General features: G+C 38.0%; 2 protein-coding genes and 1 long non-coding RNA gene across 3 annotated transcripts; 1 reads left to right on the plus strand and 2 right to left on the minus strand.

The window, feature by feature from the left end:
• Nucleotides 1-1,498: 1,498 nt before the first annotated feature.
• LOC136205521 (RNA polymerase sigma factor sigA) lies at nt 1,499-5,975 on the minus strand. The gene is made up of 10 exons (XM_065996156.1): nt 5,792-5,975; nt 4,082-4,891; nt 3,457-3,655; nt 3,239-3,331; nt 2,806-2,934; nt 2,643-2,696; nt 2,299-2,376; nt 2,149-2,211; nt 1,936-2,048; nt 1,499-1,841 (listed from the first exon to the last, which is right to left on the minus strand). Exons 2-10 carry the CDS (start codon nt 4,771-4,773, stop codon nt 1,733-1,735), a joined length of 1,530 nt encoding a protein of 509 aa, XP_065852228.1. The 5' UTR covers nt 4,774-4,891; nt 5,792-5,975; the 3' UTR covers nt 1,499-1,732.
• Nucleotides 5,976-7,543: 1,568 nt separating this feature from the next.
• Nucleotides 7,544-39,525, minus strand: LOC136205520 (dual specificity protein kinase YAK1 homolog). Its single transcript, XM_065996154.1, has 18 exons — nt 38,770-39,525; nt 31,232-31,431; nt 29,689-29,842; nt 29,501-29,610; nt 29,307-29,376; nt 29,132-29,214; nt 28,954-29,032; nt 28,825-28,865; nt 28,145-28,267; nt 25,455-25,605; nt 25,212-25,326; nt 25,043-25,125; nt 24,854-24,928; nt 14,025-14,099; nt 13,018-13,844; nt 8,664-8,816; nt 7,985-8,280; nt 7,544-7,830 (listed from the first exon to the last, which is right to left on the minus strand). The coding sequence occupies exons 1-18, from the start codon at nt 38,914-38,916 to the stop codon at nt 7,754-7,756; spliced, it is 2,859 nt and encodes a 952-aa protein (XP_065852226.1). The 5' UTR covers nt 38,917-39,525; the 3' UTR covers nt 7,544-7,753.
• Nucleotides 32,120-33,224, plus strand: LOC136205297 (uncharacterized). Its single transcript, XR_010675886.1, has 3 exons — nt 32,120-32,405; nt 32,713-32,857; nt 32,955-33,224. It is a non-coding gene; the product is annotated as an uncharacterized lncRNA (long non-coding RNA).
• Nucleotides 39,526-72,089: the final 32,564 nt, after the last annotated feature.

A 72,089-nucleotide genomic window follows, 5' to 3' on the forward strand; every position in this document is an offset into this window, starting at 1 on the left:
AGTGAAGATGAAAGCCAAAAGTTTTGCCTTGAATTTGATGGAGGATAAGCAAGCAATACCAGCAAGTCATGTTAGCAATCAACTTACAACACCTTACACACCACAACAGAACGGTGTAAGTGAGAGAAAGAATCAGAGTGTCATGAAGATGGATAGATGCATGCTTCATGAAAAGGAATTGCCAAAAAATCTTTGGACAGAAGCAACGAGTACTGCAGTTTTTCTACAAAACAGGCTGCCCACTAGAGAAAATGGGAAAATTATTGTGAGCCCAGATGTCAAGTTCATGGAAGATAAACAATGGAGTTGGGAGGAGTCACTTGAAATGCAATCACCAACTAATTTGCAGATTATTGATGAAAATATTGATGATGTTCCTGTTCGTGGCACAAGATCTCTATCTGATATCTATGAAAGAAGTAATGTTGCTGTTTTTACGCCTTCAGAATTTAAAGAAGCTGAGAAGGATGACAAATGGATAGAAGCCATGAAAGAGGAGCTTCGTATGATTGAGAAGAATGACACTTGGAAGCTAGTTGACATGCCTCAAAATAGAAAGAAAATTGGAGTTAAATGGGTTTTCAGAACCAAACTCAATGCCGATGGTTCTATCAACAAACACAAAGCGAGGCTAGTTGATAAAGGGTAGTCAAGTTTCTAAATGGCTATCTTCATGAAGAAATTTTTTGTTGAGCAGCCAGAAGGTTTTGTAAATACTAAGGCAAGGAGGAGTTTGTTGGAAATATGCCTTAGTTAATTTATTATGAGATAATGTTTTATTTAATTATTTTGAATTCAGGAGAAGTTATTTAGTTATTGCATAGATTAAGGAGAAGTTATGGAAGTCAGTTGTAACTGATGTCTGTATTTCTGTATAAATTTCCTGAAGTTCAATAGAAATATATGTTGGTTCCAAACTCTTAAATATTAAATACTACAGATCCTTGAGCATCTTGCTTACTGATAATAAATTGTACTTGAATTGTGGTACATATAGAACATTAAGCAGCTTGAATCCGAACTTAAACACCATATCTCTGTTATTTGTGACTAAATGTGTTTTTCCATTCATCATAGAGTTCACTGTAATCAGGCTTAGAGTGTCATTGTTTGATACAGAAATACCTCTAGATTCTTCTCTTGGTTCTTCAACATATGGTTAAAAACAAGCCTTTGTGGGAAATAATTTTCTAACTATACCTACATGTATAATAATTTACACAAATAACCTCTATTTGGAGATTAGCCCTGAAAAGTTGCTATGTAATCCAGAATATATTGGATATTGTAGTCTTGCCAAAATTTTATCGAGCTTTGACGTGGTGGGATCCTGGTTAGGAAAGTATCCGAATTCATGTTTGGGACAGAAATTAGAATATTTGTATAAGAAGATCGGTATGAAGCTGGCATGGTTCTTGGTGATTGGCATGTAAAGTGATTCAGCTGCTCAAGTTTTAACAGGGATTTGCAGTAACTAGTCTCCATTAAGGAATCAGAATGTCTCAATTAAGGAAAGATTTGTTAGAATATAATACACAAATGTCTCAATATAATACATAACGGGGGGATGAAATGATTTTCATTTGATGTTTTCAGGCCTATAACATAACAAAATTTCAGAATGTTTTTAGGCCCTTGATGTTTCCGTATAGCTAAAACAGAAAAAGGAAGATAGAGCTTTCTTTGCTTTCTGTATGTATATATACAGTGATATTCTGGAGTTTGAAAGAATTTAATGTTTGACTAGCATAGCCTCCAGCTTCTTCTTCCTTGCAGCATGCTTTAGTTTCTCAAGAGCTACAAGCCCCACTTGCCGGACTCTTTCTCTCGACAAACCTATCCTGCACATTCCAAATCAACTCCATTCATATACATTTTCTTTTCTTCAAGCAAAGATTCTGCTATTAGATCGTATCAAGAGTTTTGATTACTCACCGCTTACTGATGTCCTCCCATGTAAGGCATTCATTATCCAAACCATAGTAAAGTCGTATAATCTCCCTTTCTCGTTCTCCAAGACTTGACTTTATAACGTTATTTACTTCGTCCTGGAAATAGATTTCCATATAAATATGGTCTGTCAAATTGTATCATTCTCATCTATTTGACTAGAAGAATGTGTTGTCAAGTATGCACATAGATTTTTACCTTGAGTGCCCATTCGTCTACTCCATTCCACGGGTTATTCTCAAGGCAGGTATCTGCAATGTACTACAAAAGGAATAAAGAAAGAGATGAGTCAATCCTAAACAAGAAAAGTCCAATTCAAATGAGGTGAATTTGCAGAAAATGACTTACGCTATGGTGGGTTTCTCCAGGAAGACCGTTCATAGACCGGAAGGCTTCTCTGTCCAGCGAAAAAACCTTGCTAACTGCCTGCACATAACTACATTATGAGAGTAAGCATTGAGAAAGGAATAACATAACAAGACTGTAGAACTGTTACTTCCTATGTTGCACGAACACTGACACGGAAGCTGACACGGACACAGAAACAGACACGGGAAATGTTATCTCTAAAACATAACCTTCAACCGAAAACAGACACGGAAACAAAATGGACTCGGACATGGACATGAATCGCAGAAACGCTACTAAAGAGAAGTGTTTGTGTAACATAGGTTACTTCAACTAATTCATACCTCTGTAGCATTCCTAACTTTTTTCTCTGACATATTCAGGGACTCTGCAATTTTCTGAGAATAACAAACAATGAAATATGAAGTCAATTGGTAACAGATGCAAAACAATACAAATTATATATGAAATTGATCTTCTCATGATTAATAATTATAACTGACTTACATCAATTGAAGGGGTTACTCCTTTTTCTTCCAGTCTAATTTTTGCATTCCGAATTAAGCCTAACCTTTCGTGTAAATGATTAGGCAGTCTCAAGGTTTTTGAATTCTCAAGTAATGCCCTTGAAACGCCCTGTCATAGAGAAAATGCTAAACAGCATCAGTTTCAGTTTAGAAATGCATTTGACATTTGGGCATAAAGTCAGATTTCACAGGAGATTTAAGGGGATCTATATGATCTAGTTCATCTGAAGCTATTAACTTCTCTTCATATGCTACTAACAAGGGAAAGGGGCTGGAAGAGAGCAATTGAGCAGAAACAGAAAAAAGGGGGCAAATTTTAGTAATAAGACAATCAGGTCTGCATCAATTTCAGATAGATAAGTGATGCTATCCAATGTTCAGTTGTTTACTATAACAATAGGAAAGCAAATTACCTGACGAATCCACCAATAGACATAAGTTGAAATCTTGAACCCCTTCGATGAATCAAATTTCTCGATGCCACGCAACAGCCCGATCAGACCTCCCTGCAAGAGAATAATAATAAATTTCGCAAAAATGTCTATACCAACACAAGTCTATGTGCTGTGTACATTGATTAAGGTCAATCACCAATATATTTCATCCTAGAAATGAGAAAGAAGAATCTCACCTGAACAAGGTCAGCCATTTCAGCTCCCATGTTATCATATCTTTGAGCAATAGACATGACCAAACGAACATTGCTCATTGCCAGTTTCTCTCTAGCCAAAGAACAAGCTATCATTTTGGATTGTAACTCAACCCGAGAAATCCTCAAGGAAGATGCGAGCTGTTCGTCTGTAGGATCACATCCTAATCTCTCCTTCAGCCTGAAGAGTACACATGACAATTATTAATAAAAACATCTTCAGGGAATAATCTTTTTCTGTAGAAGCAACTTCAATTTTTGAATAGGATTGGCTATTTCAAAACAACATCCAGATACAGAATCTCAAATTTTAGGAAGAGAAATAAGAGGTCTTCCTAATTGCCTTCATGATTTAAACAACTTTAAAGAAGTGATTCGGTAACCATTTATCTAGAGATAAAAAAAATGGTCTAAAGTTTGAATTCATTAAACAACTTTGGAGAAGTGATTCAATCCATTCATCATCCATTTAGATTACCTTACCACCATTTTCAAAGATATTTTTAGTAACAATTCTGAGATTACATAGAGAAAAATGGCTTTAACATGTTGGAACTACTTCTGATACAAGTTTGATGATTCTCCAATTGGTAAGCTTCAGTCTCACCTTGATTTATAATCCTCCAAGGAAAGACCAGCTTTTATCATTCTTGACAGGCGCACAACTTCAGCATGGGTGAGCAGCTCTTCACTCACTGCACCCTTAACATAACCCTTCAAACGATTCTGCAGCATCTCCGGATTCACAACTGATTTGAGCTGCTTAAAGGCACTAGCTTGAACTACAGGTTTACTTTGGCTAAGATTCTTTTTCCTAGTGTTAATTCTCCGTTGTCTAGCAGACACCCCAGAGCAGGTGACAGGTATCTTCTTTTGATTTTTTCTGCTAGGTGCATCAGTTGAAGCGGTTCTCTCAAAAGAAAGATTCCATTGTTTCTCAAGCATAGACTTCTGCAAAAGAAGAAGTGCGTCCATTGAATAGTCAAGATCAGAAGTATCCTCTTCCATATCATCCAATGTCTTCAACCATGTTGCTGCAGTTGATGGAGCAGACGCAGTATCCACGTGTTCTTTGAGAGCCTTAATAGACTGTGTATTACGGTTTGAAGATGGGAAACCAGGACCTAAATTTGAAGACTTTTTAGCAACTATCCCATTTTTACCCGATGCAACTTGATAATGGGTTGATCCATGATCATTGACATTCGAAAGCTTTTCTGTGAGATCCGAATAATAGAAAGTGGAACTCAAAAGCCTCTGTCCTGCATTAAGTCCGATAACAGCAGCAGTGGCCATCATACAGCTTCTTTTTGGGTATTTCCAATGATTCTTAGCCAATCTAATGAAGCAAAAAGCTGTGTATGCTCTTCAACTGTACTCAATACAATAAACTCATTCAACTCTTCAGCTGTAGAACCTGGAAAGAAAGCAGATACATATATGAGAGCTCCAACAAAGGTTTGCGAAACCTTAAGCTTTCAAAGGATCCAGGGTCACTATGCCAAAGCTCAATGCTAGATGCATGAGATTGTGTTTGGCCACAAGAAAATTAAATATTATACACATATTGCACAACAGCATCAATACAAAGTTGCAGGAGATTTAGATCCAACTACCAAGTTCCACACTCTGTTTCTGGTAGATGGATCCCATAATCGGTTCGAAACTTTTCTAGAGGAATTAGATTAGACACACTTTACTTGGCCCCTCCACTAAGAATCCAACACGAAACCTAAGCGAGTAGAGACCTTTTTGACTCAAGCTAACCTTAATTGGACAGTCTTTTGAATTCCACTCAGCGTTCATTCAACCATAAATAGTTTATGCAACGAAAAATTGAAATACAGTGATTTATCTTGAAAAACAGGAATATAAAACCCATTGAACTATGCAAGTAATTTTAATAAGACCTATTGTTGTTATCTTGAAAAACATATATAAATAAACCTCTAAATCAACTTAGAATTGATAATTAGGGATGCTAAAATTGAAAGGTAAAGAAGACAAGCATCCATTCCATGTGAGATAGTAAACGGCAAAATTCTAGCCATTTGATAGTTCAATCCAAAATTGAACACAAAACCATTTAATTTCTTTACTACGCCACAAAATGATCAGAAAAGAGTGTATACTAGTTAGTTACTGGTTTTGGATTATGCAAAGTTGAAACTTGTCTGACACATTTGCTCCATGTAGAGTAAGTGAAAAATTACAAGAAAAATGGCCAAAAAGTGGAATTGCGAGCAGAGAAGTAAACTGAAACTCAATTGTTGAAGCTGAAAAATCTAGGGAAGAAAAAAATGTGAAATTGGCATACCTGCAAAAACAACAGTATGAGGAAGAAGAAGATTGGATGGAGAATTCAGGTGAAGATTCCAAAGCGAGAAGAATGTAGATGAGGAGAATGTAAAATTTCTTGTTGTTTGATAACAGATTTTGTTTTTGTTTATTTATTTATTATGAATATAGGAAAATGTTAATGTTTATTAGATAATAGTAAAAATAGAAAAAGAAGGAAGAAGGGGTTATAAGAGATTTGGAATGGAGAGATACAATTGGCTGGAAGAGATATTGGGTCCATCGTTGAGTGGTGGATAACTTGCCATTTATATATTTCTTACATCTCTTTTTTTTTTTTTTATTGAAATTCATTCATTCTTTTTAAATATATATATATTTTTGGGTGTAATTGATATTTATAATAAAAAAGAACTGACACTTGCGATAGCCACACAACCAAGAGAAGAAATAAACAAAAACTGAGGGCTGTGTGGGGCCCACTTCATACATCACTTCAGTTGGTTCAACAAACTATGCTCTTCTCTTCTTCTTCCAATATGGGTTCATTTCTTCCAAAATTTACACATTTTATTTTGCCACCATCTAATATAAATTTGCACCAATTTACACTTAACTCACAAGTAAATGGAAAAAATTTAGTATGCACCCGATAAATTAATTAATGACACATGTATACATTTTTTTACACCAACCATCTCTCATACAATGATATGCAAAATGAAGACAATTTCATTGATCGTCGCTCAAAATAGCGTAACATTTCTACAAGTAACTGTGTGAAATTTTGAAGTAGAATATAAACAAGGATTGAAGTATTCTATCACCTCTTTTTACTTTTACATATTAGATCCTTCATATTTTTATTTTATATATTCAACATGTAATCATTTATATGTAAACTTCGTGTTCAATGAGTTAATAACTGGTTAAAGACCCCGAGTTACTTAAACTAGAAATTTCGAGCTTGAATCCTAGTGTACGTATCAAACTTTAATTTGAATAAAATCCACTTAAAGGTGTCTATCGAGCTTCGGACCGAATAATCGGATAAATTACCGAAAAAATACATACAAAAACTGATAAAAATACGACTTCTGAATTATTAGGTGAATCCATCAACCATATGACAGAGGCCCAAAAACAATGAAGAACTGTGCTGTATATAATAATCTAAATATTTTAAAATAAAACTTAAAAAAGAAATACAAATTCTAAATAAACAATACAGAAATACCTCAATTTCAGAGGCAAAATGCATAAACTCACTCGAATATTACCTAAAATAATGCGATAGCTAATGCAACCACACAAGATATTGATAGCTATATCACATTAACTATCTTTTCCTGGGTAGAGCCAAGTAAGAATCGCACCAATCCAGCCATCCAACCAAGTTCTATAGTTCAACTATATGGGTTCCATCTATCTATAAAATTCTTTAACCTGAAAAGCAAACTAGTATCTATATGCTATTACCAATTGGACATAGTGCAAATGGTACACCTGCCAAAGATACGTTCCATTCCCAATTTCTACAACGTAAACAAATATACAAAAGAAGAATCTATACTCCACTTGTCACCTTTGATTTCGATTCCCGGCTGGAACTCTTTCGTAGCAGCTTCTGAACACGCTTTAATAACATGGTTAGATTCCTTCAACACATAAAAAGCAATCTGCAATTAGTAAGATATGTAAATTGACACTCCGGATTACAGAATGAGGACCAGAGAATAGTAACTGAAGTTAAGGGTGGAAAATAGACGGGTGTCACAAGCGAATTGATTAGATGGCTAAGAATTAAGAAACAACAACCATGAATTATATTTATGCAAGCACAATGAATGAACATGTCTTGGTGAGGATCTTCTTATAGCATTAGCCCACTAGGATCGTGAACTAGTCAATACAACTTTCGTTCGGACACTCAAAAGATAACCCTTCACAATTAAAAAATAAGCTGCTTTCACTTTCAAAACTATGAAATCCTCCCATAGTCTTTTCTCCCCCGGGATGCTGGTGGAATGCTTGTGGCAGGATAATTGGCCTTGTGCCCTACAGTAGAATGTGATGTCAGTTAAAGTTGCATCAACTTATCATATTATCCACTGATGCAGCAGAGTAATTCAGCAAATGCTTTTCTTGCGAAGAACAAAGAACAACTGAAGGAAAATAAAATAAAATAAAAAGAGAGAAACTAAAGCAGTACCCCACGGCATGCCATTGTTGAGTGAACTACTTCCAGGAGAATGTGGGCCTCCAGAATTAAAGCTAGATTGAGGAGGCTGAACCTTGATATGATTCCACTCGCTACTCCGACCAGAAGATCTCCCATAATTGAGGCGCGGAAGAGATTGCTGCCCCAAACGGCTTGGCGAATTTTGGGGGATATGCGACATAAAATGAGATGGCTTTGACATTGCACGGCCGTACCCAGGATGCATATCATGAGCAGGAGGGCTACCCACCTCAGTGTGTGGAAATGCTTGAATAGGTCCATTTTGTCTGACACAACACAGGCAACCACAGGTGTAACTAGTTATAGCTAGCCAATTGTTCAAAAAACAAGAGCATATCTATCACTCCTTGAAAACAATTTCCACAAATGACTAGTACAAATTAATGGACTTGAAGCACTAATTTCAATGTCACTGATACCAGAATGACTGCCCAATCCCAAAATTTTGAAGTCACGTATCAAACCCTCACTCATTCAGCAGCTTACATATTTTAGTTTATTCAAATATTTTGAAAATCCACTTAATGTGAAGTTACATAGGGAAAAAGAAGTAAATATTCCTCTATAATTTAATTTGCGGAATAGAATGTACCCGTATATAGACAACTGAAAGAAATTATATGGACATAACCAAGAGAACAAAGTATACCTTTGAATAAATGAGTTAGAGCTATGGTTTGATGCACGGTTAGATCGTCCGAGACCAACTGATGGATCAACTGCACCAAGATGCATGCCCTTGCTGAACTCATTGCTTATGGAGCTTACATCTGACCCATCCTCTTGTAAAAGAAGTTCATCACTGGAACATGAACAAGATATGACATAACAACTAGATATATAAGGACAGGAATTCTTAATTTTCAAGTGAATTTTAAATGGGAAACAGTTATTAGCACAAAAAGTATCACTAAGATGATTGTGGAACTGCAATTATTAATTATAGTAGAGATAAACAAGCTCTTTTCGCTGTATATAGACCATCAAGCATCTAATATGTAAAAACTGAAATATAATCTTATGGACCCAACCTAATACAAAGGCAGAAGCATGGTACCTAATATGACATCCCAATCTATTACTAAATTTATTTTTAGGATAAAGTGTCATAAATCCAATCAAGAATGTATATTTACCTACATAAAAGAGTTGAATGTTCTTGCTACGACATTAGACCAACAACTGAAAAAGGCTAAAAAAGGCTCACTAATTCACATTACTCCAGAAATAATTCAAACAGTTTCTTTCTAATTGTCTTCTGATCTATTTGAGAGCTCAAAAATCATGCTCAACATTATTTAGGATCTAAGCTATTGTCGTGGCAGATGTAATTTATTTGTTATTATTTTTTTCAAGAAACAATAATCTAAACCATGCTCATTTACAGTCTTAAGTGCAGTGGTTCCATAACTAGTCCATGAGTAATACTTAAAGTCCAGTTCACCATAATCAATTAACTTTTTTATTGGTTAGCTTAACCTGTTTTTCAGTTCTAACCATTAACAAAATTTCCAAAAATCTAGAACATCAAATCTCTAAGAATCCAAGTCCATGTAGATACAATACATGTGAAATTCCATAACCATAACATTCAAGTCAAGCACTTGAAATTAAAATTCTAAGAATTTTTATGTTTTTTTTTTTTATTAAGAGGTAGAGGACAGGGAAAGGAAGCCCAGAACATCCCAACTAGAACAAAATTGAGGATGTGAGTCCCACCAGTGACACTCCGAACTAATCCTGCCAAAGTTGGCCAGCGCATCTGCAACCTGATTACTTTCTCGAAAAACGTGTGGCACAACAAATTGCATTTCACGAAGCAAGGCGCGACACTCAAGAAGCTCCTGATGCTGCTCCCACGGGGCCAATAAGTCAGCATGTCGAAGGAGAGATACCACATAGGTCGAGTCACTTTCAAGCCAAAGGCGGTGCCAACCCTTATTGTAGACCATATGAATTGCATAAAGCACAGTAAAGAGTTCCGCAATATGCACCAGGGAGCAAGTAGACGGAAAAGCAAAAGTACCTACTGAGTGCCCAGTAGAATCCCGAAACACAATTCCACAACCGGCATTGACAGTGGTAACGAGGCATCCGCATTAATTTTAATCCATCCAGACGGAGGAGACCGGCAGAATCCTAGGCGCCCGGGTCCGATGAGGCAACAACTGTAACGTGTGAAGCAGATCAAGTTCAACAGTTGAGTTCCAAATAGAGCTGAATGATAGAAGATCGGTCCGACAAATTTAAAGCCAAAGAAGTCTTAGCGCGGAATGAATATTAGGGGACAAATCCGAAAAAATGGAGTTGTTGCGGTGTCTTCCAAATTACCCAATGCACATGTAGGACTGCACTGTCAATGACTTGGGGTGGGGGTACAAATATATGAATCTAAATATATAATCTCCAGTATTGGGCTCTTGAGTTTGCGAATAAATTTAGTGTCAAGGGCCTCCCCCTTTAACTGTGGGGGGAAGCCTTTTTCGCCCCACTGCCAAAATTATCGTTAGAAAGACCATGAGAATGGGTGTAGAAGTTGCTTCCCTTACTTTTCAAGATTTGGCGTAGTCTATCGAAAAGAGCCAAAATCGTAGTACCGAACCTAATGTCACCAAAGAGCCAAAATCTAGGAGCTATCCGCAACCCAGCTAAACAGCACCGCAACAGACGATGTGATAATTCGTCGGCCAAACAGTAAGGACGGCCTCTGCCAAAGCACCTTAGCAAACCGACAATCCACAAATAGATGCTGCATGGACTCGCAAAGGCATAAACAGCAACGGGAGACAATATACATACCTCGAAGCCGCAGAGCATCATGGGTGGGGAGATAACCAAGCAGAGTGTAAAGGGGGAAGTTTGGCCATAGGTAAACTTAACCCCAAGCATTGGCAAAGCTACGAGAAGGCTTCAACATGGAGTGGCGAATAGGGCATGTCAACGTACGTTGATGGAAGAGGCAGAGTTGGCATAAGGAACACTATAGGGGACACGGACTACCCTGGCGTTGGATCTCCGCCACCCTGGGTCAGTAGCCGAAACTAGCTTAAGCGATCCACCCTCGTCCACTAGGGACAGGAAAGTATACGTCCTTCGTGAAGGAAGGCGGATGTCTCCATAGAGGGGAACTCACACTGTGAGCGGACCGAGCCCACAATGTGTGCCCACTCTAGGGCGAGGTTTAACAGGGAGGCCCTGCGGGGTGGAATACCGATAGATGCATTGACGGTAGTAGTTGGCTGGCCAAGACTTGGGGAAAGTCGAGGCGTCACACTGTCATGGAACCGATTGAACTAAAAGCTCGAACTGATAGTTAAGGCTCAATCATATATCTTATATTAATCTTTGACACAGACGGGGTTTTGGCCGGCCTAGAGTTGGTCCCGTGACACAGAGCGCGCCAATAGATGAGAGAGTGTGCATGCGGAATGTATTTTCGCCAAAGGAACCGATAAACCGCTAATGAATACGGATCATTCCCCAGCCATGCATAGAAAAGCTTGACCATCAAGCTCCCCTTATCCGTCGGGCACCAAATACAAATTCAGAGAGGTCACGACCTCTCCGAATGGCTGTTATTGCACACAAGAACTCCTTAGTTAAATCGGGTAGATCCATCCATGACTCTATCCACCGGAGGGGTCACCAATTCCCTGGTCTCCTGAGAATGCAGTATAATATGGAAATATCACGACCAATTGAGATTAACCTCCATGGTTCAGCCAGTCCCCAAATCGAATTCAGGACTCTCTTTAAATCCAACACCTTCCATGGGGCATCTCCCTTCGAGAGAACCAACCTTCCAATTAGTGAGTGAGAGCACATAGCGACACGGCGGTCATAAGCTTCTTGCAAAATCCTAATGGATTTGATTATGCCAATGTCTGTTACCTGAGCAGTAGACATTGTAAGACGCCTGCAGAGATTTTGAAAGAACAGAAGAAAACGGACGTGTTACAGTTGCCTTATTTTAGGTTATATTATTTAGAGGTTTTTATTATCTAAGAGTCTTTAAAATATAGGAATCTTTTATTATTTAATATTTATTATTTTATGTTCAGTTACTGCTTATTATTTAGGTCAGTTTGCGTATTTTTGCTGGTAGTATTTATTAGGCTTTTATCCTTTTATTTTTGGTAGAATCCTAAGGGTGGTAGAATCCTAATTGTGGTAGAATCCTTCTTGGCTAAGGATACCTTAGGTGCTTAGGAATCTTGTACCTCTCTATAAAAGGGGATTCTTTATCGATCAATTTTATGCAGAATTTTCAATCAAAAGATTAAGGAAGAGTGATGACCTCTTTAATAAAGATCACTTATCGTAAATTTAAGAAAGATAGGTAATTCAAGGAAAGCCAAAAACAGCAACAAAGAAATCACGTTTGATTTCTCCGTTAGAAGACCCGTTACGAGATCCTTTTCGTGGACCCATAACAAAACATTTCGGAGCAGTTGATTGAACAATCGAGGAAGTTGGAAGTGTCCGAGAATCGTAGGTTAGGATTGAAGAGAACTCCAATACCTACATAGTCCTCCGGAGGGGGAGGGACCGGCAGAAGACCTGCCATGAGAGCGGCAAAAACTGCCGCAAGGGCGACGGCTAGATCGGAGGCGGCTAGAGTTTCTCGCGAAGATGATGATACTCCAGCCTTCAGATCATGTAACCCAGACTCAAGGTGCAGAACAGGTGATATTTGAAATTAGGGTTTACCTCTGAAAACTTTGAAGCAGCAAAGCATAAAATTGATTTCTGAAGATTGTGGAAGACGAGCAACGGTTCCCAAAGATATGTGGCGAGCATCGATTGCCAAAAAGAAGAGCCAAGAGCGTTGTGTACTGTATGTATACACAATTATTGTACTTTTTTACTTAAGAACATAAACATTGGCTTGGTTAACTGTATTTTTGGTCAGGTCTTAGTTCAGTTCTTCACGTTTCCTTTTGGCAGCCCCAACATGACATTTTTATAAGTTTCTATTCCAATATGAAAACTCTAGTCCTTACCTGTAATTTGGATCCCAATCTCCTGGATCTGGCAATGACAGACCAGCTTCAGGTTTATCATGAGCTGGTCCGACACCTTGAGAGATTTGCATATGAGAAGATTTATAGGAGCCTGGCATAATATTCTGAATGGCAGAATGACCAGTGGTAACTCCAGTACTCCGATGCTGCTGCATCCAGCTTGCAGTTCCAGAATTTGACTGTCTATGTGAGGGTGAACTTCCAAGTACGGAAGGATTTCCCTCGGTTTGAGTAGAGCTGGTGCCATCAGCAAACTGTACTTGCCTATGTGAAGCTGCTGTACCCTCTTGATTTTGAGAACTTCCAGAATAACCCCAGCTTTTTCTTCTATTGAATTGAGTTACTGCAGCCACTTTTCCTAGAGGTGATCCATGACAATTACTTCTTGCTGGTGATGTTGGACCATAATGTCCTGGAGAACTATTAGAAACTTGATTGTAGGAACTTGGTGGAGTGAATTGTGAGGGACTAGTACCAAGGGGAAGTGGTGCAAAATTTCCTGTTGATGGACTTATACCAATTCCATTTGGATGTGAATATTGAATAAATCTCCGTCTTGCATCTGGACTACTTCCAATCATCGACAGACCAGCCTGTGCATGCATGTGCATTCCAGAAGGACCAACAGGTGAATAGTATGCAAACATATTACTGCCATCCCCATAACTTCCGTAACTGCTTCCCAGGCCCATACCATCATTGTAGCTGCCATGGCTTCCTATACTGCCATAACTATTACCATGTGCATAAGGAACTACTTGAAAGTGGGGACTGTTATGAAGGGAAGCTCTGGTCCTGCCTGGAATCTGCATTGGAAATATAAGGACTGTAAGTTTTTCTCCTGTTGACAAATATGCATTACTTCAATTCCTTTGTTTCTTCCAGTTGACAAATATGCATTACTTCAATTCCTTTGTTTCTTCCTTGTTTTATTTTTACAGAATAAAATTGCATTTCACTAAATATTAGAGGGTCAGGAAGCTCACATTAGGAGAAAGACCAGCAGCAAACCAATGCCCACCACCAGGGTGATGGTCCACTTTAAAATTTTGAGCTACCGGCTACAGATATTGAGAAGAAAGAACAGGAAAAAAAGAACACAATTGGTCAGTACGATTAAAAAAACAATACAGTAACATTCAAGAGCCTATAAAAGCAATTAATTAAAATAGAACAATTGAGTACCATAACCTACAGAGTTACATGCAGCCAATAGCACAAAATAATGGGCGAGGGATGGAAAGAAATGAGACAAATGTTATTGTACAAGAACTATTTTACACCCAAGAGCTCGACTGATAACTAAGGTTTCAAAAATGGTTTAATTATGGGATAAAGTACCAAAATAGGCCTAAGGTTTTTGGGGAAGTACCAATTTAGGCTCAACGTGCAAAATAGCACCAATATAGGCTTAACGTTTACAACATACATATCAATTTAGCCTTAACGTTTACAATATAGCATCAATTTAGGCCTCACGTACAAAATAGCACCAATACAGACTTAACGTTTACAAAATAATACGAATTTAAGCTTAACGTTTTACAAAATATATCCAATTTAAGCTAAACGTCACAATTAAATTAACCATATTATATTCTTTTCCTATTAACTTTATATGTTATCTTTTTATTCAGTTCTATTTTCTTATTTATTATAATACAATTAATTACTTTTCTTGCCCATTAAAACCTTATATTTGTTTTTCATATTGATACATGCCAGTGTTCGAAATATTGTGGATATTCAATTACTTTTAGTTTGCATATATTACATGAGCAATGAAATTTAGTAGTCATGGAATCATTTATGAAAAACAAATATAAGATTTTAATGGACAAGAATACTAATTAATTGCATTATAATAAACAAGAATATAGAACTAAATAAAAAGATAACATATAAAGTTAATAGGGAAAGAATATAATATGATTAATTTAATTATGACGTTTAGCTTAAATTGTATATATTTTGTAAAACGTTAAACTTAAATTCGTATTATTTTGTAAACGTTAAGCCTAACTCCGCCTGTGAGGGTCACTTGGTGGCCTTTACAGCCGGTCCCAAGCCCGGACAAAGGAGGAGGGTTGCGGTAGGTTTGTGGCGGCCAGCGTAAAACTTAGCCACATCTTATGACATGAACCATAATATAAATATCGTTGGGGCGTTCCCTACTCAGCGACGCGCTGCACTTCCTAGACCCGGGTGTAGTGATAAATGTGCAAGGGCTGCTAGGTCGTCGCCCCGAAGCGGCGCGTCACCCCAGGACCCGGGGGTGGTGTCAAATATGCAAGGGTTGCGGGTAAATAAGCTAGTCCACGGTAATGGTAGGGGTAGGGGTAAGGGTAGTAGGTTACGCTTTGGGACATGGAACATAGGTTCTTTGACAGGAAGATTAGCTGAAATTGTAGATGTTATGAAGAGGAGGAGAATAAATATATTGTGCCTACAAGAAACCAAGTGGGTTGGAGCCAAGGCTAGAGAGATAGCTCCTTGGGGTTATAAGCTTTGGTACTCAGGAAAGGATAAGGGTAGAAATGGAGTAGGTATTCTTATTGATAGGGAGTATATTGATGATGTAGTAGCGGTGTCTAGGAAGAGCGATAGAATTATGAGTGTTAAGCTAGTGATAGGGGATGAGGTTGTGAATGTCATTAGTGCATATGCACCACAAATAGGATTAGATGTGTCTATAAGACAAGCTTTTTGGGATGACCTAGAGGAAGTGGTGCAACAGGTTCCTAGGGATGAAAAAATGGTACTAGGGGGTGATCTCAATGGACACGTGGGTTCTAGGCGAGATGGGTTTGAGAGTGTTCATGGAGGGTATGGTTTTGGAGATAAGAATGAAGCAGAAAATGATATTTTGGAATTCGCATCAGCCTATGACTTGAGTATCATGAACACATGGTTTATGAAGAGAACATCCCACTTAGTGACTTATCGGAGTGGCGGTAATGCGAGCCAAATTGACTTCTTAGTAAGGAGTGCTTGGAGAAAGAGTTATATTGATTGTAAGGTGATCCCTGGTGAGAGTATGACAACCAGGCATAGAGTAGTGGTGCTAGATTTTCGAAGTAGGAAATGTATAAGAAAACAAACACCACAAGTAGAGACTAAGATTAAGTGGTGGAAATTGCAAGGGGAGAATCAACAAAAATTTGTGGATGAGATGACCAAAAAAGATATTTGGACTTGCAATATAGATTCAGATATAGATTCGATGTGGAATAAGATGGAGCATAGTATAAGGGAAGTAGCGAAGGAAGTTCTAGGGGAATCTAAAGGTAGCATGCCACGGGTAAGGACACATCTTGGTGGACAGAAGAAGTACGACAAGCAGTAAAGAGTAAGAGAGAATCCTATAAACTATTGGGGAAATGTAGGAGTGACGAGAACTATGAAAAATACAAAGAGGCTAAAAGGGAAGTAAAGAAGGTCATACGAGATGCTAGAGCAAAGGTGAATCGGGATCTGTATACAAGATTGGATACGAAAGAAGGGGAAAGAGACATATATAGAATTGCTCGGATGAGAGATAGGAAGACGCGAGATCTCGGAAAAGTTAAATGTGTGAAGGATGTGGACCAGAAAGTCCTAGTTGGAGATAAGGATATCAAGGAACGATGGAGGTCCTATTTTGATGACTTATTTAATGGAGATCGCCAACAAGATGTTGGAGATATAAGTATCCATCACGATATGATAAATCATGAATGCCTGCGGAGAATTCAAAAGGGTGAAGTCAAAATGGCATTAAGTAAGATGAAGTTGAAGAAAGCAGTAGGACCTGATGGCATCCCTATTGAGATTTGGAGATGTTTGGGAGAAAGAGGAATCGAATGGTTGACGACGTTCTTCAACAAAATTTGGAGAAACAATAAGATGCCATCAGAATGGAGGAAAAGTACCTTAATCCCTTTGTATAAGAACAAAGGCGATGTCCAAGATTGTGCCAACTATCGGGGAATCAAATTAATGAGTCACACTATGAAACTTTGGGAGCGAGTGATCGAACAAAGGCTAAGGAGGACGGTGAAGATCTCGGAAAACCAGTTTGGCTTTATGCCGGGAAGATCAACTATGGAAGCCATCCATCTAATGAGACAATTAATGGAGCACTATCGAAATAAGAAGAAAGACTTGCATATGGTTTTCATTGACTTGGAGAAAGCATATGATAAGGTACCAAGGGAAGTACTTTGGTGGGCCTTGATAAGGAAAGACATTTCGCGGAAATATATTGACATCATAAAGGACATGTATGAGGGAGTATCCACGAGTGTACGTACTAGTGTTGGGAAGACTGAAGAGTTTCCTATTACGATTGGAGTGCATCAAGGTTCCGCACTAAGCCCATTTCTTTTTGCCATCGTTATGGATGAACTAACAAGTTCACTTCAAGATAGTATACCATGGTGCATGCTGTTTGCAGATGATATTGTGTTGGTTGATGAGACGAAAGAAGGAGTGGAAAGGAAGTTGGAACTATGGAGACAAACTCTAGAATCTAGAGGCTTTAAGTTGAGTCGAAGTAAGACAGAATATTTGGAGTGTAAGTTTAGCGGCCGTAGGAGTAGGGAGGCAGGGACAATCACCCTAGATGGGAGAGGTGTTCAGGCCTCGGATTGCTTCCGGTATTTAGGATCTATTATCCAAACGGATGGAGAAATAGATGGAGATGTTGCTCATAGGATTAAAGCTGGTTGGTCGAAGTGGAAGAGTGCTACGGGTTTCCTTTGTGATCCCAGCATGCCTAATAGATTGAAGGGAAAATTCTACCGGACGGCAATTAGACCAGCATTGTTATATGGTACGGAGTGTTGGGCAGTGAAACACTGCCACATCCATAAGATGTCGGTGGCGGAGATGCGTATGTTGAGATGGATTTGTGGTCATACGAGAAAGGACCGGGTGCGTAATGAAATAATTAGGACAAAGTAGGGGTCACATCTATTGAGAATAAAATGAGAGAAAACCGACTAAGGTGGTTTGGCCATGTGAGACGTAGAGCGCTTGATGCGCCGGTTAGGAGAACCGAAGAGTGGCAAAGGGATGTAGTGGTGAGGGGTAGGGGAAGACCTAAGCAAACTTGGAGGAGGGTGATAGAGAGTGATATGAGTTTACTGGGAATTGAGGAAAATATGGTAGTGGATAGGATGGAGTGGAGGGAGCGAATCTGTGTCGCTGACACGACTTGATTTTCACGGTTTTATATGATGGTTCATGTTAGCCGACCCCGAATCATTTCGGGACTAAGGCTTTGTTGTTGTTGTTGTAAATGTTAAGCCTATATTGGTGCTATTTTGTACGTGAGGCCTAAATTGATGCTATATTGTAAACGTTAAGCCTAAATTGATATTATGTTGTAAACATTAAGCCTATATTGGTGCTATTTTGAACGTTGAGCCTAAATTGGTACTTCCCCAAAAACCTTAGGCCTATTTTGGTACCTTATCCCTTTAATTGTCTCTAAGTTGACAAACCCACATAAATGCCCCTCTAGATTGAAGGGTATACAAGCATAGACCTTCTCTACCTTGTGTTGAAATTTAGTCCAAATTTCGAAATCTAAATCTCTTGACTAAAAATCTTTAACACCATTATATCAAAAACTTGAACTGATAGATAAGACTCCAACATTCCAAATCCAACACCATTATTTCAAATCCAACATTCCAACTAGGGCATATGTTTTAACACAAATCTAGTATTAGTAACTACTCCCTTCGAAAACAAAAATAAGGCAATATCCTGAGAAGAAAAATCTTGCGATCTGGTGTCCATGGCGATTTGGGGCAGAAAACTAGGGTTTGACTATTAACTCTGATTTTCTTCTCCAAGTCTTCTGATTCTGATTTTCAATGGAGTTCTTCAGTCATGCTGATCTTTTCGCAAGGCATAAACAAAAAGGAACGATCGGCTCAGCAGATCTGACGGTTCCAAGTTCTTCGATTTCAGCGGCGAAATCGACTCCTTCCTTCAAGGATGCGCTGCTCACACGAGAGCAACCAACAATGACAGTATCTCAAGGTGAACAACCACGAATCTTTGATGTAGGAGGATTTAAGGCTATTAAGATATCACAGGAGGTCTACAACAATCGTTTAAAGGTCTGTAAATTCGCGGTAATTGGGAGGCTGACACTCTCAAAAGGAGATTCTCCATGGAAGCATCAGGAGCTTAAGCACAAATTAAATGCAATATGGGGACGTTCTTCGGATTGGAAGCTAATTTCCATTGGTAAAGGATTTTATACCATTATTATGCCAGATGAGGAAGCCTTGAAGGCAATTTGGAGCAGGGGTCCTCTTGCTCTCAAACCTGGTATTCTTCGATTACAACCCTGGATTCCTGGCTTTGATCCAACAAAACACAAATCCACAACTGCTCAACTCTGGGTTAGAATCTTTAACCTTCCTTGGGAATTTTGGGATAGGCAGATAATTGCTGATATTGCTCGAGTAATTGGCATCCCATTGCGTTTTGATAAAAACACAGTTGATGGTGAATTTGGGCATTTTGCTAGAATTTTAGTGGACGTTGATTTATCCAAACCTATTCAGCATACGCTTCGAATTGACACTGATTCTTTAATGGTCTGGGTCAATCTTGAATATGAAAATTTACCGGCCTTTTGCTCGGAATGCAATTCTGTGGGGCATATTACAGTTAACTGTAGGCGTAATTTGAAAAATAAACAGGGGTATGGGCATACAGAAACTAATAAGGTGGTGGAAACACAAAATAAACATGTTTGGCAATGCAAACCAAACATGCCAGCAGCCCCGATAGATATGAAAGAAACAACTGCTCTAGAAGCTGCTACACAGGAGAATGGTGATGATATATCCTCAGCGTCACAGGATATTGAAGAAGATATCATTATGGAAACTTCCCCGGCGAATCATGTTGATCAGCAAATAGTGGTTTTTCAAACAAACATTGATAATGCAGGTGTGACTAACCCGCTGAACCACGAACTTCCCACACCGCTAACTAGATCTTCGCCTTCGGATTGCAATACGCCTAATGAAACTGTGCTGGTGCATACAGAATCAATTAAACCTCAACAGGAGCATGTTTCCCCTGACTTAGAATCTCCGGCCAGGTCATGGGCGGATCAGTGTGAATCAGAAACAGAATGGCAAACAGTGTCTAATAAGAATAAGCGAAATAAAGGCAAGAAAAAAATGATTGCAGGACAGGAATTACTAACTTACAAGAGAGAAGTTCGTCCACCTACTCGATATCGATGAATGTCTTGTTCTGGAATTGCAGGGGGATTGGTAACTCGGAAACGCAGCGACGTTTGGAAAACTTTTGTATTCAGTATCGTCCAGACTTTGTTTGTTTGGCTGAACCAATGGTAGATTTCAATAGTATTCCCCAGAGATTCTGGCAGAGACTGCAAATAGAGTTTATTGCCTCTAATACAACCTCTTCATTGTGGGTTTTGATTCGGACTGGTTTTACTCAGGTCGATTCTGTGTGGAGTCATTCGCAACATGTTACTGTGTCTTTTCTGATAAACTCAGTTGTGCAGAAGATTTCTTTTGTTTATGGCAGCGTCTCATATTTACAACGTCGTAGATTGTGGGATGATTTGGCTAGAGTCGCTATGGGAAATTCTGATTCTTGGCTAATGATTGGAGATTTCAATTCTGTTCGCGGCGCTCATGAAAAAACGGGCGCACCTCCTTCCAACATTGCTTGTGCAGATTTTACAACTTGTCTTGACAATTGTGGTATGTCCGATGTTGACACCCGGGGTTCCTTCTATACTTGGAGTAATGGTCGAAGGGGTAGTAATTGGGTGGATTGCAGACTCGATAGAGCAGCAGGTAATTTCCCTTTTTTTGATTTCTGGAATTCTGTTCATGGTGTCACTCTTCCTAGACACACATCGGATCATTCTCCGATTATCTTGTCTTGCACTATCGCTGATAGGGGTCGAGTCCGTTTTCGATTTCAATCTATGTGGGTGCTCAACTCTTCTCTGCGTTCTACAATTGAAGAGTCGTGGGCTCAACTGGTGCTCTCTTCGCACCCTATGTTCATCATGAGCTATAAACTGAAACGGCTAAAGGGAGTTCTCAAAACTTGGAATAGAGAGGTTTTTGGTCGTCTTTCGATCAACATTGCGTCAGCATCTAGGGATCTTCAACATGTGCAAAATCAGATATCAGTGGAGGGATTTTCTGATGAACTTCATAACTCAGAATTACAAGCGCATGAGGTCCTTGAAACGGCATTAAAGCAAAATGAAATTTTTCTTAGGGAAAAAAGCAGGGTGAAATGGTTGGCTGCAGGGGACAGGAACTCACATTTCTTCCACCAACAGTTCGCTAGAAATAAATCTCGGCAAGGTATCAGACACTTGCAAATTGACGGGGAGGTAACCGCTGACTGCTCGGCTATACAGAGACATATTATAGACCATTTCAGCTCAGTTTTCACCTCTTCTGCCAATCCTAACAGGGATCTCACAAGCATTGCAGACATTATTCCATCTTGTGTGTCTGTAGAAGATAACATGACACTAACTGCCAAGCCAACTATTGAGGAGATTAGAGACACAGTTTTTCATATGGATGCAGATAGCGCCCCTGGCCCTGATGGGTACACTGGTGTTTTTTTCAAATCATTTTGGAGTATAATTGGCCACGATTTTTGCAAGGATATTCTGAACTTTTTCAGTCAGGGGACATTACCTACGGGTTGGAATTCGAGTCTAATGGTCCTTATTCCGAAAGTCACGGAAGCAATCTCTGTTGATCAGTACAGGCCAATTGTCCTCACCAATTTTTGTACCAAGGTAATCACTAAGATTCTAGCCTCTAGACTTGCCAATCTCTCTAGCAGAATTCTTTCTCAAAATTAATTCGGTTTTACAAAGGGTCGGAGAATATCAGATTGTATTACTGGAGCTTCGGAAGGGGTAAATATGCTTCAAAAGAAATGTTTCGGTGGGAACTTGGCAATCAAAATTGATATTCGTAAAGCATTTGACACTTTGGAATGGGATTTCATTTTAGAGGTATTAAAGTGCTTCGGTTTTTGTCAACAATTTCAAGATTGGATTCGTTCTGTTTTTTCCACTGCTAGGTTATCTATTGCCATCAACGGCCAAGACCATGGCTATTTTGCATGCTCAAGAGGTGTTAGGCAAGGAGATCCATTATCTCCCCTCTTATTTTGTTTGGCAGAAGACTTCTTTAGCCGATTATTGCAGTCAAGAGTTTCTTCTGGAGCTCTGACACCATGCTTGTATAGCGGTAATGTGAATTTTCCGACTCATTTTCTTTATGCGGATGATGTACTAATATTTCTTAAGGCTACCACTCGAAACATCACTGAATTGAATAGCATCCTCGATCAATATGGCATGATATCTGGCCAGATGATCAACAAGCAAAAATCGGAATGTTTTGTCAACAGATACTGCTCGGCCCGGAGGGGGATTGAATTAAGTGGATTATTGGGAATGAAGTTAGGAGTGTTGCCTTTTACTTACCTAGGAGTGCCTTTATTCTCGGGTGCTCCTAAGAGGAAATGGCTACAGAATTTGGCAGATAGAATTTATGGTAAATTGGCGACTTGGAAAGGTGAATTGCTATCAATGGCCGCTAGACTCACTCTTATTAAAAGTGTCACAAGTAGCTCTTTGCTCCACTCTTTTTCAGTTTACCGATGGCCTCGCTCTTTACTGAAAAAACTCAACCGCGCTATGAAAAACTTCCTATGGACGGGGGATGTGAACAAGCGTAAACTGGTCACTGTAGCCTGGTCCCACTGTTGTTTACCGGCTAGGGAAGGAGGTTTGGGTATTCGAAACTTGATTCACCTGAATTCAGCGATGTTGTCTCGACATAATTGGAACCTCATCTGTGGAAAAGACTTCATTTCGGTGTTAATTCAAAAACGTTTCTTATTCCCAAATGGTTGGCCGAGGAACTATACATTTAACTCTTCAATATGGTCTTCACTAAAACACACATACAGGGATATTCGAAAGCATGTGTATTGGGTGCTTGGAACTGAGTCGGACAGAAACTTTTGGGTGGATGAATGGATTTGGCCAACATTAGCAGATCAAATGGACATCCCGGAGCGGAACAGACATTTACTCACTGATTGTATTCAGAGATATAGGGATCACACTGGTTGGATTGATCTACCTGTGGAGGGGGATACTGCAACAGCAGTAAGTCGAGTTTCCATATCGCCTGCTGAGGACGATCTATGTTGTTGGACGCCGTCTTGTAACAGTCAATTCTCTGTTAAAAGCTCTTATGACACATTCAGATTGAAGGGCCAAACAAATAACTGGTACAGGTTTATATGGGGTGACTTTATTCCTCCATCGCGATCGCTCATTTGTTGGAAAGCGTTGCACGGTAAGTTAGCAACTGAGGATATGTTATGCCAACGCGGAATGATACTTGCGTTGAGATGTAGTCTATGCGGAACTGCTGTAGAGACACAGGATCATCTGCTGATACAGTGTATTTTTGCGCGCCAAATTTGGAAATCACTAGAGGAGGCTTTTTTAACTTACCTGGGCACACCGCAAACAGTTGCTCAATTATTTCAACGGGCTAATGATTTACATTTCAGTTCGCAGGTCAAACCATTATGGCAAAGTGCAGTGATTCATGCTATTTGGGTAATATGGAAGGTAAGAAATAACTATATATTCAATGATGTATCGGTTGATATCTCATTCACTCTACGACTTATTTGGAAAGGAGTGTGGGATGCAGATTTTTTTAATCATGGGGTAACGGGCTCAGCCAGGGATACACAGATTTTGTTACGATTTGGCATTCAGGGAAGGGCTGCCCCTCCCTTATGTTGCCAGTTCGTAACTTGGGCATCTCCGCCACACGGCTGGACAAAAGTAAATACCGACGGTTCCTCTTCAACTACAGCATCTGGCGCAGGGGGAATTTTTAGGAACTCGAGAGGGTTTCCGAGAGGTTGCTATGCACTGAAATTAGAGACATGTGATGCTCTTTTTGCTGAAATAAAAGCAGTCATATACGCGATTAAAATGGCTGCGAATCGACATTGGTTTCCACTTTGGATAGAGTCGGATTCGTTGGTAACAGTGAATCTGCTAAAGAGCCGCAGCAAAGAGGTTCCATGGCAGCTTATGGCTGATTGGCTTCATTGTTTAACTATAATTAATAACCAACTGGTGTGTGTATCTCACATTTTTAGAGAGGGTAACTCAGTTGCTGACTGTCTGGCACGTAAAGGGGCTAGTGATATGGGGGAACAGTGGTGGGACAGCTATCCACCGTTTTGTTCTGAATATGTTTTTAATGACTTCAATAGAACTTCATATAGGCGATATTGTTAAGTTTGGTTTTGGACCTGTTGTCCAATTTTTCATTTTTTTCATTCTTTATTTTTGCAATTTGTAATTCTTTTCTTTTCATTTAATAAAATTTAGGGGTTTGGAGGTTGTGGGTAGGGGCTGATGCCAACCTAGTTGGGATGAGTCTTGCTTCTCAACCTTCTTGCTCTCTGCCTTTACTTAAAAAAAAGATAAGACTCCAATAATGATTTCTTATTATCTATAACAGTAATAAAATAATTGATGGAAGAAAGAATAACTGATTCAAGGCTGAATGGATCTTCTTCTTCTTTGTCATCTTCAATTGATAATTGATTTTATAGACAGAAACAAAAGAGGTAAAGTTATAGACAGAGAAAGCCTATTTTGATGAATATGACAGTTTTTTCCTATAATCTAAATTAAGGCTTCAAAAGCGAATTCAACAGTAGCACACATTGATCTACTTACCATGCGAGGGGACTCGGGAGGGGGTTTGTAAGGACAAGTGAACGGTTCCCCTGTCACAAAAGGGTGTTTTGAAGCCTGCGGGCAAATAAGTAGCAACTCCATTATCATGAGTGCAAGTACATATTGTGGTGCAGGAGATAACAATAAGATGTGAAGAAATTGCTGAAAACTGGAGTAAATTGCAATTACCTGGAAAGGAGACCACCTTTTTGCAGGATCAAACTCAACAAGGCCCCTCAAGAAATCGATCAAAGCTAATCGTATTTGACTTTCTGTTGTAGATTAATCATACAAAAATCAGCAACTTCCAGAAGGACACACATACTTGGAAATTTTTTGTTCAAATATTAAGATTAACCTTTAATAATATCTTCTTGTGGCAGATTCTTTCTGTAAGGATAGTTCGTAACGATTGCCTCAAGGTTCATATGATGGAAATACTCCTTCCCAATAGATGGTTTTTTCAACTCTCTCTGAGCAGAACCCAGCAACCATCATATATCACAAAAAAGTGTCTATAAGCTCTAAAAAGGTCATATTATTTCCCTTTCATCAAACTACAATTTTTCTCATACTCCCCAACAAATAATTGAACACTTACAGCTTCATATTCTTCTACTGTCAAAGCTTTATAAGCACTTCTGCAACCCAAGGAAACTTCACCATTCTCTACGCTGTGGACACTTCCAATACACTTAAAGAACTTGCCTGTATTTTTTGCCTCCTTTAGTAGATAATCAGGGGGTTGTCCACTACAAACAATGCAACCATACATTAATGGCTGTACAAATTAATTGCAAACGAATGACCTTTAATAAGATAACATATGAAATCTCTTAAAAACATCATTACACAGAATCCATGGAAAGAACTTCTGCATACACGTAAATACTAGAAAGTAACCTGCTGTTAAGATGTGCCTATACCATACACAAGGAAATGGTCGATCTAATTAGGAAACAATTGTTCAAAGTCTTTCACATTTCATGTGATTGAATCCAGAAGAAAGAGGATGAGGAGAAGTAGCAGGCAGTAAATATAAACTAAGAAAGAAATGAAACATCAATCTCCAAACATTGAGACAACATACTAGTCTTCAGGTAAGTAAGATTTTTTTTTCCAAAGATAATAAATTGCAGGCCAAATAGCCGAATTCTATAAGTTACCTTCCACTAGTAAGCATTGATTTAATTCCATCAATCATATCAACTAAAAACTGATATTACCCAGAAGAAAATTACTTTATACCGCAAAATGAACATGTATAACTTGCTTCAACAGCAAGTGCTTTGGTGTCTGAGTTGATGATTACATTAGCCACCAACCAATGTATACTTATATGTACCTTGGTTACCAATTACAGGAATCAATCTCTTGAATTCTCTTAAATATATTAGTTGGATCAAATTTAAACAAAATGACATCATAGAGAAAGAGCATGAAGGACCGGGAGACAGGTTGGTTGAAACAACTCAAATCCATCAAAGCATATTAAAATTTATTGAGAGCACTCATTAATAGGGCTGGGCGCGGATCTTGGAGAAACTGGATTGGGCCGAGAATATCCGAATAAAAAGATCCAGAATTGGACCGAACTGTTGACTTTTTTCAAAGAACTGGACCGAATTGGAGTGTTGACTTTTTGTCAAAGAACTGGACCGAATTGGAGTGTTGACTTTTTGTCAAAGAACTGGACTGACCCGATAACCGAATTGGATTGGACTGGACCGAACTGGATTGAAAGAACTGGAGATTTATCATATTAAATTTATATTTTATATATGAAGTTTTATTTTTTTCCTATTTCGTGAAGTGTTGTATTTCCTATTTTTATTTAAGGTAGGTTGTATTTCCTATTCTTATTTAAGGTATGTTAGAATTACTAGGGTGATTTAAGGTATGTTATATTTCCTATTCTTATTTAAGATATGTTAGAATTATTAGGGCGATGATTTGTTAGGCCAACTGTAATTCCCTTATCCCGTTTCCTATTTAAGAGAATGAGATTGTACTAATTGATTATGCAATTGGTTAATGAAATCTTTTTTTTTTCCTTCTATATTCTTCTCTCTATTCTCATTCTTTTTTCTTTCTATTCTAAAATTCTAGTTCATGAGAATTCTAGTTCATCAGAATCCTAGTTCTGATATCATCTCCTCAATTTTCTCTCTAAAGTGAAATTTAATTGTTTGCAATTTCATTTTCAGGTATTACTTCTCCTACTATTTCTTTTGGTTGTTGGTTAAATCCTAAAATTTGTGTGCATATGACAATCATGATAGATTAATTAATTTGGTAGTGTTTGGCTTAGTCAAATTTCGATTTCTGTTATTGAATTTTAACTCGTTACAATCTAGCCAATTTTTTTTTTTTTGCTATCGTACTTTAATTTGTTGCTGTTCAGCTTAAGTTGTGCATTTCTTAAGATTTGTGTGTCTTAAGATGTTAAAATTGTTAATCTTGAAACCAAGTTACTCATTTGTTATTTAGCAATTCGGTTTACCAATTGCTTTATTTAGGTTGAAAGCAATATTTGGTATTGTAAACACATGTTATTTAGTTTGATTAAGAATTTTATATATTTATTATCTTGTAAATTATATTTTTAGTTTATTTTTGGTAAAAGTATAGGTATTTTATTATTTGACTCGTCAAATAACTATACTGGATTGGACCGGAACCGAATCCCCGAATCTCCGAATTGGATCGAACCGAAATTTTCAATCCAATCCTGGAGATTCATTTTTAGGAATCCCCGAAGTTCAATCCAATCCTGGAGATTCTTGAATCCCCGAACTGGACCGAACTGTGCCCAGCCCTACATTAATGCATCAAGGGTCAGCAATATTGAAAAGGGGAGAGCATGCTGGTTCATCAAAAATAAAATTTGATATATTGTTGTTAATCCCCAGTGGATAGGGGCTAATAGAAAACAAGCTTTCTACAAGACATAACATGAAAAAGGAGACAGCATGCAATTAATATTCCAAAGCAACCCTCAAATTATTGCTGGGACACAAACCTTTTTTCTCCTTTCTGGTATATAACATCAGCATATAAATAAATCAAAGAATATAATGAAATTTGCTGCTGATGTAGCGATTGTAGGTCCTTTTCATGCTAAGGGATTTATCTTAGACCATGAAAATTGGTGATATTAGGAGGGAAATCAAATAAATACAAGATATATATGAATTTGAAAAATACAAACAGATAACACAAAAAGTGAAGTCTTAAAAACAAGTAACCATATTTAGTTTTCAATTACTAGCACAAAGGAAAGAGAATTACCCTAGTATTTCAATCATTCTCCGCAAAAGATCGAACTCTGAAGCTCCAGGGAAGAGCGGCAATCCTAGAAACAATTCTGCCACTATGCACCCAAATGACCACATGTCGATAGCAGTTGTATATCTGGAAAAGGTTAAGGTCCAAGCCAAACACACACGATACCAGGACAAAGCATAAGCACATACAGATGGAGATATGGGAAGGCTTTATAGAAAAATTAAATTATTTTCTTTAAAATGATATTTCTTTGCATGGTAGGATTCAGATACAGAATCTCATGCTTAAATCAAACACTGTAATTATAAAATCGTAAGTCATATTCCAGAAGTGCCCTGATCTGCAAAAACTAAGTTTTTACTTATTTTTTTATGAGGTAGAGCCTGCGAAACCAGAACACAAGTAAATAAACCCTGCATGTCATTTGAAACAAATGAAACCCGAGAAATCTATCAAAGATAATTAGGAGGAATGGACCAACAACATGCCTATCCAAATTCAGGTACAAACCCTTGCTTCAACAAAATCTGCACAAGAGAACACCTCAAGTTCCTAAGATAGCAACCTCAAACTATTTCCTAATTAGATATCAGAAGACATGTCGACACACAAAGAGAGACAGATGCACAAAAGAAGCTACACTCTAGAAAGAGGAGGAGCAACTCCTCAATTTAGAAGGATACTGATACCCAAGGAGGACTTCAGGGGACCTGTAGTAACGACTCTGCAGAATAATAAAAGATATATGTAACTGAAAAAACTTTCACTTGATACCCAAGATAAGAGAAATGGAACTGAAGTTAAATATGAACCTGGATGTAGGAATAAACAGTACGATCCTCCATGCATGCAGATCCAAAGTCAATTATTTTTATTTCTGCTGGCTTCACACTGATTTCCATAGAAAAGAAGAAAAAAAAAATTCGAAACTGAACAGAAACAAAGACCTATGTGGAGTGTGCCCAAAAATCTTCAAGAAAAGTAATTCACCTTGCGCAGAGAAGAATGTTTTCAGGCTTCAGATCACAATGAATTATTCCAGCATCTTTTAACAGATCCAATCCACGTAATATCTTTTTGAAAATGCAACACAAAAAAGAAATAAGGATACAGGTAACTCCGTACATTATGAAGCACAGCATCAGTGTTAACTTCTAAGCTATACCTGTTTAGAGAACAACTGCACAATGCTCAATGACAGACCCCTGAATTGATTCATCTTGATAAGCTCATACCTGAAAAACTTTAAATGTTATTGGTATGCATCCAAAGTAGGTGCATAAAGGTAAATAATGAGATTAAGGTCCACCTCCTCAACGAAGTTAAGAAACTAAAGTTGAGGTAGTTACAATAACTCACAGATTTGTGTCCAGCAGTTCAAAGCAAATGCACAAGTGCCGCTGAAATACAAAATAATCATAAATACGAACAATGTGATGTTTATCCTCAGGATCATACTTCTTGTTTAACTGTCAAGAGAAAATAAATTTCAGTGCTAATACTACAACTATAAATAACATACAGGTGAAGGACAGTGTTTTAACTACCGTTGTCAAAATAGATACTTCGACCAGCGCTTGCTGATAGTAAGCTGGTTGATTTTTAATTATCTTGACAGCAACAAAACTATTGGTTTCAGAAACCCAGCATTTAGCAACCTGTCCAAAAGTCCCGTGACCAAGAACATCTTTGACGATGTATCTGCACATGTTGAATCACCAGGTCATCAGAACGCCAAAAACTAAACATTAACAATAGATCTTACTACACATCCTTCCTTTACAAATCATTCGAAGTTCAATTATACTTTAAACACTCAAAATGCCCAGCCTAAACTTTATTTTGGATTTCAACAGTCATCATCACCAAATTTTATCTGCTTAATTTTATCTGCGCAACGGTAAAAACGTTGTTGCCGTGTGACCTGAGGTCACGGGTTCGAGTCTTAGGAGCGGCCTCTTGCCAATTAAATTGGCAAGGGAAGGCTTGCCCCCAATACACCCTTGTGGTGGGACCCCTCCCCGGACCCTCGCTCAGCGGGGACGCGTAATGCGACCGGGCCGCCCTTTTTTTTTATTAGTTGTTTGACAAAGGAAATGGTCCAGCAGCTAAAGCAACCTGTAACGTGTTATTTCCACAGGGCATGAAATGCCTGCAACTGAATTCTGGTTAATTACACCCAACAGATGCAATCAGTATAAACAAATTTCTTCATTTAAACCAACAACTTTACCCATAAACTTGCTCTGCCATCGAAATTTTTGCTATCAGTAGATCATTTATTTATTTATTTAGGTTCATTTTTTCATCCTTTGAAAAAAAAAAACAGTTTAAGGATTTAACCATCTATAAAATCTATATCTTATCATGTGATTCAAAAGAAACAATTGAAGTACTTCAAGACAAGTTTTGGACACAGGTTCAAATCCTTTAATCATAGCTCACAAATAAATCATAGTTGTTCATAAAACTGACATCGTGAACTTCTTTTTACTTGATAACCAATTCATAAGGTTGCCAACTTTGCAACATTTGCAATGGAGATATAAAAGACATTTTTGTTATAGCTCATGAAATTCAAAATGTGTTGTAAAAAAAAAAAAAGAATTAAATTTAAATGATCCCCAAAGGCTTAAATGTGCTACATGCTATTATCCCAATATTAACTGTCTAAAATGATTATGCAATCTGTCATTCCATTACACTGAACACAGGTCATGGAACTTTAAAAGGTTAGAAATGAAAGATGATATCAGAACATGTTAGCACGTTTCTTCCAAAGTTGAACAGAACCATTGAACAAAGAGAATTAGTCAAGATTTTGTGATAGGTTGATCACAGATCTTTCTTTTCTCTATACCATCTTCCCCTATTCTCCTACTTTTTATTGTTATAACTGCTGTCCCCAAACCTAAATTTCAGACTCAAATCTCAGTTCAGCAATCACTACCCATCTTTAAACCCTTCCATCTCCAACCAGATCACTTTCCGTGAAAGATACCGCAGAATGTTTTTCACTTCTGGGTTTTAGCATGCAAGTAAAACAAAATGTACCTCAATAAAAGATAAAATGTCAGAAGGAAAACAAACCTCCTCTGTGTATCTTGATTGAACAGGGAAAAGTTTACTGTTAAAATAAGGTCCGAATTCACATTGTCATGGCCATCATTGAGGACTCCAGTTGATGGACTGGTCAAATATCTTTTTGGATTTAATTCTTCAGAATACTTGAATTGTGGATTGCATATTTGATATGTCTCAACTATGTCCTTGGTAAGTCTAGCCACCAACTGCACAGATTAAAAAGCTGCAAGTAAGCACACAGATCTCTCTAATGATTTCAAATTAAGTGTCTAATTAGAGCAAGACCGAATTAGCTGGAACGACAATAATGATGTTACACAATTTAAAAGTCAAATGGCAGTTCTTTACCATTGCATAGAGATAAAAGCTGTAAATAAAAAAGCACACGGACAAGATGAGATGGATGAGGTCAAAGGGAGGTCAATCAATTTATAGAATCAAGATATACACCCAAATTAGAAGCATTAACCCAACATCTTCATATATGTAACCCATGCTTATTTCTTCAGTCCCAAAAACTGAAATGGCATCATATGCCCTTATGTACCTAGTGTTGAATCTGATACTACTACTAGCCACTCTCACATGCACAACTGAATAATGTCATAATAAGTATTTGCTTCTCATTATATACATACAAGCACATGTCATGAGGTTAATAAAACTTAAATTATATATATACTATAAAACTGAATGAACTCAACAGTACAATTCAGCATTTTTATCAAAAATTTCCAATTAAGTCCCTCAAATCATTTTATGCCCTTTATCTTTAGGTGCTTTTTGGTCTTTTCAGGTTTCCACTGCTCACAACAAAATGACACCGTTTTAAGAGGGCCATTTTCGTCCATCCACTGCTCAATTCAGGGTTACGCACATTTAGTTTCTGCCTCCTCACATCTTCTCAGATCTGCACTTTCTTTCTTCCTCCTTCCTTCTAAATCAGAAACCTTCCTTCTCTTTGCCTTCAGCTGCTGTTGCAAAATATCATCTCGGTCTCTCTCCTTGCAGATCTGTTGTTCATTACCTCAATAAATTAAGCTTCTGCTCCATTCGTAACTGTCTCCTCCTGAGACAATGGTGCTAGGATTTGTACGAAATAGATTGTCTAAACTATTTCCTGTGGAACGAAGGAAGCAAGCAGAAGTAATAACCAGAGAGCAACTTAATTAATTTAAGGGTATGTATCTATTTCTTCCTCCTTTCTCTAACTAATAGCAGAAAGAGAGAATGAAAGAAGCAAATTTCTTGAATCGTGTTTCTTATTTTCATTCTGATTGCAGATCTGGTTATTTTCCCTATTTAATTGTTTTTTCTCTTTCATTCTTCCTCTAGGCTCTTGCGGGTTTAGATATGCTATTTTACCCTTTCGATTTAAAGCGCTATTTGTGCTTTTTTAGTAATTATTTAAAAAAATTGGAGTTTGCTCTTTTGTTGAGGTTTTCTTCATCTAATTTGGTTTTTTTTTCTCAATTATTTGTGTTTAGGAGCAAAAACCTGAAGGTCTGCAGACTATTGAATAACGGCCAAACAATAGCAGCAGAATCCATATTTACCTCAGCATACCTAATTGACATTAAATTTCTAACATCCAAAATGCAAAGGAGGAAAAAGAAAGAAGAAAAGATTAAGGTCCGTAAATAGTTGCAACCAAATATTTTCTAATTTTTAATTGTTAATTTAATTATAAAATATTTTCGTAATTGGTCTGTTTGTTTTGGTACTTTAGTTGTTTTGTCAGATCCTTGGAAGGGCAACCGGTGGTTATAGTTGCAGTCAGGTTATAATCATACCATTGCTGTTGGAATTGAAGCCCTGGTGGTTTTCCTGATATTTTTTTTTTTTGACAGATGGTGCCAATTAAGCGGTAACAGCCAATCTCAATGGATCTCCATTTTATGTTTTTGATCTTTTTTCCTTCTATTTTCAATGAAATCATATAATCCAATTATTTTTTTTTTTAATGTGTTTAGTTACCATCTGGCTGTTTAGTTGGCCAAATAGTTTTAGGTGGTTATTTGCAATAATATGGCTATGATTGATGATAGCTAATTAAATCCTACCTTTTATAGTTTTTCATGGATTGCACTTTTTAAAATCATTCACCATTAGTATTCCTAAAATAATTGATATTCATTTTGATTTTCAAAGTGCATAGAGATCCATTGAGCTATGAGAAAGAGAGAAACAAATACTCAGCCTAAAGATGATATTTATTTGTTTATAAAGATGACAAGAACTATGTCTTCAATATATCAAGAGATTCTAACATACAAAGATGAAGCAAGGAGAAACAATGTTTCTCCAATTGATTTAAAATGAGTTCTTCAAACCTTCATCAAATTTTTTATGGTTCCATTATTTTTGTGCTAGATATCATTTCCAAATTGAAAAAATGTCTAGACAAAGATTACCATTAACTAATTTTTGTGGTTAAGTTCTCTGTCTTTTATCCTTTTCTATAAATTCTTTTATGGAACTGTACTGATATATTGATTGTGATATTTCTTTAAATTGTTTGTTCTAGGAAAATGTGAATAATGTACTTTAAAGTTGTGTTTTATCTTTTTATATTTCCATTTCCAGTTTTTATGAGATCGTAGTAACTTCTACCGTCGTTGGAAAGTTCATTAGTTGCACTATCGTTTGCATATAAAATGCCCTTCTATATTTGTTAAGTTCTTTGTTCCATCTTTATGACTTACTAATATTGTTTGTATTTCATAAGGTATATCTACCAGTTGTGATCTCTTAATGCATTATTATTTCCTTCCCTGTTAGCATCATTAGTTTAGTTCTCCAGATGCCTTTAATGGGGTGCTCTTCTGATGCAATGCTCGATGAAGCCTTGCCCAACTGGAATATCCTTCTCATATCATGAGCTTGAATTAGATTTGGATTCTTACTTACATTCATATTGTTTGTGCTTAACTTACAAAGTTATTGGGTAGGGCATGTGTTATGTGCTTTTGTGGTTGTAGTGTTGGTTCGATTAAAGAACTAAGGGGTTCTATAGTCTTGATGGCCTTCCTGTTTATCAAATCGCTTGAAGTTCAACATTTTCATTGCTCGGAGTTGTTGGGAATCAAGGGTTAACTTCAACATGATCTTAATCCCGTGTAATAGTTGTACTTTCCTGTTGCGCTCCAAATTCTATTTCTGTAATACGTCTTACGTTCAGTTTTATGTGTTTACGATTTTATTCAGTTCTGTTTGTTTAGGATAATTACATTTGCGTGGTTTCATTTGTTCATATTCGACTATTGTAATTTTCTTCTCTTTTAGGAAATTTAGCTGTCATTGTAATTACCATTTATGGGTTAATTCAAGATTTCTCTTTTATATTTGTATTTTCACTAATTAGCTTCTTTAATTGTTTTCTTTTTCCCTTTAAAAATGTAGACATGTTTAATTAGGGAAATGAATTTATTAAAGTTTAGATATATGAAATTAATTTATAACATAGCATGGGTTGGGAAAATTATTAGGGAATATGGACTTCCATATCATGGAGGATTTCCAACACACATTTGGACACGTGTATGTGGTATTTGGACATGTGTATTGTGTATCCGTACATTTTCACCTTAATCAGTCCCTAATACACCTTAGTCAGTCCCTACTACAAGGATAGAATGTTAAATCTGCAGATTAAACTATCAATTATTTTCCTAAAAAAGGATACAGTTAGAAATATTACTATACAATGTAATTTATTTGGTGGCTATGTTTTGTGCTACACAATTTTATATGTCCTCATAATTTGGCTTTTTTTTTTTTTGTTTTTCAATATTTAAAGCACCATTCCTTAAATTATTATTTTATATATCCAATGTTAATCATGATTCTTAATCGAAAATCTAACTCATTCACCACTGTAATAAGAGCCTTCATTCACCATTCTAATAAGAGCTGAGCACATTGAAATCATTTGATTATGCTATTTGTTATTATGTTCAAAATCATACACTTCATTTATCATTGAATTGTTTCTTTTTTATTTTGTTAGGTAATTTTTATGGAAAAATCTATTATAAAAGTTTTACGTTTTTTGCTACCATATTATTTAATTATTTTATTAGTTATTTTCTTGCCCGAAGCAAAGCGAGGGTATCTTTCTAGTATCATATAAAGTTAAAAAAGAAAAAGAAAAAAAAAAGAGCAAGCAAAAAAAACAAGCATTTCACATCAAAATGATGTTTAATATTCATCAAGATTTCAGGTGCCACTAGTGAAAGTGTCAGTTACCAGGCATACTCGATCACACTCCGGTTATATCCTAAACTGAACAGCTCTACATATAACTGAAAATAGAGGAATCATAACAAATGAAGGATGAAGAAATTAAACAACAACCAGATTTGGGTAATGCTCTTACGCTGAGATGGAAACAAATCCATTGTTCTAAGCAATATAAAGCATTGGAAGAGAGCAGATTTGTACTAATACTAACAAATTGACATTATCCACCTATTTATTGCAACATTAATTTACTTCAAGTCCAACCAGCTCCAAAGAATGGAAGCATACTTATAAAAGAACAAAGTTGCTAGCATGAATACTGTGAAAACCAGATGCAAACATGAGAGACCTAACCTCTTCTTTCTTCCTTATAACATATATTCAACTCATCTCACTAATGCCTCAGCCCCAATAAAATTGATGTGTGCAGACATGATATATAGATCCTCCCCCCCACCCCCCCCCCCCCCCCCAAATTTTTTTATTTTAAAAATTGAGATAGCAAATTCTTTCACTTTCACTTTTCATATGGTCGACTTTCTCCATCACTGTCACCAACCAGTAGCTGCTACTGGCTGGATCTATGAGTATAATATGAACGATACTTTTTAGCTTTACAAAAATCCACCTTCAACATCTACTCAATTGGATTCCACCTTGAACTTCTACTGGCAATAATTGCTTCCAATCCAATTCACTGTTGTATTTCTATTTCTCTATAGCCATCTCAAAAACTCTTTTAGTTATGTCACTCCAACTGCATAGCATTTACTTCCTCGGAAGAAATGGTCTGAACCTATGAAGCACCGATACGGGTACGGCAAACGGTATTTCTAAAAAATATGAGATACGGGTACGGCGGGGATACGGCAAATTTTATATATAATTAATAATATATATATATCATTTATAATGAAAATTCAAAAGATACATAAATATATAAATCACAAATCATATTCATAAAGTCATTATAAAAACACAAATAAAACTCTCAAGTAATTATAAAACCACAAATACCAGTAATCTTGGATTATTTCATTTTAATCCTTCTATTTACTGAGTTTTTTTTTTTAAAAAAACCCTTATACTTTCAAAGTTTTAAAAAAAAAAAACCCCTAAAGTATCCCCGAAGTGTCCCCGGCATGTCCCCTCATTTAAAAAGAAAAAGAAAAAAGGGGATACTTCCCAGGCGAATCCCGTACGTATCCCCGCGAATCCCCGGCGAATCCCCGCACCCAGAGTATCGGATACGCGTACGGTGACCTCCGGGAAGTATCGGTGCTTCATAGGTCTGAACTTATATAAATCTTCCTTTTAGCTTACCATCTACCATCAACTTTATGATTATACATTTTGCTTCTAAATTTACACAACCTCATTCTAATTCCATTACTGTTATCCTTTCCATTCTACATTATTCTCCAATTGTTATGATTATTCGAATTATTAGAGAAAGTAAAAGGGGAATTATTAGCTATTAATTAGGAGGGTGATTGTTTTACATTTAAGTGTTAATTAGTTGTTATTTAGGACTGTTTACAGCTGTAACAGTTGTATTATTTACAGCTGTAGGATTCTGTAACTGCTGCCACATCAGCAGTAGGTTTCTCTATATAGAGTCATGCCTTGTATGGAAACGGTATCAGATTAATATTGAATGAAAACTACCTCTTTTTCCTTCTTTCTCTCTTCTCTCTTCTGCTATTCTCTCACTAATTCCCTGTTCTCTTTCTCTTCTTATTCTTCTCCTACCTCCAACCCTAATTCTTCTCTAGTCACTACTTCCAAAGATCCCTAATCATTACACCAATATTCCCCATTTTTCCTCTATTAAAATGTTTGAACCTAGACAAGAATAATGACCATTACACCTTTTCAACCATCACCATCCCTCTTTCCCCTAACACATGCTAATGTGAGAATTGCCATATTCTGTTCCTTTCTCCCATATTATGATATTAACACATCACACTAAGGGAATCCATAATTCCAAGCTGGATTCATATATTAAAGGCAAAAAGCATAATTAAGCCCCTGAACTTTACATGTTTTAAGGATCAAGCCCCTGATCAATTATTTTTCCACGTTGAGCCCTTGATCATTGATTTTGTTATGGATTTGGCCCTTAACTTTTCCATCGAGTTTAGGAGATGAGAAGATCGATTTGACGATTCTAATGTTGAAAATCACAAAATGGGAGAGGAGAAAATCGAGTTTGGAGGAATATACTAGAAATTAATTTCTATAATTTCGTTTTAGTTTTTAATTTTTATCTCTCCTAGTCAAGGAATTCTTATTTTTATTTGTCCATGTCAACAAGCCAAATCGCCCTAACGTTGTATGCAGTCCAAACTCGACGAAAAAGCTAAATAAGGGCCTAATTCATAATAGAATCAATGATCAAGGGCTCAATATGGAAAAATAAATGATCAGGGGTTTAATCCTTAAAACAGCCAAATTCAGGGGCTTAATTATGCTTTTTGCCTATATTAAAACAACATTGGCAACTAGCATATACCAAGAGATATCATCCACAACATCAGCAGATAACATATACCATAAAATATCACCCACAGTACCAGCAAAAAGGTTATATAGTCGGGTATCATCCTAAAATTTCCTAGTTAAAGGTATAAGAAAGCAAGTGACTTTTTTATGTAAACCTAACCTATTAGGAATTCACAACACATAAACTCCAATAAGTCTCAAGCCTGTTATTCCCCTTCATGCATATCGTTTATTACATTCATATACCAAGGTTCATGCTATTCCAACATTTACCTTATTCACAGTAAAAGGTTAATCCTTGATATTCGTGGTAATAATCACTCCAAAGAAGACACTTTAGAAGTTGCTCGAATAGAATAATTCAGCTGGAGCCTAACTATCAGGGATTTAATAACACATAATAGTCTCATTCTTCAAACATGTGCCTCTTTGTGAATGGTGTTCTAGACATTGTTCAGATAAATGTATATATATACAACAGCTTCCATTATTTTGGATACTATATGGGAAACTCCAAATAGACAGGAATTTCAGTATTTGAAAAATGCAGTTTCCACTCGTTTGATTGAAGAGCCCACTTTTTAACATCAACCCAAGCTATAGCTATCTCTCAGTATATGCCCTTCATGTCGGAACTGGGAGTTCTGAATTCACATATCAATCCCATAAATCCTCTAAATTTAACATCCAAATTGAAACCCAAATAAGCAACAAAAAATCACAATGAAGCAATTCGCATAAGAAGACTTCAAAATAGATATATATGGCAAACAAAAATACAGAAAATGGCTTACAGCTTTTCGCACAACAACGCGCAAAGTTTGTTTCTTGCTGGCAGCTTCACTCCCCGACGTATACGACTCGAATGCCAGCTGCTTCGGCCGCCACCGTATTGAAGACGCCTCCAATTCTGGTGCTTCATTAGCAGCTACCTCATCCATTGACGCAAATCCAAAAGAAGAAAATAGGGCAAAGAAAAACCCCAATAATCAGATATTAAAGGGAAATCGCTCCATTGACATAGAAATTGAAAGTAGTAGCATTGTAATCGAGAAATTGATCAGCGATTGAAGAGGCCGGTTCGATCACCCAATTGGTGTTCAGTTGAAAACTCAAACAAGCCACCAACAGATTTTAATCCCATATCTCATTCACTCAACAGAAGTCAAAACCACAAATCCCCTTTACTTGATCCATAAATATGAACACGATTCAGTGTGAAATTAATAAGAAGAAATTGCAATTTATAGTTTCAATAGAGAAAATGAAAACGAAGCAGAAGTTGGAATTAACAGACAAAATGAAAATGGAGGAAAAAGAAATGAGATGGAAATTAGCAAAGAAGACGAGAATAATTAGGAAAGTAAGATTAAAGAGAAGAAAGTTGACAAAATAAAAATTAGAGATGAAAATACAGACAAAGGAGATTAATAGTTGAATAGAGACAGGATTGGAGGTGATACAGAAAGAGATAGAAAGAGGTTTAGAGAGAGAGAGAGAGAGTGAAATTCTTTTGTGTAAATAAAAAGAAATAGATAAATTATATTTATCGTATTTTTGTTTTCTCAAAAAGGCACTTCTTTGTTTCTCAAGATTTGTTTGTTTATAAGAAGACAGCCGCAGATACTGTGTTTATTTCATTTAAAAATTATGTAAATTTATTTTTTTCAGTCTTGCCACGTTGGACTTTACAAGTTACGTGTCGCCATTAACTGCCAAATCACCTATTCCAAATTCTTATTTTCTTACATTGCCCTCCCTGGGATGGGATTACTGTTTCTCACATTATGATTAACCAACAACCTAATTCTGTGTTTAATGTAACTAAATAATGCTCTATGATTTTCGTTATTGAAGTTGTTCCGTCCTTTCCAAAGAAAAACAAAAAATTAAGAAGTATATATTAAAATTAGGATTAATCCTCTTCGATCTTTTACGAATACCTAAATTACTTGTATTGTTGTTATTCTCTCTGATTACTGCTCCAATATAGGATATAATCGTCTGCAAGAGAAAGATAGCAAGAAATTTTACAGAAGATGAACGAAAAGAAATAATGGAGAAAAATATCTAAATCTAATCCCTTAGAATTACGAAAACGACGTTTCTCTGATATTATATTGATATTACAAAAGTGTGTTGCATAAATGTAAAGTTTCCTATATATACTACATCTACACTATACCATATACATATAATATCATTTTTACCTCTCAACTATCTTGTTTATCCGTAGGAGATAGCTTATACAGTATTCTTTAATTGTTTTTTTATAACAAAATTAAAATCAATCTTATATAGTACAATATAAATCAAAATCTAAAAATCTTATAATCTTCATATTTAGATTTTTGTTTTGCTTTATTAACACATCATTTTATATCAATAAATTTCAATCGAGATAAATAATATTAAACACATATTACACAAAAACAATAGAACACATGTATCCTATATAGTGTGCTTATAACAAACTAAATATCTTAAATAACTTGATTTATATCACATGATAATCAAAGAGTTGTTTCAATGCCAAAAGTCACCACGTTAAAAAACGTCATTAGAAATTTGGAAAAATTAGCAATCCAATAGATAAAAATTCAAGTTTTTTATTTTAAAAAGCAACCAATAAACTCACCATGATATATACCTAAAAAGATACCCTTTAAATTAGATGAAAAAATAAATTCCCTTGCAATGTAAATAATTTTCTTTAAAATAACCTTAATATCATCATTATTGTTAAGTTCGATTAAATTCGGTTAAGTTTGGTAGCATTAAGTTAAGTTCAGTAGCATTCAGCGATAAAGAACAGAACCTAATTTGATTACATGTATATTTCAATTATCAAATATTGATAAAAATAACATCCTACCGTTATAAATATAGAACTATTTTTAAAACTTTATTTGACCATTTAGATTATATAATTATTTTATTTTACAATAAACAAAAACATACAGCGATACACTTATCTCCTCTCTATGAATCTCATCAGTCACTTATCTCTTCTATATGAATAGTGTCACTTATTTCCACAATATGAATCCTCATATCAAGCTCTGTCAGATCGAATGATTTGGACTCCATCAACAATTTCACCTCGTCCAAGAAGTAATCCACTATCCTATGGATTGTTATGCTTTCCCATAACTTCCAATCAGCCACTCTCGACTCTTTCATAACTTCTTGTGCCATCTTAATGGTATCCTCAGCTCTAGCTACCCAACATTTGGTAGCGTAATAGTCTTTGGGCATCCTTCCTGCCATTTGAAGTCTACGTCGTAAATCATCTGTTGCACTGATGAGATCCTCATAACTCCGTTTTAGTTTCCTGAGTTTCATATCAAAACTGTTACTGGAAAGTTTCAACACCTCAGTGAGAGATAGGTTTACGGAAAACAAATTTCCCATAGCAGAAGGAGGAGAGGAAGAAATATTAAATGAGGAGGAGATGAAGAAATATTACCAATAAATAAATAGAACAGGAGGCATGAGGAAGGAAGATGAAATTGAACGGAAGCTGCAATATGGTTTTTCAGTTTTACAAACGGACATGAAAATTTGTTTCACAAAATGACGAACAATTTTTTACTTCTGATGATAAAAAAAAGGGTTGGAATACAAAATGGGAACGTTGATGCCAAACAAACTATAGATGGATATCTTCGTTCTTCGTTTCTGTACCACCAAACGACGATTCGTTCTCTGATAAAAAAATTAGTTGCATTTAAAGGGGAACGCCGGCGCCGGAGCTGCGACCATAATATATGAATTTTCTGGTGTTATGGCGATATCAACCTGAATTTACTTTTGCAAGATTTGTTTGTGATAAAAAAATGGATTCAAATGGCAAGAAATTAAAATTTGGACTAATCCTCTTCGATCTTTTACGAATACCTAAATTACTTGTATTGTTGTCATTCTCTCTGATTACTGCTCCAATATAGGACATGATCGTCTACAAGAGAAAGATAGCAAGAAATTTTACAGAAGATGAACGAAAATAAATAATGGAGAAAAATATCTAGATCTAATCCCTTAGAATTACGAAAACGACGTTTCTCTGATATTATATTGATATTGCAAAAGTCAGTTACAGAAATGTAAAGTTTCCTATATATACTATATCTACACTATACCATGTACATATAATACCATTTTTACCTTTCAACTATCTTATTCGTCCATAGGGGATAGCTTATATAGTATTCTTTAATTATTTTTTTATAACAAAATTAAAATCAATCTTATCTAGTATAATACAAATCAAAATCTAAAAATCTTATAATCTTCATATTTAGATTTTTGTTTTGCTTTATTAACACATCATTTTATATCAATAAATTTCAATCGAGATAAATAATATTAAACACATATTACACAAAAACAATAGAACACATGTATCCTAGATAGTGTGCTATAACAAACTAAATATCTTCAATAACTTGATTTATATCATATGATAATCAAAGAGTTGTTTCAATGCCAAAAGTCACCACGTTAAAAAACGTCATTAGAAATTTGGAAAAATTAGCAATCCAATAGATAAAAATTCAAGTTTTTTATTTTAAAAAGCAACTAGTAAACTCACCATGATATATACCTAAAAAGATAACCTTTAAATTAGATGAAAAAATAAATTCCCTTGCAATGTAAATAATTTTCTTTAAAATAATCTTAATATCATCATTATTGTTAAGTTCGATTAAGTTCGGTTAAGTTTGGTAGCATTAAGTTAAGTTCAGTAGCATTCAGCGATAAAGAACATAACCTAATTTGATTACATGTATATTTCAATTATCAAATATTGATAAAAATAACATCCCAACGTTATAAATATAGAACTATTTTTAAAACTTTATTTGACCATTTAGATTATATAATTATTTTATTTTACAATAAACAAAAACATATAGCGATACATTTATCTCCTCTCTATGAATCTCATCAGTCACTTATCTCCTCTATATGCATAGTGTCACTTATTTCCATAATATGAATCCTCATATCAAGCTCTGTCAGATCGAATGATTTGGACTCCATCAACAGTTTCACTTCGTCCAAGCAGTAATCCACTCTCCTATGTGTTGGTCTCGTGTAATGTGATAGTATTAGTTCCAAGGGGGAGGGGGGTTAGGAACTATTATAAACTTTTTACGTTAATGCTGACTTATTTAAATGTTTAAGACTTTAACTTAGTATTTAGGTCAGCACCGCTGAGTAGAATTGAGAGAGCTTTAGTCAGCCGCTGACTTGAGCTGTTTCAATAGTAAGTTTAGGAATCAATACTTAGGTAAATTTCCAACTTAACACTCACATTACACAACTCAGCTTTCAAATTACTCAACACAGCATATGCAAGTTATTGTTTTGTTGAGTAATATTTAGCAAGCAATAAACATGTATATCAAAAGATAAAGGGTTAGAGATTACTCAGCAGACTTATCCTGGTTCGGCCTCTCCGCCTACGTCCAGTCCCCGAAAATCCTTCCGAGCTTTTTGAATCCTCTACTAAGATCTTTAAAGGTAGAGAACAAACCATTTACAATAGCAACTGAGTATGCAAGAGTTTGTCCTCTATTCGTCTACTCAATCCTATCTCTAACACTGAGTACTATAACTGAGTACTCAGCTTTACTCTACCACTGAGTACTATAACCGAGTACTCAGCTTTTCTTTTCTAACCGTTTACAAATGATACAAGAATTTTCCTTAGTAAAACAAAGAACACTTTAGATGAATAAAATCACTTTAGAATTTTACACAATGATTGGAGTTGGTGTAAGAACTTGCTTTTTCTTTTTGACAGAGCTACTAATTTGTATTCACTCAATAGTTTGACTTGATGAAGATCTGCTTGTCTGTCTTATTTGATTCAAGTGATGGATTGGTCTTTTTATAGAGATCTTTGGGGTGCCAATGATTTGAATCCCGACATAGCCATTGTGGGGAAACGGTCTTCATTCGTCATCACTTGGTCAGCATTCAGTGCTGCAGTCCAATCCTGTCTTCTGTTTTCATCAGGAGCCAGGTTTGTCTTCTTACGCCAGGTTTGTCTTCTAGTAAATGTCAGATGGTCCATGTTCTTTCTCGAAAAAGTCTTCCAGATAGATTTCTGATACTTTTGATTGTTTTAGAAAATTGTTAGACCTTGTCTTCTAAGTTGACGGATCATTGACGATGACCTGACGACTAGTCAGCTTGACTCAGCGGCTTCGCCTTCAAACTTTTCTGAAGAAGACATTTCTTTTCTTAAAGCTGAGTTGCATTCTACTCAGCTCCAACTGTGTGACTTGCATCCGCTGACTTTTGTCTTTCTCTTATAGATATTCAATTCATGTTCTTGTTAATTAACTTACTCAACATTGAACAAACCCATTAGCACAATTAAATTCAAAGCAATTAAACTTAATTGTGTTGGAATATTTTTATCATGGAGATTTACTTAAATAATTTTATCAAATCAAAATCATGTGGAACGGTGTTTCAACAAACTCCCCCATTTTGACGTTGGCAAAAATATTTAATAAGGAACTCAGTGTTGAGCTCCCCCATGATAGTTGACCTTTTCTATACTTCTAAAAATACTCCCCCTTAAGGGTTGGATCTGCTGACTTAGTTCAACTCTAAACCTTTTAAGATCTAATCGAGTGAGTCTAAGGCTTGAATCCACTGACTTAGTTCAGTTCTAAACCTTTTAAGATTTAATCGAAATGAGTCTAAGGTCCATTTCAGAAGTAGGTCAATACTTGGAACATTTTGTCCTTACTCAGTTTTCGATGGTTGATTATCTTAAGTTCAGAAAGTTAAGCTGAGTAAACTTATTGGTGCTGAGTAGTTTTACTCAGTAGCCAAGTACTTGTATGATTTTCATGTTCACAAGTTTTAAATTATTATGTTCAATGAGTAGTTGTATGAGAAAGATCAGCACATAGATAAACACAACATATAAAGCATCATATATAAAGATAGTGTGTGAAAAAGATGCTTGTATATAGATAGTCAGGTCAACAAGAAGGTATGCCAGTTACACAAAACAAGTTACAAGATAAATCTATTTCTAGTTCTATCTCTAAATGTTGACTTGAACTTGGTTAGCTTTGGGTTTGGTCTGGCTAGGCTTGGCAGCTCCTTGTTGCTGAGTTGGTTGGCTCGGGGTAGCAGAAGTTGAGCCGAGATGATGTTTCTTTTGTTGAGTTCCTTCTGCTGGTTGCTTATCTTTCTCCCCCATTTTGCCAGCATCACCAGGTTGAGGGGCAGAAGCATAGAACTGACCCCTCTGAACAGCACAAGTAAGGATATCGAAATAGTGTTCCATCTGACTCGTACTATCTTGGAGACCTTAAAAGACCTCGAGACCACCAGCCATGCTGGATGCGGGAATTTTCATATGTTCACTAATGACACTGAGTATGAACTCCAATGACTTCCCCATCCAGGTGATTGAGTCTATCATCCTTGCATATGATTGATAGTACATCTTGAGCATAGAGGCATCATAGATGTGGCGCTGAGCGTTCAGATGACGGACGTGGTCAAGAGTTGAGCGGGTGCAGTGCAGGATGTCATTGGTCTTAACCTGGTTAGTTTCCATTTCTTCTCGGCTTAGGTTAAGTAGGCGCACAGCCTCAATAATTTGTTCAATGGAGCATTGAAAAGTGGAGGAGATAAGTTCTCGAGTCTGAGTAAGCTCAGTGGTCAGCTACGTGAAATGTTGAGTGACCTCAGCGAAAGTGGCGGTTGATGAGTTCACAACAGATAGAGCATTAATCTTGCCCTCTATTGAGTCCATGTGGTGAACCATCATAAGCTGGAGATCCGTTGACCATAAATTCCTGCTTGGGCTGCTGAGAGACCAATGAGGTCATAACATTCATCAGCTCCTTGAGACCTTTGAGTTCGGTTAGAAGTTGCATGATGGATGAGAGTTGAGTAGACTCAGCAAGACTGGACCCAGCAGCAGCGGCTTGAGACTGATTGATCTCTTGGATAAGTGCATGAGCTGAGTGGATGATTCTACGGCCTGACTCAGAGGCATCCAGAAAGTTGTAGGGATCATCATCAACATGGATTTGTGAAGTCTCAGGGGCCGTTTTCTGGTTAGTAGCAGGTGTTGGAGGATTTGGATGCTGTCCAGAAGTAGAAGTGTCAGCTTGGTCAGTAGCGGCATTCTCATTATTGAGGCCAACAACAGGAGCTGACTGGCTTACTAACTGCTCATTTGGATTAGGAGTGGTTTGTGCAGCAGTAGTGTTGACCTGCTCAATGTCAACCTGAAACTGAGTTGGGATAGTTGGTGGAATAAGTTCAGAGTTGTCTTGAGCAGGAGTATTTTCCTTTGCTAGCTTGTTGTGTTGAGCAGCTGGAACTTCGAGCACTTACTCAGTAGAAGGTGGAGTAGCGGTGTAGGCAGAAGGTTTCCCCTTTTGGATTTGGGAGTCGGCATGTTCCTGAGTCTGAGGAACAAAGGCTTGATTTTCCTTAACTTGACTTGGAGTGGGTTCAGTGATGTTGGTGAAGAAGTTGAATTGTAGCCCAGTCAAGTCGGTAATTGGGTCCCTCAGCGGCGAGTCGCCAAGGATATCAATAAGCTGAGGTTTGTGCGACTTCCTCTTAAACCGCTTTTCGCTGCCGACTCTTGACTGTTTGGTTTTGGGTGAGGGGTCAATAGGTGTTTGTTCAGGGGACTCAGGAGAAGTAGTGAGGCCAAACTCAGCATAAAGGTCCTCGACTACCTTGTTTTTCTGTGGAGACTCAGCTCTTAGTTCATCAGCGTGCTCAGCAGCAGCTGTGTTACTGGGTTCAGTAGATTGAGTCTTGTCAGCTTCAGGCTATTCCTCAGTAATAATTGGTTCTTCCTCCTGATCACGAGGAGTCTTCTCAAGATCGATTCCCTGAGCTTGCAGGAAGTGGGAATCCTTGGAAATGACGAAGTCGAGTGGAGCTGCGTCCAACGGTGTCATTCTAGAGGTTTTCTTCCTCTTTAGGGGTTGCTCAGTTGTATCTTCACTTTCTTCTTCAGGCTCAGCTCTTCTCTTCTTTGCCTCAGTTGGTTCAACCTTTTTCTTGGCTGGGTCAGCTTGAGGGGGTTTGGTCATCACCACCTTGATCCTTTTAGCTGCCTGAATGATAGGTTTAGCTTTAGGAGTAGGGTCAACTTTTCTCTTCTTTCCTTTAACGGGAAACTCAACTTGCTCCTCCTCTTCCACAATCTCCTTTCCTTTCTTTGATTTGGACTTGAAAGGAAGGTTGTGTGCCAAGCCGACCAGGATTCCGGAGGTGATCTCAGTGCCTATTATACTTATTTCCTCCTTGAAGCTGAACTTGTGATCCTGAAGAATTTTGGTGATGAGAGAGCCCATCCTGAGGATCCCGGTGCTTCGTTGGAAAGCCCCAATGAGAAAAACGGGCATGTTGCGTGGTTGGAAGTTGAGCATATGCCAGATGAAGCATTGCTCAAAGTTTGAGGCTGAGGAAGAGGCGTTGACCTTTGAGAAAAGGTAGTTGGTCAGGATGTAGTGTGCTTGTCTTTGAGGCTGACCTAAACTTGTACTGGAGACTTCACCCATGTGATCCTTGGGCTTACAGAACTCAGCCTTGTACTCAACATACTTGTAATCATTTGTTCTCCTCAGTTCCGCTCCTTTTTCCTTGAGATCGAGTAGTATGGCGAGATAGGACGGGGTAATAGTAATCTGCTTCTGGTTAACGTAGGTTACCATATAGTCAGCGTCATCATCCGCCACAGTTAGGTTGGCGTAGAACTCAGTTACCAGTCTTGGGTAGGTTGTTCCAGGGAGTGAGAGAGGGTGGTCCATCCGTTATTTGAGATCCACTCACAAAAGGGTTTCTCAGCTTCAACGAAGCTCTTAGAGAACCAGCGGGAATGGAAGACGTTGAGTTTTTTAACACTGCTGAAGACAGGAGTGAACTTTCTTTCCTTAGGTTTCTTGTTTTTCTTCTTCTCCTTCTTCTTCTTTGAAAGAGTTGACTGTTCAGTGCGAGGGTTCTCACTGAGGATGCTGGCCTCGGCCATGGGCTGGTCAAGCTGACCATGGGTTTATTTCTGGGATTCGGATGAGGAAGTCTCTTGATACTCCTGCTCAGTTGGAGGGGGAGGATCAATATCGGAGCGGTTGTCCTCGTATTGGTCACTGGAGTTGTTCTGGGAATCGTTCGGTATGGTGTTCTTGGGAAGTTCTTGAGAAAAACGCAGAAGATTAGGGATTTGAGAGAAAGGGATTCAGGTGCGAAATTATCAAGCATAAGGGTGAATAGTGAGAAATCATTCACTATTTATAGCCGAGAGAGGTTGATCTGATAGGTCAGAATGGCGGTGGGAATTTGAACCATTCGGGGTCATTCAATTCTGACATTAATGACACGTTCAGCGCATGGTTTTCCTAATGATTACGCTTACATCATCCTAGTTGGCTACTCGAATTCGCGTGCAAGTATTAATTGTGCAAGTTGTCTTACTCAACATCTAGGATACACATCGTTTGTGGTTCTGAGTGTGAAACAGAGTTATGTATTTGCATAGTGAGTTACTCAGTGTGCATGTTAACTCAGTGTAAGGTACTTACTCAGCATGCATAGTATTTCACTACAAGAAAATATCAGTTTACATACGACATTTCAACGACACACATGTCGTTGTTATTAGTAATAAAATACGAACGACTTACTTACGAAATTAATCAGGCAACATCTATAAATAAAGTACTTAGAAAATACAATCGACATACCGACGACAGAAAATACCAATGGCACATGTCGTTGGCAATTGCAATGACAAATGCATGTCAATGCTATGTTGTCTGAAATAGAGACAACATACAAACAAGTTTCGTACCACTTATTTAATGGCTGAATTATAAACAACAAACACCAACTACTTGCCAAGGACTAAAAAATAGAGTACTAAAAAAATTCCCGCTTATTTCCCTAAAACTTCCCCCCTAAACTTTACTTTCCATTATTTTCCTTTCTCTAAAATCTCTTCCCAGGAACCCTAATCCCAATCCTCTAATTTCCCAATCGGTCTCTCTCTAATTTCCCTAAAATATCCTTGCAAGTAACGAACCCTTCGAGACCAGTTGCAACTATGGGCGGACTGACATAAAAAGAAAGAGCTAACAACGAACCCTTCCAATATCAAGACTGCATCATGGATCGATTTATTTGGGCGAGTAAAAATTAAATCCTCTAATTAGTTTGCTTTGTGTAATTTGAGTTCCCTGTGAACTGATTTGCTTCCTTAATCTGGATTAAGGTTAAAACCATTTTTCTTTAGAGGCCAAATGCAAGCAAAATCGACCAAACGGTAAAAGTTACGGGTACAAATTCTTCCTTTCACCTTTTTTCTCTTTGTCGGCCATGATTTTCAGCTTTCATTTTCATGGTCAATCTTGGCTGTAATGTATTTATTATAATGTTGTAATGATAGTTTTGGGTTCAACTGATATGCTTAAATTGGGAAAAATGTTTGGGTTGTTATTAGTTATGATTTTTGGGTGTTTGTTTGAATTATCTTAATTTGTGTTCCTAGGAACAGTTTAATAATTTTTATTTTTAAGAAGAAAAGCAGAAATAGGAAAAGCTTCCATTTTGATCTTTATGTTATCTTTGGCTATACTTCAATAACATTGTAGCTATGGCTGAAGTTTGTGTGTTTCTTCTACTTTTGCGTTAATATACTGGAGTTCGGTGCCTGCATATTAATTTACAAATTTAATATACTTAATTTGATTTTTTCATATTAAGTATTTACCTTTGAATGCAATTAATTTAACTAATGGAAGGAAATACTAATAATAATAATGTAGTAATTAAGTAATTTACCTCTCTAGTGATTCCATCTTCGGCCTTCCATTATGGTTTTGACACTAAATACTATGAGAAGAAACAGAGTTAATCACTATGTCTGCATATTTTATCTTCTAATAATGTTCTAATGGTATGATCTTTGCTAGACTTATTGTTTATTGTGTTCATTTTCTTACAATGATATTCATTTTTACTGTGTCCTTTTAATGTATTAATGAGTTAAGTAAATCTTCTTTGGGTTATTTCTATATGCTTTTAGACAAATTTGCTCGAATAGCATGCAACAGTAGATGTTAATATGCAGTAGAACAGTTTCATAAACTAAGCATGAGATGTAAATACATTGCATATTTGCTTCCAACAAAGTTCATATCGTGAATTTGTATTGGCCGTTTAGTGATTGCTTTTGGCTTTCCTTCTTTTTTCATGTAGAATACAATCATCATTGATGAGAGAGCTTCAATGTCTGTGGGAAGTCCGTTTCTAGGTCCAGTAGCAATATACTTAAGTCAGTGAAGAAGATTGTTGTTGCATTTGACTCATATCTGTGTATTATTCAACTATTTAATCTATATTTGGTGTGATGTCCAGTTACCAGCTAGGGTTGCTTTGAATGGGGATGTTGTTGCTCTTAATGATGAAAAGGTTTGTCAAATTTACCCAACTTCTAATAATGATGAAATTCTAGGTTTGTGAATATGCTTATTGGGTATTTATTCGTGGACTGAAACTTTAATAATTCAAATAGATAATGGTGGATATGTATGCATCTTTAGCACACTAACTCATTAAAGCATCACTAAGAATGCTGGATAGTTTTCAATAGGATCAACTGGTTCAATCTTCAACAATTGTAGTCTATATAATATATCCCTGCTATATCTTATGCTTTAACAATATGAAAAAAATGTGATAAAAGAGTCCACTTATACAATTTTTGGTGTATTAAGTTCTTCTGGTCATATTTCCTCGTCAAGAAGTGAAATTCTTATCGAGCTACTTGGAGGTGAAAAATATCGAGTTTATAAGTTCAATATAAGGTATTCAAGTATTGTGCATTATATTTGTCTAGTGTTATTGAGTGAGAATTTATTGACTAAGGGTTTTTGCTAAATTGTTATCATCACGGAATATGACATGGTTGCAATAAACCTAATTCATTTTTCCAGTTCATGTGCGTTGATTGACGATTATGGACGAACTCATAAAGTGGAACTAGAAGATATGGAGAGATTGAAAATAGATCCCTTAGGTAAGAATGACATCATTGAAAATGATTGATTAAGCCTGACAGTGTACGTACATTGTAACTAATTTAATATCTAAAAAGTAGTTAACATCTAAAACTATTTCATATACAACATCTCTTTCAGCTAAACTAATCGATGGCAGTAATCACAGCGAAGTAAAGCATAGAGCCCTTGTTCTTTTTTGTCATACACATGGATGTAAATGCAATAGTAAGATGTCCTTTCATAACATGTTCCTAATACGATCAGGTTGTGACATATTAATAAGATGATATATTTCTGATTTTGATGTCTGGTTGAGTTATATGAGAAAGCCTTAACTGCTAACGAGGTCAAGATGGTAGTTCAGATCGAACCATAGTGAACATAATTCGTTTTATCACAGGCCTTTGTATACGTGTTTGTTGGTTATCTATTATCAGAAGCATTAATTTTTATTGAAGTTTTACCTATTGTTCATGATGCATATATGGTGTCCGTTGATTGCAAAGGATTCGAGATGCTGTCAAATGTTCCTGGTCCGATATCTACAGATGGAATCAGAGAATGAGAACGGAGAGAATTCAGGTTTTCGTGAGGCACACAATATTGAGACTTTTTGTCAAGGGCTTGTAGAAATGGAAGAAGAAGTTGTCAAGCAGGGTTTCAGGCTTTAGTGGTCTCATGCTAACATGGGACTTCATATTAAAGAAATAAACATCAGAATGTGAAAGACATACAATTGTCTCACTCGCAAGTTTTGGTAAGAATTCAAGTTTGTTTCTTAAGATATTTTTATTTTTTTTAGTACTAGTTCAAATATCTTCGTTATTGAATTTAAAGAAAGAAAGATGTTAAATTCTAAAAACCAAAGAAAATTTGCTACACTATCTCTGCTCTACGTTTCTCATTAAGATGATTAATGTATTATAATCCAAAAAACTCATATTTACAAATTGAAATTTTGTGAAAATATAAGTGGTGACGAGATATGAGGTATTCATCACATTTATAAATGCATATATTTTTAAGGGACAAGGTACCAAAATAGACTTATGGTTTTTGGGTAAGTATTAATTTAGGCTCCATGTACAAAATAACACCAATTTAGGCTCCATGTACAAAATAACACCTATATTGGTACTATTTTATAAGTGGAGCCTAATGCAGGTTTAACGATTAAAAAAGAGTACCAATTTAGGCTCGATAACGAAATGTGACACACCATTCATATTAATCCATTAGGTTTTGGTTTCTCTCTCGATGTACAATTGAAAGATCTTAACGGAATAATATGAATGACGTGTCACGTTTAGTTATCAATGCTTAAATTGGTACATTTTTTAAACGTTAAGCTTATTTTGGTGTTATTTTATACGTGGATCTTAAATTGGTACTTCCCCAAAAATCTTATACCTATTTTAGTACCTTTATAATAAGTTCCTTGAAGAATTTTTTTGCTATTCTCATCTTTGCTTTTTCCTTGACTTGGATAATTTTTCTTGTTTATTGAATTCTAGGAAAAGCTGCTGTTTTTTTTTTTTTGCAATTATATTTTGGTATCCAAGCTTATGTTTGTGCTTTTCTGCTTTGATGTTTAATTCTTCAAGCATATGTAGGCAGTTCATTAGTGGATCAATAGTTTGTTTATATAGCGATAACAACGGCACTATTTATGCACCTCCACCGTTTGCTGAATATACTTCTCAAATTAGAGCAACAAGTTCAAGATTTGAATGAAAAGTATGGATGCCTACAGGTAGAAGAAACTCAGTTACGCCAACGGTTAGAAAATTGTAATGATGAACAAATTAATCGTAATAATGAATGACCTATTGTTTCTTGCTAGCTTGATTGTCTATCTTTTTACTGCATTAATGTGATTTTGGAATATTGTTTATATAGCCATAATTTAGTAATCACTTTTAAAACTCTAGCCCTGATTAGAAGATTGGAATAATTTTGGATATATTATCTCATTAGTTTGATGATTTAAATTATTTTGTTGCATGGGATATTATTTATTAGTTCTAGAATTATTTAAATATTAATATAGTATACAAATTTAAATTTCATGATTTATCAGGTATAATATATATATATATATATATATATATATATATAGTTTGCAGATATAGTTTACCAACGGCATTTTGACGATGATATTACAAACGACTTCCATACAATTCAAGTTAAAAACTACATACAAACGACTTCCCTACAACACATGTTTCTAAATTCATGCCAAATTGAATGTGAAAATTACCGACGACTTAACAACGACATGTCGTGTCCAATAACAACACCAATTGATTCTTATGGTTGTACACTTACAACTTACCAACAACCATGTTCTCGTTAATGCCAACGACAATGATTTTGTCATCGGTAACCTTTTTCCCAACAAGCAATCTGACTACGACATTAGTTTCGTTTGTATGTCGTCGGTAACTTATATTATCGACAAAAATCTTATGATTACCGATGACATTGTGCCGTAGGTAAACTATTATTTTCTTATAGTGTTTGTAAATTTATTGAAGAGGATTAAACATACCGATAACTTCCCTTAATATGCTAAACTGTTCACGAGCCAGCGGCTTCGTGAAGATATCTGCAAGCTGTTCATCCGTCGGAACATAGGTCAGCTTGATCTCACCTTTGAGTACATGATCTCTGATGAAGTGATGCCTAATGTTGACATGCTTCATCCTACTGTGCTGGACTGGGTTCTTTGATAAGTCAATGGCACTCTTATTGTCACATTTGACTTCAATGGTTTTAGTTTGAATTCCATAGTCCTCTAGTTGTTGTTTGATCCATAACACTTGGGCAACACAGCTTCCAGCAGCAATGTACTCAGCTTTAGTTATTGACAGGGCAATTGACGACTGCTTCTTACTGAACCAAGACACTAGACAGCTTCCAAGGAAATGACATCCTCCTGAAGTACTTTTCCACTCAAGCTTGTCTCATCTATAGTCAGCGTCAGTGTATCCAATGAGTGTGAAATCATTTGTATTAGGATACCATAGACCTGCATTCACTAAGCTTTGCAAATATCTAAGGATTATTTTTACAGCTATATAATGAGATTCCTTAGGGTTAGATTGATATCTTGCACAGTAGCATACTGAGTACTGAATATCTGGCCTACTTGCCGTTAAATAGAGTAGAGAGCCAATCATACCTCGGTACAACTTGCTGTCTACTGACTTACCTTTTTCGTCAGCACATAGTACAGCGTCAGTACCCATTGGGGTAGATATTGGCTTATAATTTTCCATTTCAAATTTCTTCAATATCTCCTTGGCATACTTAGTTTGGCTGATGAAGATGTCATTCTTGCCTTGTTTGATTTGGAGTCCAAGGAAGAAGTTGAGTTCTCCCATCATTGACATTTCAAACTCAGTTTGCATCTGCTTACTAAATTCCTTGCACATAGACTCATTAGTAACACCAAAAATAATATCATCAACATATATTTGTGCTAGCAGGGTATCTTTACCCTTTCTCTTAATGAATAAGGTTGTGTCAGCTTTTCCTCTGACATAGTTTCTGGTCAGCAGAAAGCTAGTCAGCCTTTCATACCAAGCACATGGTGCTTGCTTCAGGCCATACAAAGCCTTTTTGACTTTATAAACATGGTTTGGGAACTTGGGGTCCTCAAACCCTGGAGGCTGACTAACATAAACCTCTTCATTTATAACACCATTAAGAAAGGCACTTTTGACATCCATTTGAAATAATTTAAAGTTCATAAAGCTAGCATATGCACACAATATTCTTATAGCTTCTAATCTAGCCACAGGGGCAAAGGTCTCACCATAGTCAATACCTTCCTGCTGACTATAACCTTGAGCTACAAGTCTGGCTTTGTTCCTGACTACATTTCCTTGTTCATCTAGCTTATTTCGAAATACCCATCTTATTCCTATGACCTTCTGACTTCTTGGATTGGGTACTAAATCCCATACTTCATTTCTTTTGAATTGATCAAGATCCTCTTGCATTGTATTTATCCAAAACTCATCGTTCTCAGCTTCTGAGAAGTTTCTTGGTTCAAGAACTGACACGAAGGCTACGTTGCTGAGGTATCTCCTGAGTTGATTTCTTGTCATCAGGGTGTTCTCAGCGGCATCAAAAATGCTACTTTCAGAGTGTCCTCTTGGAACCTTGATCTCTTTTGGCAATGTAGTGTCCTCAAGAGTAGGTGGTTCAACAATCTCTGCAGGTTTGAGTTGGTCAGTAAAAATAATTTGAGGTTCGTTTTTACCTTTGGTCAGCCCTTGAGGTAATGACTCAGCGGCTCCATTTTGGTCAGCTGATGCTGAGTATTGGTCATCCTCTACTGATTGATTTACTTTTCCTGCAGGGTCAGTTTCTTCGAACTCAACATGTACAGACTCTTCTAGGACATGAGTTCGTTTATTAAACACCCTATATGCTTTACTGTTTGTTGAGTAGCCTAAGAAGATAGCTTCGTCAGCTTTTGAATCAAACTTAGCAAGGTTGTCTTTGGTGTTTAGAATAAAACATTTGCAACCAAAGGCACGAAAATATCCAATGTTGGGTTTTCGTCCTTTCCAAAGTTCATAAGGGGTTTTCTTAAGTATAGGTCTGACTAAAGCCCTATTGAGTGTTGGAGTTTAGTGTCCTAAAGACAATTATTTTAGGATATTAATATTAACGAATAAATTGTTTATTTGATCATTTGTTTAATCAGATATATAGCATTAAAATGTAACTATATATAAAGGCACAAATCTTTCATAAAGAAAGTAACCCTAAGTTTATTTAAGTAGTTATAAAGCGTTCATACAAGCATGAAGTGAGACTGTACTTTATAATAGACCAATAGACTTAAAGTAAACCCAAGTCGAGTAATATGTTATAGGGGTTGGCATATTACTATTGAGACTTACATGTAACAGTGTTTTCTGTCGAGATAGAAAGCTGATCTCACGAGCTTTAGATATTCAGATATCTAGACAGTTACATGGATCCGGTGAAGGAGTTCATTAGGATTGTGACCCGACTTGAGATAACAGAATTGATTGATTTATCTAATGTGTCAATTGTTCATCTCATTGGTATTAGTAGGTATAACTAATCCTCAGACTCAAACATTCGTTAATTAGTGATTCTGGATTATGGAGTCTGATACTTTGATTCTGTGCGAGCACGATCCAACAAGTGAGAGCCTGGGGTGTGTGAGAGCAGGGTTGGGTATCACACAAAGTAATTGCAGAATAGTTAATGTCAGATTGAGCATTCGTCACTCCCGATAAGTGGGAGATATATCCAATGTGGTGAATTGACTGAAATTCTTGCAAGGTGATAGAGTTAAGAGTAGAAATGAACATTTCACTTAACTTATCTTTTCAGAGTGAATTCAACATGTACAAGTAAAACCGGACTCTTCGTTATATGTAACCTTGACACGTTCCATGGTTATAAAGAATTGACCGACAGGATATAGTTGATGAAGGATCGTATTATACTGTACCTAATGCAGAAAGGTTAACGTCAGTTATCAACCAGACTTCTTAATTGCTCTGGGGGAATATCATAGGTTTTGCTAGTAACAGCTCGCTATGGTATTCCGTTATATATATGTTGGAATTAATCGTGATGAATAATTTCAAAGGATATATATGGCTAATGGCAATAAAGAACCTAATGGGTCGCATATGGGACTTAGAATCGGAGGACGAAAATGTAATTAGTGAGATACAATATAGGGGGCCGAAATTTATATATTAATTAACGGATAAATTAATTTGATTATGGTTATGAATTAAATTAAAAGATTATCTGATAATATTAATTAGAAGTTTTTATGTGATTGAAACTCTAATTAATTATCCCTAACATTAATTATTAATTTGATTAATAATAATTATCTAGATATAATTAGTTATTATTTAGATAATAGTAAAGTGTTTATTTAATTATCTAATTAGGAATCCTATTCCGAATAAGATTCCAATTATTTAATTACCTAACACAACTGGGATTAGGGTTTAGAGAAGTCTATAAATAGACTCCCTAACCCTAGGATTTCGATAGACACAGACAAAGAAGAGAAGGAATCGTTTCGTCGTCGTCTCGGCTAATTTACTTTGTTTTCTTACTCCCTCTTTGATCTCGTATCGATTTCTGTTAGAGGCAATCATTGCGATTGCTATAGTTTAAAGGTTGATTACTGATTAATTTTGTTTTTCTGTGTTGAATAAAAACGTTCGTTGCTCACGAGTTGATAATAAGAAGTTGTGGGCACTTCGTTTGCAACGGTAGATAGTTCTTCACTAAAGGTATTACTTTCTATCACTCTTTATATGAAATAACAATTAACAGATCTTGAAAAAGGGAAATAGATAAAATAGATAAAATTTTATTATTCCGCTACGCCTAGGCTTGTCTATTTTCCTACATTGAGTATATAGCAAGCTGTGTTGATAGCTTCACCCCAGAAATACTTTGGAAGCCTATTCTCACTCAGCATTGTCCTAGCTATTTCGACTAAGGTTCTGTTCTTTCTCTCAACTACCCCATTTTGTTGAGGAGTTCTAGGAGCATAAAAGTTGTGGTCAATGCCGTTGGTTTCACAGAATTCATCAAATTGTTGATTTTTGAATTCTCCACCATTATCACTTCGAATGTGAGCTAATTTTAGGTCTTTATCATTTTCAAGTTTTCTAACCAATGTTGAGAACATCTCAAAAGCTTCATCCTTGCTACTCAGCAGGATGACCCAAGTGTACCGAGAGAAGTCATCTACAATGACCAAGGAAAATTTCTTACCACCCAAACTCAGCGGCTGGACTGGTCCGAAGAGATCCAAGTGTAGTAACTCCAATGGACGCGTGGTTGAGACTACATTTTTACTTTGAAAAGATTTCTTAGTTTGTTTTCCTTGTTGACAAGCATTGCATAATTGATTCTTCTCAAACCTGAGTTTAGGCAATCCCTCAACTAATTGATTTCTTGCTAATTTGACAAGGAGGTCCATGCTTACATGACCAAGTCTCCTATGCCATAACCAGGAATTGTCTTCCTTCGACACTAAGCATATATTCTTTGAAAACTTCTTTTCTAAATTCAGCATGAAAACATTGTCAACACGAGGTGCAGTTAAAATCAACTCATTTGTTTTGCCCTCGAGTATTTTTACACTCAGTGGCATCAAATATAACCTTTCTACCGCTGTCACACAGCTGAGCTACGCTCATTAGGTTATATTCAAGTCCTCTGACTAGGGAGACTGACTCAATAGTAGGATTACCACCAACAGTACCTGACCCTACTATCTTACCCTTTTTGTTGTCTCCAAAACTTACATTTCCACCTCGTTTATGCACAAGTGTGATGAACTGAGTTTCATCACCAGTCATATGCCTTGAGCATACACTGTCAATATACCACAACTTTGACTTCTCAGCACACCTCAGGCCTACCTGCAATATAACTAGCTATCTTTAGGTACCCAAGTCTTTTTGGGTCCTCGTTTGTTAGGGTCAGCAGGTGATATATCATACTTAATTTTATGACGACACACATTGACAGTGTGGCCATTCTTCCCACAAAAGTCACAATAAACTTTTCGTTGGGGATACCTTACATTCTGGTCAGCACCTAGGTGCTGAGCATGCCAGCATACCTTTGTGGTATGTCCTCTCTTTCCACAGAAGTCACACTGGACATTCTGCTGAGGATTCCATCTCCGCTGACTAGTACCTGAGTACTCAGCTTTTGAATAGAACCTCGTCTTAGCTGATGTATTCAGCTGGCTCTATATGGATGTGATGTCCTTCCTCAGTTTCTTAGAATATGATTGGACTTTAGAGAGAAACCTATGCATGATTTTTAAGTTTTCATCTTGCCTGGTATTGTCCTGGAGAAGATGTCGGAGATCACTTAGCTTGACCTCCTCAATCTCATCACATCGCCTGTTGAGTGCTCGTATTTTCTTGTTACACTTTTTGATAAGTGTATAGAGATCACTCAGGGCATTAATCATTTCATTTCTGAGTAAAGATAGAGACATTACCTCAGTTGTGTGTTCCTCATGGTCAGACCCACCAAAGAGGCCAGCTTGCCTAGAATGACATAAGTCACCAGACTCGTCAGCCATGAAATAGATATTCGCTGACTCAGTGGCATCAGCTTCTGATGAGGTTGACTCATCACTATCACTCCATGTTGCCACCATTGCTTTTCTACTGCCCTTCTTATCTTTCTTCAAGGTAGGACAGCTTGACTTAATGTGTCTAGCTTGATGACATTCAAAACAAGTAGCGGATTTTGAGCTGTCTTTCTTGTGTCTGCTGTCACTTGACTCAACTTTGTATTTGTCATTCTTCTTGAATGGCCTTTTGCTGTATTTGTCATTTTTTCGAAACAGCTTCTTCATTTTTCTAGTGAACATGACCATTTCCTCATCATCTGATGAGTCGGCTTCGGTTGAGTCAGTTTTCATGACAAAAGATTTTTGCTTCTTGTCCTCAGTCTTTTCTTTGGCCTCAAAGTTCTTCATTGAGCTCATCATACTTGTACGTGGTCAGGTCCTGAGCTTATTCAACAACTGTTTTCTTTGCTTGCCAGCTTTTGGGGAGACTTCTCAAGATTTTCTTCACCTGTTTCATCACCAGTCATATGTTTAACTCTTTAAGTTAGTATTTAGGTCAGCACCGCTGAGTAGAATTGAGAGAGCTTTAGTCAGCCGCTGACTTGAGCTGTTTCAATAGTAAGTTTAGGAATCAATACTTAGGTAAATTTCCAACTTAACACTCACATTACACAACTCAGCTTTCAAATTACTCAACACAGCATATGCAAGTTATTGTTCTGTTGAGTAACATTTAGCAAGCAATAAACATATATATCAAAAGATAAAGGGTTAGAGATTACTCAGCAGACTTATCCTGGTTCGGCCTCTCCGCCTGCGTCCAGTCCCCGGAAATCCTTCCGAGCTTTTTTAATCCTCTACTGAGCTCTTTAAAGGTAGAGCACAAACCGTTTACAATAGCAACTGAGTATGCAAGAGTACCGTCCTCTATTCGTCTACTCAATCCTATCTCTACCACTGAGTACTATAACCGAGTACTCAGCTTCACTCTACCATTGAGTACTATAACCGAGTACTCAGCTTTTCTTTTCTAACCGTTTACAAATGATATAAGAATTGTTATTAGTAAAACAAAGAACACTTTAGATGAATAAAATCACTCTAGACTTTTACACAATGATTGGAGTTGGTGTAAGAACTTGCTTTTTTCTTTTTGACAGAGCTTCTAATTTGTATTCACTCAATAGTTTGACTTGATGAAGATCTGCTTGTCTGTCTTGTTTGATTCAAGTGATGGATTGGTCTTTTTATAGAGATCTTTGGGGTGCCAATGATTTGAATCCCGACATAGCCGTTGTGGGGAAACGGTCTTCATTCGTCATCACTTGGTCAGCATTCAGTGTTGCAGGCCAATCCTATCTTCTGTTTCCATCAGGAGCCAGGTTTGGCTTCTTACGTCAGGTTTGTCTTCTAGTAAATGTCAGATGGTCCATGCTCTTTCTCGAAAAAGTCTTCCAGACAGATTTCTAAGACTTCTGATTGTTTCAGAAAATTGTTAGACATTGTCTTCCAAGTTGACGGATCATTGACGCTGACCTGACGACTACTCAGCTTGACTCAGCGGCTTCGCCTTCAAGCTTTTCTGAAGAAGACATTTCTTTTGTTAAAGCTGAGTTGCATTCTACTCAGCTCCAGCTGTGTGACTTGCATCCGCTGACTTTTGCCTTTCTCTTATAGATATTCAATTCATGTTCTTGTTAATTAACTTACTCAACATTGGACAAACCCATTAGCACAATTAAATTCAAAGCAATTAAACTTAATTGTGTTGGAATATTTTTATCATAGAGATTTACTTAAATAATGTTGTCAAATCAAAATCATGTAGAACGGTGTTTCAACACTATGGAATATTATGCTTTCCTATAACTTCCAATCAGCCACTCTCGACTCTTTCGGTTAAGTTCGGTAGCATTAAGTTAAGTTCAGTAGCATTGAGCGATAAAGAACAGAACCTGAATTTACTTTTGCAAAGGGGAATGCCGGCGCTGGAGCTGCGACCATAATATATGAATTTTCTGGTGTTATGGCGATATCAACCTGAATTTACTTCTGCAAGCTTTGCTTGTGATAAAAAAGTTGGATTCAAATGGCAAGATATTAAAATTTGGATTAATCCTCTTCGATCTTTTACGAATACCTAAATTACTTGTATTGTTGTCATTCTCTCTGATTAGTGCTCCAATATAGGACATGATCGTCTATAAGAGAAAGATAGCAAGAAATTTTACAGAAGATGAACGAAAAGAAATAACGGAGACAAATATCTAGATCTAATCCCTTAGAATTATAAAAACGACGTTTCTCTAATATTATATTGATATTGCAAAAGTGAGTTACAGAAATATTAAGTTTCCTATATATACTACATCTACACTATACCATGTATATATAATACCATTTTTACCTTTCAACTATCTTGTTTGTCCATAGGGGATAGCTTATATAGTATTCTTTAATTATTATTTTATAACAAAATTAAAATCAATCTTATCTAGTATAATACAAATCAAAATCTAAAAATCTTATAATCTTCATATTTAGATTTTTGTTTTGTTTTATTAACACATCATTTTATATCAATAAATTTCAATCGAGATAAATAATGTTAAGAACATATTAGACAATAGAACACATGTATCCAAGATAGTGTGCTTATAACAAACTAAATATCTTCAATAACTTGATTTATATCACATGATAATCAAAGAGTTGTTTCAATGCCAAAAGTCATTACATTTTGATGACCCGCGAGGCTAAACCGGGTCATATTCATTTTGCAGGCCCAGCCCATACTTAGACCCATGGTCTAAGATCGGATGGGACCCGAATAAAGGAAGCGGGCGCAGCGAGTAACCGCCCCGAATGGGACCCGAATAAGCGGAAACGGGTGAAGCGAGTAACCGCCCCGAATTCCTAAACGGAGCATCAAGACTCCCACTCAGAACCACGTTCGTTGCCATGAAAGCCACGAAAGGGACATGGCCTAAAAAGGGGGAACCGCCCTCAGAACGTGGCCCACTAAGGAGTAACCGCCCTCGGCGGTTACCTAAAAAACACCTATAAAAGGCCTTAAGAATAAGGGAAAAAGGTACGTTCACAATTTTCCCCGCAATACTATTGTCAAATTACCAACCCTCTTACAAAAACTGACTTGATCGTCGGAGAGTTTTCCCGGAGATCCTGTCTCCGGTTCTGTTTTGCAGGTAACTCCGGCAGGGAATATCAAATCGGATCCGGCAAGTTATCATTGGTGCGGTGAAGGTGGACCTTTTTTACCAACGTCTGGTTAAAGGTACACAAGGAACATGTCAGAACCATCACGAACGGCCGGCGTTACAACTAGATCAACTAGTATGAACTCCAGGGGACCACGGATTGCGAATTCGCAACCTGCAAGTACACAGCCTGTGGTGCCTAGCTCATCGGGTCCTTCGGGACAATTGAGTCCCTTATTGGAAGTCCAAGTGCAAACTGAGATGGAAATGTCCAATAGTGATTTCGTGCAGATGGCAGGACAAGTCTTGGCTTCGAACATGAGCCAGGCGGCTGGAGATCGAATGATTAATTTACTAACTGCCCTCGCCGAACACAATACCGCCGTGGCGGCTGCTCCTCAAGAACCTGTGGTTATCTCAACACAATCACCGACTATCCCTGTCATATCGGCCCTCCCGCAGCCATCTCAGGCGCCAAATCAAGTGGGCCAGATTAGTCGCACAAACCCACACAGCCACCCGAGCAACTACTCGCACCCAGATCTCATTACGACGATACATCCGACCTGGCAGCCATCCCAACCGTTGCCAGGAGTGCAAGGCACTCTTCCGCTACAACAAGTGGAACCTTTTCCTCACAGACATTCGGAGTTGATGACTCCTGGGCGAGAGCACACATGGAACTTTGATCCTATAACGGGACAACGGTTAGTCCCCCAACAGGCACACGTTTCAACACCGATGGGCGGGTGGATGCCACCCAGAATTCACCAGCAGCGGATGGAAGAAGTCCGGCGAATACCCGATATTGACTTAGAAGATCAATTACGAAGCATGATGGAGCGAATGGGGTACTCGCCTAGGCCGAGAGCAGAGGTCCAGAGCGATTCACCTTTTGCCCCTTCGTTGCGGGAATTCATTCCAGATCACAGAATCAAAGCGCCCGCGATACCTAAATACTATGGGGATCCAAATTCTGATCCTGAGGCTCATGTCAGGAACTACAGAGAACTAATGGATGTTGCAGGAGCGAGTGAAAGCATCATTTGCAGGTTATTCTCGACAACTTTGGGCGGAGCCGCATCTGATTGGTTTCGATCTTTACCCGCAGAATCTATTCACAATTGGCATCAATATAGTCGGGATTTCTGTGCGAAATTTGTGGGCTGTAAAGCAGCGGATGTGACGGATAGGCAGCTGAAGGAGATCAAACAGAGGAACTATAATTCCCTAAGGGAATTTGTTGTCGCATTCAACGATATTCTGGTGCGATTGCAAAACCCGGATATCATGAGCATCCGCAACATCATGGCAGATGGAACCACAGATTGGAGTATGCGGGAGGAAATCATCCGCAACAAGCCGCGCACAGTGGCCGAACTCATGAAAATAGCAAAGGAATTCATGGAAGTGGATGATGTCAACAGGGAACATAGGGCTCAAACCCGGCGAGAAAGAGATGTCGTTAGATCCACTTCGGACAATCGGCGCCAGACCCAGTCCAAAAGTAATTTTGTTCGAAGAGGCGATCGCCCCTTTCAAAGTGGCGGATATCAGACACCATTAAACACGACTCGCCAGGAGGTGTTACTTTGGATCGAAAAGGGCCCCTTGAAGAAGGATGTGCAGTTCCCCGAGGTAAAAGGTCGAACCAGTTTGGGGCGACATCCTAACAAATATTGCAGGTTCCACAGATTGAACGGCCACGACACGAACGATTGCTATGAATTGAAGAAGGAGATTGAAAGGCTGATCGAAAGGGGCAAGCTGAATCAATTTGTACGAAAGGAGACTAGTGACGAGAAAGCAACGTTACCACATGAAGAAGAGGCAAGGCCCGAAAAGAAGCAGAAAAAAGGAGTGATAAACGTGATAGCCGGCGGGATCTATGAGCCTCCAACAAAAAGAGCTCGCCGTGAACAGCGAAAAAGCAACACTCATAGGGGGGATGCCCTCAATTACTCATTCGCGCGAATCACGGAGCCGCATGCGGATGCTTTGGTGATTACAATGGCTGTAGAAGGATGGGACGTCAAGCGGGTCCTTATTGATACTGGCAGTTCTTGTAATGTTATTACTCGGACTGCATTCAACAAGTTGGGAATTAATGACGAGCGAGTGGAACATACATTCATGGATGTAACAGGTTTTGGGGGTCAATCCTCTCAAACAAGTGGACAGGTGGTGTTGGAGGCAGAAATGGGCGATAAAAAGCTAAAATGGCGAGGTGATTTAGAATTTGCAATTGTTGATCTCCCATTGGCCTACAACATAATTCTGGGACGCCCATTCCTGTCAGAAACGGAGTCGCTCATCTCAATGAAGCATTTAACATTACATTTACCAACACACCAAGGGCGAGTCATAGTTGAAGGTGATCAACTTGTATCTCAACAGGCCTATACATTGTCACTTGAACCAAAGCCAGACAAGGAAGATAGGGTAGAGGAGAAGTTGCCAGCAGAAGCATTGGGAGAAACGGAACTATTCGCCATCTCAAGCGACAAAAATGTGCGAATAGCGACGGGCCTCCCCGAAGAAACGAAGAAAGCCATTGCCGAGGTGCTGGTCCAATATGAGTCGGCATTTGCCGCCCCAAATGAAATATTGAAAGGAATAAGTCCAGACGTAGCAACCCATCATTTGAATGTAGACAAAGGTGCAACCCCAGTGCGACAGAAAAAGAGAGGACATGCTCCTGAGCGGTAAAAGGCGATTGAAAAAGCAGTGGCGGATTTGCTAAAGTCAGATGCAATTCGAGAAGTCACCTATCCGGAGTGGTTAGCCAATGTGGTGCTAGTCAAAAAGCCAAATGGAACGTACAGAATGTGCGTCGACTTCAAAGATCTAAACAAGGCATGTCCGAAGGATATGTATCCGCTTCCTAACATTGATATATTGGTAGATGGAACTGCAGGATATGAAGCTTTATCATTCACTGACGTGAAATCCAGTTACCATCAGATACCCATGGAGAAGGCGGATGAAATCAAAACATCATTCATAACTCACCAGGCGACTTATTGCTTCAAGGTGTTGCCCTTTGGATTGAAAAACGCGGGAGCAACATACCAGAGGATGATGAACAAGATATTTTCAGACAAATCCGGCGAGAACTTCTCGATCTACGTTGATGACATGATCATCAAAAGCAAGAAAATGCAAGACCACCCGCAGGATATCAAAGAAATCCTGGAAGTGCTAATCAAATATGGCCTCAAATTGAACCCAGAGAAATGCACATTCGGAGCAAGAGCGGGAAAGTTCCTGGGTTTCATTGTTAGCGGCAAGGGAGTTGAGGCGAATCCCGAGAAGGTTAAAGCAGTAATGGAGATGAAAACCTCGAGGAGCATAAGAGAAGTACAGAGACTAAATGGGCGGTTGGTGGCATTAGGGCGATTCATATCATGCTCAGCTAGGAGATGTCTACCTTTCTACAATGCCATCAAAAAATCCAAGTCCTTTGAATGGACGCCGGATTGTCAAGAAGCATTCGAGGGGATAAAGCGATTACTGTGTTATCCGCCCTTAATGAGTAGGCCGGAGGATGGAGAAGATTTATTTCTCTACGTATCCGTCACCAATATGGCGATATGCACTGTGATGGTGCGAGAAGAAGAAGGGCAACAATATCCAGTGTACTACGTGAGCAAAGTCCTGAAGGATGCAGAACTCCGGTATTCGAAGTTGGACAAAATGGCCCTCGCAGTGATAACCACGGCGGCTAGATTGAAACCATACTTTCAGGCGCATACTATCATTGTGAGAACTGGCATCCCAATGCGAAAGGTATTACAGAAACCTGACGCATCCGGCCGGTTGATGGAATGGTCAATTCGCCTGGGAGAATTCGATATTCGCTATGAAGGGAGACCAGCGCTAAAGAGCCAAGTACTCGCCGATTTCGTGAACGAATTCACCTGGGATGACGATGAATGTCTGAAGGCATAAAAAGAAGAGTGGAGCATGTACACAGATGGGGCATTATCTACAGATGGAGCTGTGCTGGGAGTCGTCATCAAGGGCCCGGAGGTTATTCGCCTATGCTATGCAGCAAAATTAACTTTCAAAACTACAAATAACGCCGCAGAGTATGAAGCAATGATATGCGGATTGAAGTTGCTCAATGAACTCACCCCAGAAAGGGTGGTAATCTACAGCGATTCCAAACTCATGATAAACCAGATCACAAAAAATTATCTGGTGAAACAGGAGGAGCTAATAAAATACCATCAGGTGGTCGGCAGATTGACACAAGAGTTAACGCACAAGGGAGTCGTTTGGGAGATGGTGCATGTTTCGCGAGGCCAAAATGCAAAGGCTGACGAATTGGCAAAAGCAGCGGCAAGTAGAGAACCATGGAGTCAAAAGGCATGCAATTTGGAAATAAAATCGGCACCAGCATTCGAGGTTGATCATATTATGGTCATCGAAGAACTGGAAGACGATGAAGATTGGCGGATGCCCATCCGCCAATATCTGGAGCAGGGAGATTTACCGGTTGATAAGAGCTTAGCCAGAAAGCTAATTGGGCAGTCAGCTCGATACTCAGTTCGGGATGGAACTTTGTATCGGAAATCGTACACATGTCCATGGTTGAAATGCATTAGTCGCAACGAAGGAGACTACGTGCTGCGAGAACTACATGAAGGAATTTGTGGCGCGCATGAAGCTTCGGCGGCGTTGGCAAGAAAGGTCAAACTGATGGGATACTACTGGCCCAAGGTGGTGGAAGATTCTCAGAAGATGGTTGCGGAATGTCACAATTGTCAAATACATGCGAATGAAAAGCATGTTCCCGGAGCCGAACAAATCGCTATAATGATGGCATGGCCATTCGCAACATGGGGAATCGATATAGTGGGCCCATTCCCAGAAACGACAAAGAAAAGGAAGTACTTGATAGTCGCAGTTGACCACTTCAGCAAATGGGTAGAAGCGGAGGCAGTAACCGCACAAACACCTGAGCGAATGATCGAATTCTTACGAGAGAACATTATCATGCGATTTGGAATCCCGCAAAAGCTCATAACCGACAATGGCACCCAGTTCAACTGTGCCAAGTTCAAAGCATACTGCGAAAGCATGGGGATCAAAAATCATTTTTCTTCCGTAAACCATCCCCAATCGAATGGTATGACGGAGGTTACCAACAGGGCCATGATTCAAGGCATCAAGAAGCGGCTAGGAGACAAAAAAACAGGTTGGGCGGATGAGATACCCCATATGTTGTGGGCATACAGAACCTCTGTAAAGGCAGCAACAGGCGAAACACCTTTCTCGCTAGTTTATGGAGCCGAAGCAGTCCTACCTGTTGAAATCAAGTCGCCCACAGATCGGATAATTTATTATTGCGACACACAAAATCCTATCAACATTAGAGATGCTTTGGATTCTGTGGACGAACGAAGAGAAAAAGCTTACATGCGAATGGCAGTGTACCGTAATAGAATCAAGAAATATCATGACAGAAGAGTGCGAAAAGTAATAATCAACGAGAACGACTTGGTCTTGAAAAAAGCGGATAAAATACAATCCAGAGATGGCAAAGGCAAGCTGGGTGTCAACTGGATCGGACCATACAAAGTATCCAAGAAGCTGGGACCAGCCACTTTTGAAATAGAAGAAATGAGCGGAAAGAAGCTCCCGCGCACCTGGAATCTAGAGAATCTACGCCTATATAAAAAGGCCGAGTAGTTCGAGGAAATGACGAGTACTCTTTTTCCTTTTATGAGTTTTTCCCATTGGGTTTTCTGATAAAAGGTTTTAATGAGGCTTTGATCCCACACAGTTGGTGTACCTATGTAATAAACCTTTTCTCTTTATCAATAAAGGTATTCAATTATTACATTTATTCAATATGTTACGTCCGAATGCGGATTGTTCTTAAAAACACATAAATGTGTTGCCTATTAAAGAAAGGCGGATGCATGATTACGCATCACTCGCAAAACCCTTAGGGTTAAACTCAAAAAACACATAAATGTGTTGCCTATTAAAGAAAGGCGGATGCATGATTACGCATCACTCGCAAAACCCTTAGGGTTAAACTCAAAAAACACATAAATGTGTTGCCTATTAAAGAAAGGCGGATGCATGATTACGCATCACTCGCAAAACCTTATGATTATATTATTTTCGAAAGAAAAATAATAGAGTAAGGCATAAAATTAAGCGAATAAACGAGTACTCAAAAATTGCAAAAAGGGTTTGGCCACCCTAGCGAAAGCAAAAATTACTATGAAGAATTACAAGTATGAAGTCGGCAAAAGGCAAGGATCATACATGAAAATAAAGTGACAATAATCGTACGTATAGGCAAAGCGGCAAGTGAAAGAAAATTAATATATACGGGCAGTTTGTTACATACAAAAAGTCCAAATATAAATTAAACTATGCTACAGCTTCCTCTCCTTCACCCCTATTGCTTTCCTCGCCTCCAGCGACTCCCTCATCTCCTCCAGTGGGCGGATCTACTTCAAGAGAATCCTCAACCCTCGAATCAATAACTGCTTCAGAGGGCGGTACCTCTTGCTCAGGCTGAGAGATGTCCTGCGGTGCCCCTTCTTCCGCATTCCGGGTAGGGATCTCGCCGATAATTGGAGATTCCTGAAAACTCTTCCAATCTAAGAGGAGCACCTCATCCATATCAGCATCCTCGGCTTCCAACTTGTCCCACTTCTCAGTTAAATCCTTTTCAGGGATGGGAACCTTGGGGCGGTTAAGTACGAGACCCTAATGTCCATGCTCATAAGCGGCATGAATCCGCTCCCCATACCAGTAGATACGGGCACCGTCTTCAGCCAGAATTTCCTCAGCCCTCTTCTTTTGTGTCTCCTTGGAATCAGCTAGATCATCGAGGGCCTTTCGCAGCTCATCGGACTTAGCCTGAAGAGATTTAAGAGCCTCCTCCTTCTCGCTCACAGCCTTCTGAAGGGCGCCTTCTAGGACCTTCACCTTCCCTTGGACATCATCATAAAGCGACTTCTGAGTCACCAATTCAGTACCAAGACCTTCCAACTCCTTGGCTCGCTCGGCATCCTTTCGGAGAATGCCCTCAGCGAAATTGATAATCTGCATATAAGACGGCTCATGAATAAAAAAGGGCGAATAGAAATAGGCGGTTACAATGGACGCAAGATCCTTGAAAGAGAATGACAAGCAACAATATACCTCTACAGAACGCTTCTCGATCCCCTCCACAGCGGTAGGGAGCGGTACTTGTTTGCGCACACGGGAAGTAGAGGGAAGCCGTCCGAGGACATTGCATATGGAAGAGACAATGTCCTTGCAAGAAAAACTCACGGCCATGCCAAAGGTCCTAGTCCACCATCCGCTGATGTCGGGAATTGGCTGCAAAGGCGTAAAGAAAAATATCAAGAGAACAACAGATAGCTCATGAGGAAAAAAGTAGCAATATAGAAAGAGGGAATAAATCAGGATACCTCATGAATTGGGGTACTGCTCTTTCCTTTGGATGAGGCGGATACGGGTGTACCGCCAACAGTAAGGGACACGGAGGTGTTCTTCTTCTTAGGACGAGAAGACTCTGTATCCGCACTTATCTTCCGCTTCCTCGTCAAAGGAAGATCCTCGAAGGCAGAAGCGGGACCTTGTGAAACGGAGGCCCTTACAGAAGAAGCCGCCTCAATGGAAGGAATCGTTCCTCCAGAAGAATCCGCCCCTACAACGGAGGCGGTTCCCGCCATCCGCTTCTTCCTTCTCGCTAGGGCTTTAGCCTCCCAATCTGCAGCGATTTGAGATAAAGGATCACCCCTGCAAAGGGTTAAAAGAAATCATCAACTTGGAAATAAAAAGTACCTTGTACAAAAACGCGATAAGGGATATAGACCACGCGATCCCCCTCGCGGTAGGCAATCGCTACTCGGCTCCTTAGCATATGGAAGGCCTGATCATATGTCCATACAAAAGGAGGGGTACTCTTCAGGAACTTGATGACGGCGGATTCTTCCTCGCTGGGATAACCGAAGTTCAAACTCTTCACATTGGGCCGGCCCCAATGGCGAAGGAAGTTCGGATTTCCCTCATTAAACTTGATAAAAAAGTAAGAGCGATCCCACTCGCGGATCTTGTTCAGTTTCTCGTCAAAACCATAGTATCCGCTCTGGCGGATGAAAGTGAAATACCCCGCCGAACTCTTGAAATGATGAAGCTTGGAGAAAATTTTAAGCGAGAAAGGAACCTCCAAACAATCCGCCAGAAATTTATCCAGGGTCAAGTCGGCCCATCCATTTGGATGTAACTGCCCGGGTGCGATTCCGTAACCGCCGAGGATGGGAGCAATCTCATCCGCCAGCGGATAAGTGAAGCCGCAGATAATCTGGGCGACGAAAATGGTGAAATACCCCTTTGGGTAATCGCCCGGTCCTCTATCCTCCCCGGGAATGATGGTCTCGAGACCTTAGAGCCAAGGATATTGCACCCGCAAATCCTCAATGGTCTCGCGACAAACTAGGCTTCCCGACCTGTCCCTCTTTGGTAACAAACGAGGGTTGGGACAGGTGGCGGAATCAACTTCTTAGGGTCAAAACCTAGACCCTCGTCGGTTGTATTCGCCAGGTGGAGGAAGTCAGCGGGGTGGGAATCAGACCCATGAGAACTGGTTGAAACTTCATCAACCATCTCATCAACTTCATGAGAAACCTCGCGGACGTAGCTCTCATCGAACGGTGCGAAGTCAAGGTCGGGGTTCGACATGTTGAGGAAAAGAAATAAACATAAGTAAAAAGTCGAACGAGGTACAAATTATGAAGAGGAAAACTTACATGGGAAAGACAACACAGAGAAATGACGGAAATAAGAGGTCAACGCCGGAAAAGATGACACCGGAAAAGAAATAACGAAAGAGGAAAAATTCACAAGTTTTTGAATTTTGAATAGACAAGCAAAAACGAAGCGTCCCCTATGAACAGACCCTAAAGGGATCTTGTATCAAACTAAAGGGGAGGCATGTGATGACCCGCGAGGCTAAACCGGGTCATATTCATTTCGCAGGCCCAGCCCATACTTAGACCCATGGTCTAAGATCGGATGGGACCCGAATAAAGGAAGCAGGCGCAGCGAGTAACCGCCCCGAATGGGACCCGAATAAGCGGAAACGGGTGAAGCGAGTAACCGCCCCGAATTCCTAAACGGAGCATCAAGACTCCCACTCAGAACCACGTTCGTTGCCATGAAAGCCACGAAAGGGACATGGCCTAAAAAGGGGGAACCGCCCTCAGAACGTGGCCCACTAAGGAGTAACCGCCCTCGGCGGTTACCTAAAAAACACCTATAAAAGGCCTTAAGAATAAGGGAAAAAGGTACGTTCACAATTTTCCCCGCAATACTATTGTCAAATTACCAACCCTCTTACAAAAACTGACTTGATCGTCGGAAAGTTTTCCCGGAGATCCTGTCTCCGGTTCTGTTTTGCAGGTAACTCCGGCAGGGAATATCAAATCGGATCCGGCAAGTTATCACATTTAAAAAAGTCATTAGAAATTTGGAAAAATTAGCAATCCAATAGATAAAAATTCAAGTGTTTTATTTTAAAAAGAAACCAATAAATTCACCATTATATTTACCTAAAAAGATACCCTTTAAATTAGATGATAAAATAAATTTCCTTGTAATGTAAATTGTCACGTCCGTGTCCAAAAATTCAAAATATTCAGGATTAAGAGTATACCTTGAAGTCTTTT

Source organism: Euphorbia lathyris, chromosome 9 (assembly GCF_963576675.1).
Source record: "Euphorbia lathyris chromosome 9, ddEupLath1.1, whole genome shotgun sequence".
Classification (NCBI taxonomy): domain Eukaryota; kingdom Viridiplantae; phylum Streptophyta; class Magnoliopsida; order Malpighiales; family Euphorbiaceae; genus Euphorbia; species Euphorbia lathyris.

Excerpts from the sequence above, each read along its gene's own strand:
- LOC136205521 (XM_065996156.1), bottom strand. The coding sequence starts at position 4,773 with ATGATGGCCACTGCTGCTGTTATCGGACTTAATGCAGGACAGAGGCTT. Across the intron at positions 3,332-3,456 it reads AAATGGCTGACCTTGTTCAG|GGAGGTCTGATCGGGCTGTT; the intron begins GTGAGATTCTTC and ends ATTCTCTTGCAG. Across the intron at positions 2,049-2,148 it reads TAGACGAATGGGCACTCAAG|GACGAAGTAAATAACGTTAT; the intron begins GTAAAAATCTAT and ends ATCTATTTCCAG.
- LOC136205520 (XM_065996154.1), bottom strand. The coding sequence starts at position 38,916 with ATGGATGAGGTAGCTGCTAATGAAGCACCAGAATTGGAGGCGTCTTCA. Across the intron at positions 25,606-28,144 it reads AGAATGATTGAAATACTAGG|TGGACAACCCCCTGATTATC; the intron begins GTAATTCTCTTT and ends CATTGTTTGTAG. Across the intron at positions 13,845-14,024 it reads CTGCTGGTCTTTCTCCTAAT|ATTCCAGGCAGGACCAGAGC; the intron begins GTGAGCTTCCTG and ends TTTCCAATGCAG.